The sequence below is a fragment of the Paramormyrops kingsleyae genome, chromosome 22, assembly GCF_048594095.1.
Source record: "Paramormyrops kingsleyae isolate MSU_618 chromosome 22, PKINGS_0.4, whole genome shotgun sequence".
NCBI classification, from domain to species: domain Eukaryota; kingdom Metazoa; phylum Chordata; class Actinopteri; order Osteoglossiformes; family Mormyridae; genus Paramormyrops; species Paramormyrops kingsleyae.
The window spans coordinates 15,698,651-15,759,598 of record NC_132818.1 but is presented as its reverse complement, the minus strand read 5'-3'; the positions used below and the strand labels follow the sequence as shown (position 1 = coordinate 15,759,598).

At 51.8% G+C, this 60,948-nt stretch overlaps 1 protein-coding gene across 1 annotated transcript; it reads right to left on the bottom strand.

Annotated features, from left to right (window-relative positions):
• Positions 1 to 319: 319 nt before the first annotated feature.
• notch3 (notch receptor 3) lies at positions 320 to 32,126 on the bottom strand. The gene is made up of 33 exons (XM_023821882.2): positions 31,759 to 32,126; positions 29,999 to 30,071; positions 18,843 to 18,985; positions 18,423 to 18,758; positions 17,584 to 17,706; positions 17,274 to 17,507; positions 16,607 to 16,762; positions 16,264 to 16,449; positions 14,672 to 14,785; positions 13,764 to 13,877; positions 12,156 to 12,389; positions 11,954 to 12,064; positions 11,237 to 11,429; positions 10,797 to 10,942; positions 10,234 to 10,467; positions 9,963 to 10,115; positions 9,633 to 9,861; positions 9,328 to 9,529; positions 9,071 to 9,227; positions 8,784 to 8,968; positions 8,542 to 8,674; positions 8,203 to 8,457; positions 7,992 to 8,104; positions 7,372 to 7,883; positions 6,958 to 7,284; positions 6,725 to 6,867; positions 6,276 to 6,504; positions 6,110 to 6,200; positions 5,842 to 6,010; positions 5,390 to 5,694; positions 5,152 to 5,299; positions 4,706 to 4,803; positions 320 to 4,264 (listed from the first exon to the last, which is right to left on the bottom strand). The coding sequence occupies exons 1-33, from the start codon at positions 31,817 to 31,819 to the stop codon at positions 2,828 to 2,830; spliced, it is 7,344 nt and encodes a 2,447-aa protein (XP_023677650.1). The 5' UTR covers positions 31,820 to 32,126; the 3' UTR covers positions 320 to 2,827.
• Positions 32,127 to 60,948: the final 28,822 nt, after the last annotated feature.

The following is a 60,948-nucleotide window of genomic DNA, read 5'->3' as shown; positions in this document are numbered from 1 at the left end:
CCAAGAAATCAGAAGCTCTAAATACCTTACAGGTGTGCTAGGAACTGGGATGAACCAAAAAAGTGGATCAATGCAGTATACCCTGTGGACTGGTTTGGAAAACCTTGGTGCATCAGACCTGATATCACCAACATGCTATTCTGTCCACAAATATCTGTACCTCTAATGGACCAGAATCAAGAGATAGTGGGTGTGTGGAAACAAGAGGCAGAAGACTCTGGTCTGGTACAAGGGAACAAAAGTACTGGACAGCAGGGTGTTCAAGGGGAGCCAAAGGATCGTATCCCACAATCCCACAGCACATGAGGACACAAAGGACTGCAGTTACCTACATTTTATTAGAAGTAATTTATTTTACAACTTGTCTGTTGCAAACAAACAGTAAAGATGAGCTTCTGTACAATGATTTTAAACTACTTTTAAACAAGTATAAGAATTAATAATAACCGTAAAAAAAAATCTAAGTGTTTCTAGTAATACAGGAACAAACAAGTATTGGCCTTATTCTGTCTGAAAACAACGCTAACGTTTGTTCTTTTTGTCGTTTTGTGTTTTTTTTAGTACATACTCATTTTAGAAACATAAGACATTTGAAGCAGACAATTCCACTTCAAACAAACACTATTTACAAGCAGAAAGTCGAGTCGAGTTTCTGGACATGCACAGTGTAGCGATGGAATGACAAATGAAGAGTAAAGTTAAAAAAAAAAACAAACAAATAAACAGCATTTGCATGTCTGTACACCGCTGGCGCACATAGCAGTCCTTTGCTTATCTCTGGTTTTCCCGGTGGGGGGAAAAAAACACAAAATGCACTTTAAACACACCCAGTCCTGGTGTGGCAGGACCGAGACACTGAGCTGGCCATGCACTCAAAGGGCGTGTCCTGTCGAAATGGTTACAACCCCGTGGCGGGGTTTCAAACCGGTGGTGGGCTATCAAATGGGCTCCGGCAGTGGAGAGGAATGGGAAATTAGCAGCGGGATCACTTATTGTTACAGCAGGCGGGCTGGTGGATGGGGAAGAACAACAACAAGAACAAAGGTGTGGGAGGCCCCACCCATTCTCTGAAGGACCGTGGGATTGGCTGCCGGAGAGAGAGACAGCAAATGACAATGATGTATGACACTACATAGTAGTGTTAGCTCCGCCCCCAGCTTCTGACATAACCCCCCCCCAAGCAGAAATGCCTCCATCCCTCCTGCCAGGTGTCACATGGGCAGAGCCTCTACATGCCTCAGCAGGAAGTGAGGCGACGAGACGGGGGGTGGGGCTTCTTTAGAGGGAGCGGTGATTTCGGCAGCAACTGTGAGGAAGTGAGCTCCGATTTAGATGAGCCCACTAATAGACGGCCGGGAGTGAGTCCCCAGTAACTGGGGGTGTGTGGTTTACTGTCCCAATGCCGCCACCATAGCCCGGCTACATTTGACTAAAGCGCAACACAAGGAGTCTGTGGGACCTACAGACCGGAATGTCTGTGTGACAGAAAGCAGCAGCTGGTAAACATAGCTTTGATCGCCATGGCGACGCCGTCCATGGCTTCAAACAAAACGAAACAAAACAACGAAAAATGAAACACGTCCAAATAAAACAAAACAGAATGCAAAACAGGCAGTGAAATGCAAACCACAAAGGTAGACTGACAGCTGGCAAACTGGTATTTAGATGTCCCTTATTTAGTAATGGAGTAAATGCCCTTAGCCAGTAGACTAACTTACCATGGCTGGGATACTGTGGCAGAAGAGGTTCGTTCCACCTGGGGGCGGGGGAGGGGTGGGGGATCTAGAGCAGCCAGTGAGACACCCCTAATTGTGTGGTTCATCCTCATACCAAACAGCGGACAGCTGTTTCGCTAATACTCATGCTAATATTGAAATGGCCTGTTGACCGTTTGCTATCAGAGCCATCAGCCCCCCCCACCCCACCCCGCACACCCAGCAAGTGCTTCAGAAATGCCCCCTACATCCGTACAAAGAAATAATACCCATCAGGAATGTTCATTTTAATAGATCCTCCTCTGATCAGTACAAAATCCTAGTGCTGGCCATTTTTAAGTCTATGTGTTACACCAAGTTACGTTTGTTGTTTGTTTGGCCTAAATAAATACTTAAAGAAATTAATCAGTCAAAACTGGCAAATGATCTCCCTCATCCTGACACATTCTTAGCTCGAATTTTCAGGGGAGGACGAGCCTTTGTAATAGTGTCCACTCTAAATGTTGATCTTATACCGGTTTATTCGACCAGTTCTGGATAGGGATGGAGTGCAGACCAATTGGCGTTGAGCGTATCGCGCTTTGACGAGTGGTGTTGAGCTGTATGGGGGGGTTCGGCCCGCATTTAAAGGAGAGATTTCTCTGAAAGAGGGAGCAGGCATCTGAAATGTACTCAGGAGAAACAATAAAAGAAGAATAAATAAAAATGAAACGGGAGGAATTTCCCACAATAGTTGGCTCTTCTCTTCATCTACTTTTTAAAAGTTTGTTAGTTTCAGGAAAACCTCCCCTGCCTTTGAAATTAAAGACTTCAGATTTCTTCATATACTTTTTTTTTCCATTACAAAAAGTCCATTTTGACAGAATAAGTCTTACTTCATTAAATTGTCTTCTTTTTAAGACAACAGACATTTCCCTTTACTAATTTTACCTCCTGTTCGCTTGCAAAGCCAAGCTAACAGTTCATTGGATAATACAGTCAATCCGAATCCAAACAAAATCTTGGAAAGGGGGTGACAGATTTATATTCATTAAAAAAATGACAACTCCTACAGTGAGCTGAGATTTTTTTTTTTTCTTCCCCACACAAGTCCTCATGGTCCAGTGGCGACTTCACGCAAACACCTGCATCTTGCCGTTGGACTCCTGGACGTGAGGGATCTGTGTCTGGGCGGGACCAGCCACGGCCGGGCTGGGGGTGGAGTCTGACCAGTCGGACACGCAGTGCGGGGAGGGGCTGGACCAGGGCTCGGGGGACTCCGGCGACGGCGTCAGGTACGGGTGCTCGTTGGGCAGGTGAAGGTAATGCTTGGGCGTGGCATCCAGGGCGGAGCTGTAGCTGTGCTGAGAGGGTGGGGTCGGGTAGTCCTCCAGGCCCGTCCCGCTGCTGGCATTGGCACTCGGAGCCTGCGGGGGCGGAGCTTGTGGGGTTGGGGCTTGAGGCTGCTCGGGCTGTGGGGGCGGAGCCTGGGCGGGCTGCTGTTTGAAGAAGGGCGGGGGCGGAGCCTGCTGAGGAGTGGGTGGGGTCGGCGTGCCCATGCGGGTCATGCTCTGCTGGCTGGCCAGGCTGTGCTGCTCGGCGATGGAGGGCAGCTTGACGGGGCTCAGCGACTGCGGCGTGGAGACAGGTGTGGGCTGCAGCAGGGCCTGCTGGGAGCCGTGGAACAGCCGCTGCTGGTGCAGGAGGGCGGCCTGCTGCTGCTGCAGGGCTGTGCCCTGGGGGGCCACGCCAGCCTGGGTGCTGGTGGGAGGGTGCACCAGGCCCACGATCTGCTGGCCGCACTGGGAGGTGGTGGGCAGACGGGCGTGCCAGTCAAAGGGCACGCTGACCGGGCTCACCATGCCCAGGTTGAGCCCCAGCTGGCTGGCGTTCAGCACGTAGCCTGGGGGGCCGGGGGCCACCGAGGGCATGGGGATGCGTCCCATGGAGAGCGCGCTGTCGGCAAGATCACCCAGCTGCGCCATGGAGACAGCAAAGGGGCCGCCCGCTGCGTCCAGCAGCCCATGCACCATTGGGGTGCTGGGCATGGACACGGAGGGGTGGAAGAGGCCCGGGGAGGGCATGGCAGCCGGGGAGGCGGGGTTGGTGATGTAGCCGGCATTGCTGGCGCCGCCGCGTGGCGAGTCCAGTGAGTCGACAGGGGACAGTGTGACAGAGCTCTCCAGCAGCGAGCTCTGCATTTCCAGCGTCAGCTTCCGGTTCCGTGCCTTACCCGCGTCCTTCAGCCCGCTCTGCGGCCCCGCCAGCCCCGCCCCCTTGGCCCCTGGCGGCCGCCGGCCCTTCTTGCCCTGCGGCGTGGGCTTCAGGCCGGACGCAAAGGCGCCGGGCGGGCACATGAGTGGCGAGAGTGCGTGCGCCCCCTGTGGGCTGCGGACGGTGTTGTACTCGTCCAGCAGCTGCACGATGTCGTGGTGCATGCGCTCCTGCGCGATGTCGCGCGGCAGCCGGTCCATGTGATCCGTGATCTCGCGGTTGGCGAAGTGCGCCAGCAGGATGCGAACGGCCTCACAGCTGCCCTCCCGTGCCGCCAGGAACAGTGGCGTCTCTTCCTGTGGGGAGGGGGGCACAAACTGTTACATACACATCCTGAGGGCACTCTGTGAACTGAAGATGTGGCCCGTGTTCATCGAGCAAAGAAAACATCTTTTCCCCACACAAGTAACTTAGCACCAAATACTAATTAATCAGTGTGTGGCTCAGCGGGTCAGGATTCTGTGTCTATCACCAGAACGTCGCTGGTTCTAATCCTGTGTGGTTGGCAGAGTGACTTCACCTTTGGGCCCTTGAGCAAGGCCGTAACCCCCAATTGATTTGACCCTGCTCTGTACATTGCTTTCAATAAAAATAAATTGTTTGTAAATAAAAAAGAGCAAAAGAACAGGATGAGCTCTCATCATCTGAAGTCCTTGTTGTGCATCATCATCATCTGCTAAAAGCTGGGCTTTATGTGCTCTCGCCCCGGGTGTGGGGATGAGGTGCACTCTCAGTACCTTGAGGTCCTGCATGTCCTTGTTGGCACCGTTCTTCAGCAGGGCCACCGTCGCCTCCACGTTGTTGACGGCAGCTGCCCAGTGTAAGGCCGATTTACCTGCAGCATGGGCCGGCGGACGTGATTGGTTAGATTGATGGAAATTCCGCTACACAGCCATTGGCTAGGAATTAATGTCTGCCTTTGAGGATGACGAGACTACTAACTTCTGATGAAAAGCTAGCGGTCCACTCTGGCTTTATAGCAGTCACCTCTTCTCCTGATGAGAGCGCCATATTTCTACACTCCAGCTTATACCAGTTGCAGGTTATTTGCCTCTGGCCACTAAGTTCCCATACTCCCTACCAATTAAACATCTGGCTTTTGATGCTACACCCAGTCACTCCCCCCCCCTCCCCCAGATGTCACATGACCCTCAGGAAGCGGCCTATGGGATGCCCCACCCACCGAGCTCGTCCACAGCGTTGACGTCAGCGTGGCAGGTGATGAGCTCCTCCACCATGCCCTCGACGGCCAGCCGGGCAGCCAGGACCAGCGCCGACGAGCCGTCGTACATGCGGGCGTCCAGGTCGGTGGCCCGATTGCGGATCAGAATCTGAAAGCACATCAGATCCACTTAATAAATGGATATGTCAGATATGTGTCAGTGGCGTGTTTCGGGTACTGTGTGTGTGTCCCCGCCCACCTGGAAGACCCCCTGTGCGTCCGCGGCCACGGCAGCATGCAGCGGCGTGCGGCCCGTGTTGTCCTGCGCATTCGCGTCGGCCCCGGCGTCCAGCAGCCTCTTAGCGGCGTCGGCGCGAGCGTAGCGGGCGGCCAGGTGGAGCGCCGTCTCGCCGGTGCGGTCCGTCTGCGCGGCCAGCGAAGCGCCTTGGTAGATCAGGTCCGAGATAATGTTGGCCGACGACTCCTCAGTGTCCTCCTCCTCTGCCACGTCCGTCTCCAGGCCGCCGCCACAGAAGGATGCCAACATCAGAGGCGTGAAGCCATCTGCATGGGATATCAGGCACCGGCCAATTAAAAGCTTTGTTTTGTAACATGTGATCCACTGTAACATGAGACTGAAGACCGGCCAATCAAAAACGAGTTCATGATCTACGTCAGTCAAATGAAACACGAGTGCCCTCCCCCACGCACCTGGGCCCCTGACATTGACGTCCATGCAGTCGCTGTCAAACTCTCCCTGGGGAGGCGTGAGCGCCATGGAAGGAGGCATGCGGATGTCGGCGGCCGCCAGGTGATGCTGGGTCCAGCGGCGGCAGTCGACGGCGTCCTCGCTGTCCGACATAACACTGGGCTCCTCCACCTATGTGAAGATGCAGTGAGCGGTTTGCACAGGTGCACCAGGCGTGCATGAGGGCATCGTGACCATGAGCGTCGCCGACGGGAGCGAGGAATGCCCCACCTTCAGCCGCTTGGCCTCGGGGCAGTCCGTATCCAGCCACTGGTCGTTGTGGTCTCCTAGCAGGGACTCCTCTACGGTCTTGGGAATGTGTCTGTGGGAACACGCGCTCTTAGTGCCCCGCGCCGATGCGGCGTGCGTGTGTGTGTGTGAGGGCACCTCCACTCACTTCATGCCCAGGGCATCCTGACCCACTGGCTCCCTACGGCTCTTGTTGCTGGCCGCCTCCTTTTTGAGCAGGAAGCCCTCGGGGAACCACAGCGTGCTGTGCTCCCGCTTGCGCCGGGCGATCAACATGCCCAGCACCAGGATGACCAGCAGGAAGAGCGCCGCCACGCCCACCAGCAACAACTTGCCCCACTCTGGCACTCCCACTGGAATAGGGAGCAGTTTCTCACCTGTTGCGGGGGCGAGGTAAATGAGAAAGGGACCACAGGACACCTAGCCTGCATGCCACTACTTACTCCACACTTGCAGCTTTACTGACTTTTAGGTAGGTTTTGAATGTTTTTTTTTATGTTCAGTCACGTATGTGCTGCCCCCTTGTGGCCCCTGCACTACACTACATCCAAATTCCGCTAACATGCCTGTGAAGCAATAACGATCAGCGATACTCACCGCGGACTTCTTTGATGGGGTACGGCAGCCGCAGCATGTCCACCGCGGACAGTGCCCCCAGGTACTCTGCGGCGCTGTCGGCCGTGGGGAAGCAGCTGTCCGGTGTACATAGCCTGTTGTCGATCTCCAGGTACACGATGGACCTGTAGGGGGCAGCGTGGAGCACAAAGGGTGTCAGCGGTGTAGAGTTTATCGCTGAAGAGAGGCACCCCTGTCTGGGCATGCCCACTTACCCGATGACCTCCTCGTGGGAAGAGAGTTCACGTTTCAGACGCGGGCCGCGGCGTGTATACGGCCGGATCATGGCCTCGCCGTTGCGGTCGAGGCGGAAGCGCAGCGTTGTGCGCAGGATGGAGCTGAGGCGTTGCAGGAAGGCTGTGCTGGTCCGGAGCAGCTCCTCTGGTGGAAGCAGGACCACAATAACCAGGACGCCGTCGGCCAAATGTTCTGAATCCTTCTCGGCGCAGTCCAGGCCGTCCCAGCCACACTCCTCTGTGTTGCAGCCTTGATCACAGCGGCCATCGCCGTAGTGGTCGATACAGTAAGCCTCGTAGATGGGGCTGAGGGGGGAGGGGACAGAGGGGCGTAAGCACTACACCTCTGAGCCAAAAGATAGATGGAGAGGAAGGTAAGGAACGGACACTCACTTGCATGTCCTGGCCTTGTTGTTGCAGTCGAAGTTGTCAAAGAGACACTCAGGCCGATTGCAGGCCTCGTCGCATTGGCTGTTGTTGAAGACGTGCCAGCACTGGGGGTCGTCGCATTTGGCCCAGGGGTTGATGGCCAGGGAGCAGTCGCCATCGTCCCACTTGCAGGGGTAGGTGTTGCACTCCTTGTCGCAGACACCGTCTTTGGCTTTGCCGTGGCAGTCGGCCAGCGGACACACGGGTTTCGGCTCCACCGGCAGCTCGCAGCGTTTGCCTGCCCAGCCGTTGGGGCACTGGCAACGGAAGTAGGGGAAGCTGGAGTCCTCAGCGCAGACGCCGCCGTTGCGGCACGGCTGGGAGGAGCAGCTGCGAAGCTGGCAGTCGGGCCCAGTGAAGCCCGGGGGGCAGGTGCAGAGTGGGCCATGAGGAGACAGCCCGCAGCTGCCCCCATTGTAGCAGGACAGCTCCCGGCATGACAGTGGGCTGCGCTCGCAGTTAAGCCCTGTGTAGCCCTGGGGGTGGACATGACGGGGACATCCTCAGAGATAGAGTAGAGGTGGACCAATCGAACGTGCTGAAGCGGGTCAGCTGATCATGTCGGAGGGGCAAAGTGTACTCACAGGCTGACAGGTGCAGGTGTACCCCAGGGCACTGCTTGGGGACAGGGAACAGTAGCCCTCATTCTGGCAAGGTTGAGACTCACAGACGCTGAATCTGCTCTGACACCTTCGACCTGCGGAGGATACCGGAGGCGAGTGAGATGGTGAGGACGCCCCCTGGTGGCCACAGACAGTGGCACATACACGCGTAGCCATACACCGACACACGCACCTGTGAAACCTGGCTTGCAGATACACTGGTAGTCGTTGGGAAGTTGGATACAGTCTAGGCTACTGGAAGGGCTGCACGGGTTTGAGCGGCACTCGTTAATATCTCCCTCGCAGCGCTCGCCGGTGAACCCGGGCGGGCAGTTACACCGGTACCCCCCGACTTGGTCCACGCAGGTCCCATTGTTGAGGCACTTGGGTGTCCCACGGAGCCTCGGGGAGGGACTGCAGTCATCCTCATTTATCTCGCACAAGACACCTGAAAAGATGGGGGAATATGTTAAATGTGGAAGGGGGGGGGATTAAATTGAAATGAATGATGAAAATCTTTCTGAGTTCTTACCCAGGGTCCCAGGGGGGCAGGAGCATATGTAGCGGCCGACCAGGTCGATGCATGAGCCCCCATTTTGGCAAGGGTGAGACTGACATTCATTGATCTCCACCTCGCAGTTCATTCCCTGGTATCCTGGCATACACTGAGAGAGAGGGACACCATCTGTCTGCGGTCTTTTCCAGTATTATACAGCAAGACCATCATGGTAGCCGGTTCCAGTCACGATCACGATCAAACCCCTGGGTGCTCACCTCGCAATTGTATCCTCCCACATAAGCCCTGCAGGTGGCGCCGTTGCGGCAGGGCTTATCCTCGCAGTGGTCCACCTGGCTCTCACAGTAGCTGCCCGTGTAGTCCGTGGGACACTTGCAGTAGTGAGCCGTGCCCGTGTTTACGCAATGGCCACCGTGGTGGCACAGCTGGTCGATCCTGATACCTGCATGTGTGATGGGGGAGGACATAATTCAGCACAGGCACAGTGATAAGCGTGTACTCACAAGGGGGGGGGGGGGGGGTACAAGATCGATAGCGAACGCACCTCTCTGCACTGCGGCCACCTCGCAGGAAACGCCCGGGATGTCGCAGTAGCGGCCAGACCACCTGCCCACACAGTCACAGGTGAAAGAGCCATCCTGCGGGCGACAGCGCCCCCCATTCTTGCAGGGAGAGGACAGCCGGCACCAGTCTACTGCCATCTAGTGGGAGAGGGCAGTAATTACACACAATCCCAGCGCTTCACTTTCTGCATGCACACGTTTGTTGGGTAGGTGAGGAATGGATGGTGATGTGTCGGACCTGGCACCGGTTGCCGGTGTAGCCCTTGGGGCAGACACAGTGGAAGGCCTCCAGGCCGTCCTGGCACACGCCGCCATTCAGGCAGGGTTTGGCGTCACACTCGTTGACCTCGTGCTGGCAATTGGACCCAGTGAAGCCGGAGCGGCAGGTACAGGAATAGCCGTTGATCTTGTCAACGCAGGTGCCCCCATTGAAACAGGAGCTGTAGCCAATGAGGGAGGCAGGGGGGGGGGTGGGGGGAGATGGGTAAGCTTTGTGTTTAAAACAAGATGGTTGCCCACAGAGATGGGGAAGGTATTGCTGACCTCTCGGTGCAGTCAGGGATGTTGGTCTCGCAGTGGATGCCGGTGAAGCCGGGCTTGCAGGTGCAGGTGTAGCTGTTGACGTAGTCTGTGCAGGCGGCTCCGTTCAGACAGGGGGCGCTCTGACATTCATTCACCTCCACGGAGCAACGCGGCCCAGTGAAGCCCGGCAGGCAGCTGCAGCGGAACGAGTTGATGCCATCGGTGCAGGATCCGCCGCTCAGGCACGGATCTGGATCAGGAGGGAATGGAAAACCGCCGGTGAGAAAATGACTGTGGCAAGACTGGGTGAGCAGGCCAGTGTCTAGATGGGAGGGGGCGGGGGCTGCTCACTGGGAAGGCAGTCATTGATGTCAGTCTCGCAGTTGGGGCCGGTGAATCCTGGCCGGCAGATGCACATGTAGCTGCCCAGGGTGTTGGTGCAGGTGCCCCGGTTCTTGCAGGGGTTCAGCGTACACTCGTTGATGTCGATGTTGCACTGGTGACCTGTAGGGGGAGACAAAGTGCAACAAGTGTCACACACAGATTTTATCCGCTATTGTGTTTAATAGTATTTTATAGTTTTAATGCATGAGTACATGAGCAGACGTTTGCGGAGGCTCACCTTGCCACCCAGGCTGGCAGGTGCATTGGTATCCCAGATAGTCGGGGGTGTGGCTGCAGATGCCCTGGTTTTCGCAGGGGTTGGGGGAGCAGGGGGTCAGGACATCAGTGCAGGTGGGCCCGCTATACGGCAGCTCGCAAAGGCAGGTGAAGCTGGCCGCCCCGTCCACGCACGTGCCCTTGTTCAGGCATGGATTGGACACGCACTCATTAATGTTGATCTGGCACAGGGGGCCTGAAAAAAAAGGGGAAAGAAAAAAAGCACAGGTCATATATGTGCATAACATTTACCAGTGACAGTGGGCAGCCACTAGAGGGCAGCATGTGATCCCAAATACAGGCAGGGACCTTGTACAGCCAAAACTCAGTGGAAGTTTGTTATAAATGGGAATGTCACATACAGATTGACAGGCAATATGGCTGAACAGCTTGGTGGTTTATTTGGTTAATGACAGAAGATTCTAGGCCTGACGCTGCGCGGATCTCCAGCGACGTTTGTGAGGCCGTGCCCGCCGGGGAGTCACCGAATGCCCCGCCGAATGCCCCGCCGAATGCCCCGCTCACCTCGGAAGCCCAGCTGGCACTTGCACATGAAGCCATTCAGCTGGTCGACGCAGGTGCCGCCGTGCTGGCAGGGGCTGGACTGGCAGTCGTTGCGGTCTACGTCGCAGTTGGCGCCCACCCAGCCGGGCTCACAGTCGCACCTGTACCTGTGAGGTGGGTAGAGAGACAGTGCAGCACTCTTTACACTCGGATCAGGTGTATCCAAATAGACCCTGACTGGTTTTTATGCCAGTTTTTGTTACAGTCACATTAAAATCTTGGGTTTTCCTTCTTTTATAGTGCATATTTATAACGGAAATCCTTTTATTCGTAATGAAATGAAACAGCTCAAAGCTTTGTTTCATTTATCAATGATGTTTGTGCTAAACGAACCTCATGTGGATCTGGGTGCACTGAGAGCCATGGGCTCGGGGGGGCGGGGCTTGGGGGCGGAGCCTTACCCATTGAGGTCATCCCGGCAGGTGCCATGAACGCAGGGGCTGCTGCTGCACTCATCCACCTCGGAATAGCACAGCGGGTCATGGAAGCCCTCGGGACACTGGCAGTGGAAGCCATTCTCCTCATCCACACACGTGCCCCCGTTACGGCACGGGTTCGACGCACACTCGTCTATCTCCACCTTACAGAGGGGGCCTGCAGGAGGGAGGGAGCAGGAAGGGGTGGGTGGTGAGTAGATAACATTTCTGCAGTTGATCTTGGTGGCTTAGAACACTGTCCCTGTGATCAGAAGGTTGTTGGTTCAAATCTCGGCAGAGTGATTTCACCGTTGGGCCCACAAGCTAGGCCCTTAACCTCCAATTGCTCCAGGGACAGGCTGACCCAAACTCCCCAATTGTATGTCGCTATTTATAAAAGTGTCTGCTAAACAAATATAAAATGTAGAAGGATCTGCCCTCCAGTAATTTATGCATTAAATTAGAGTGACATTGCTTATCATGCTAAACAGATGAGGATGTTTATGTATAGGATGCAAACTGCATGAGCTGTTTAATCATGCTACGGCTCACAGAAAGCGCCTTTTAGATTCAGTCGATAGTTTTTTTGCGTTCTCTAAATGAAATCATTTTTATATTTAAAACCCCTTGAGTTCTGGACCTGGCATTCCTTTGATGCAGGTTTTTTTTTTGTAACCTGTCGCTGACGAGCACGCGACTCACCCGTGAAGCCCGGCTTGCACACGCAGTCGTAGCGGTTGATGCCGTCTTTGCAGACGCCGTAGTCGCAGGGGTTGCTGGCGCAGTCGTCGAAATTGATCTCGCAGTTGGTGCCTGTGGGAATAAGGAGGACGTCAAGCAACGGCGGCGCTGAGGGTCGGGGGGGGGGGTCACACGCAGGGCAGAGCGGGCCGGGGGCTCTCACCGGACGTCCCGTGCCGGCACTGGCAGATGTACTTATTGACTAGGTCCACGCACTTGCCGCCGTTCTGGCAGGGGTTGCTGTGGCACTCGTTGAGCTGGTTCTCACACCGGTAGCCGGTGTAGCCAGGTTCACAGTTACACATGTAGCTGGCGATTCCGTCGATGCAGGTGCCGTGGTGGCAGGGGTCTGGCTGGCAGTTATCGATGTTACTCTCGCACAGGGCGCCCTCGAACCCTGGGAACGGAGGCAGAGTGAGTTGCGCTTCCACCGAGTCCCTCTGCGCACTGAAAGCCCATGGATGGGGGACATGGGACATTAGTCTTGAACTTGAGAGGGGACGCTCCACGTCCGGTGTGCGGTGCTGCTCCCATGAAGGACCCGGGCATTTCCAACCCTTCACACCGAGCCTCAAGGCTGGAGGCCGCCAGACCATAATAATGTCAGTCACATATCACCTCATTCCTCATTCCATCTTCATTTCCCACTGAAGCCACACATTTGTTTGGGAACGGGGTTGGGGGGGGGGGGGTGTCAAAAAAAGAGAGCTTCGCTCAGGAATTGAGTCCTCCGTCCACCCCCCCCAACCCCTTTGTCTTCTCTGTTCATACAGAGAAAGAGTCCAAGGCTCAGAGTCCCGGATCGCTTAGTTTCCATGGCTACACTATGACTACCAGTGATCCATAGAGCTGGGCGGGACCTCTGGCCCCTGGGGGCGGGGCCTGTCGTGGAGGCGGAACTTGCTGATGGCCTCCACTTTAATGGAGTCTCACAGGCTTGCCTTTGTCAGCTCTGCTGCGCGGGCACAATGCGCCGCAGCCGGGCCCCTCCAACGGCCAGCCGCGGCGGAGGGGGCCCGGGGTGGGCGGAATACTAAACAGTCTGGGGGCCCCCCCCCATAAGAGTGGGCCAGTGCCGAAACGCAAATCTCACACAGCACCCCCTCCTCTCTCTGGCCTGTGTGCCGCAAGGCACTGCAAATGCACCTTCGTGCCACGGTCCTTGCGTTCACACTTGTACACGCAGTACAAGTCATACAAATTGAGAGACACACACACACACACACACACATAGCCCTGAATGTCTGCAGCTGAGATGCCTAACTAATATCACTTTGACCAGAATTGTGAGTCAAACTTCTTTTAATAAGTATGTGCTTTCTTTTTTCCAGAGGTTGATTTTGGTCCATTTGATAATAGCCAGTTATGCCATTGATACACATGAATTGCGGCTACACTGATGTTTAGTGTTGAGGGACAGATGAACAGATGTCCTATCGAAAGCCTATAGAGCCCTCCAGAGCAGCTGCGGGTGCCATGGCAACCCGGTGATATATCAGGGTCCTTGGGTGACCCCCCCCCCCCCCAGTGGGTGGTTAGTCACACTTCTCTTGAACCTTCGCGTAAATCAGTGTTTCCCAATCCGGTCCTCAGTCCACGTTTTTTCTCCCTTCAGGTTCCAGGTAGGGAGCAAAAATGTGGACTGTGTGCCAGGGAGCAAAAACATGGACCGTCTCTGAAGACCAGGTTGGGAGCTACTGCTGTAAATGACAGACATAGAGAATGGGGGCACCATCATCAGAGTTTGAGGGAAGCATGGATCAATTTTTACCTTCAGCACAACGGCATTCGTAACCGTTGGGCCGGTCGTAACACTTGGCTCCGTTCTTGCAGGGCGTGCTGGCGCACTCATCGATGTCAATCTGACACATGGCCCCGGTGAATCCTGCAAGATGCACGCACATATCTCAGCTGTCGAAAGAAGGTCACACTTCTCACATCATCTTAGTGCTACCGTGTTCATGGAATACAGATGTCTTTGCCCTGTTCTTCACCGTTTGTCTGGGCTGTGCCCTGGAATGTGCACGCCGAAATATTCTGGGCGCTTTGTAGAGAACTATGTTGTGGAATGCCTACAATGACCAGGGCCCTGGAATCTCTGTACTGTGCTGTGTTATGGAATGTCTACACCGCGCTGTAATCTGGAATACAGGCTAGATAAATTCTAGAGTATCTTGCTTAGATTAAGTACTGAGTTAAATTGAGGCCTTTGTTGATATTTAACAGAGAGGGGGGTGCAAAGGGTTGAAGGGAGGACAGGGTGATTGTTTATTCTCTCTCTTGGGGCAACCCCAGCCCTGCACTAGCTCCGCAGGATCAATAGCTAGATGGGGGGCAAGAAGAAGGAGGGGACAGGTCCTGTCTGCCCCAGATGTAAATTGCAGAGCTGGAAAAGAATCTCATTAGCCGGACTGCTGTTCCTCTGCACTTTGGGGAGGGAGGTGGAAGAGGGGGTGGATAGCGGACTATCGTTTTTTCCTCCTGAGCTGTGGCTGACAAGGAGATATGGGAGGTGGGGGGGATGCAGGCAAGTAGAACACAATAGTGTCTTTGTTCAGGCATGTAGATAGACGGCCTCCTGGGCCTGTCTGCTAAGCAATGGTTGCTCTGGCACACCAGAGGCAGCAAAAGTGGTCCACTCGCTGTCTTACGGTACTCCTCCAGTAGTGACCGGCCTACCTGGCTGGCAGGTGCATGTGAAGCCATTGACCATGTCCCTGCAGATGCCATCGTTGACACAGGGGTTGCTTTCACACTCGTCCACGTCCACCTCGCAGTAAGTACCCATGTACCCTGGCAAAAGGAAAAATGTAGGGTTTAGAAAGTGCAAACGTGGGATTTGGTCTCTCGGGCAACTCTCAGCTAATTGCTGTATCATTTAGAGCTAACCAAGCGCACTGTGTGTCCCCTTAGTTGGGAGCTCGTCGCAGAAGACCAGTGCGCAGAACCGATCAGGAACCTGAACTTGTGACCAGAACCCCGCAGATCACTTTCGGGGGGGGGGGGGGAAGCAAAGTCGCCGGGGTTCCGTTTGGGACGCCAGAGCCACGCAGAGCGAGTAAACCGTGAACCTGTAAACATACGGCGACACGAATGTCGCTGCAATACTGCAAACTCCCGGCTCAGAGACGCAGATGCAGGAACGAGGCTTTCCGAAGAGGAAGGGAAGGAATCGAGGGGCTGACAGACCCGCCGTGCGTTCCGGAGGGAGGGAGGGGTGCACACAGAGGGCCCCCTTTGTCCCACCATCTATTCCCACATTCATTAACATTCACCACATCGCCCCGCCCCCCCTTCCCCAAAAAAAAAACGCTTCTATCCGTCTAGCTGCCGACTCTCCCCCGCCCCCATCTTCCAAGAGACCCCACGCCACGACTAGGCCACGACTGGAACACGCATAAGCCACAGAGAGGCCACATGAAGCTAATGCCTCAGCTTCTGCTTGGAACTGGGAATGGCTCTTGACCTTGTCAGGCCCGCTTTGGTGCTCAGAGTTCAGCTTTTCTCGCTCAGCAGGGAATATGTGTAGTGGATTTCTCTCTCTTTTTTTTTTGCTGAATCTGAAGTCTCCTCAGTGTTTCATTACTTCCTTTTATTTCTGCTTCAAATGTCAAACTTAAGACTTGAGATCCCCGAACCTCTTTTCTTCTTTCGCTGCCGAGGCCGTGACTCAAATCCTTGCGGGCCGCCTACAGGCCATGTGAGGTTACTGCGCTCTCTCTACACAAAGGGCTGGTACAAGAGCTTAACGCAGAACTTGAGAGTTTGAACATGCTCAGTCCTAACGCTGTGGGACCAATAAAGGTTTTTATCCGAGATGGAGAGAGACTTGGGGAAAATCACAAAGTTCTCAAATGTTAAGCGTCAAATTATGGCAAATAATTTCAGTTTCGAAAGTTACATTTTCTCACCCATATTTAGTGAGCTATTTTTTTACCTCGAGCAGTTTAGGGTAGGAACCTGATAACACGACAGCTTTCCCCGGGTTCAAAAGTCCATGACTTTAGTCTCCTCACTGCCTACAGCCTAGAGCAGGGGTCTCCAACTCCGGTCCTGGAGAGCTACCGTCCAGTAGGTTTTCTATCCTCCCTGGCTTCTGATGAGCCACACTAGTTCTCAGGTAAATACCAGGAGCAGGTGTGGCTCATCAGAAGCCAAGTGGGACAGAAACCCTACTGGATAGCAGCTCTCCAGGACCGGAGCTGGAGACCCCTGGCCTAGAGACTGTGATGGACTCTCAGCTCCTGAATCAGCCGGGAGAGGACGTTTACCTGGCATGCAGATGCAGGTGAACTCTCCAATGCGGTCCAGGCAGGTGGCGTCGTTCTGGCAGGGCATGGACAGGCACTCGTTGATGTCGATCTCGCAGCGCGGGCCAGTGTAGCCCCTCCCACACTGGCACAGGAACGAGCCCTCTGTATTGACGCACTTGCCGAAGTGCTCACAGGGGTTAGCGCCTGCCAAGGGCGGGGGGGGGGGGGGGGGGGGGGGGGGGGATGGGCGGCGGAAAGGAAGAGGAAGGGGGGATTAATAAAAAAGAATCCAAACTTGCCCCCCCCCAACATGACTCCGTCTGATGGACACGCGGACGAGGCCGGCGGGAACCCCGCTTACCGATGGAGCACTCGTCCATGTCCTGGTTGCAGGCCCCGCCCACAAAGCCCGCGGGACACGTGCAGATGGCGCGCCCGTTCAGGGGATTGGTGTCGCACACGGCGCCCTCGTTGCAGGGGTTGCTGACACAGGCGTCATCCAAGTGGCATAACAGGCCTGGGAAGACGGCAAGCGGGCGCTCAGGTACCCATATGCACCTCTGGAAGATGCCCCTCCTCCCAGAATTACCCCCAGATGACGGCTCTGTGAGTCAGCGGGCAAGTGGGCCCCAGGGGAGACTGTGTCTACACGTAACCGTGATGTCACAGCGGGTATCGGGTATCCAGGCGTGGCTGTCTATTGGTGGCTTAGCTAGTATGACTCAGGGGTGATTCAGGGATTATTTTTATGGTGGAGGGCACAAGATGAGCCATAATTCATACAGAGGGCCATCGAAGTGGCATTAATACAGAGAGGCCAACTTCATCAATAGCCAATGATGTTGTTGTGAGCGACAGGAGAAAGGGCCAATCAGCTTTGTGGGCCCGCCCCTGTTGTGATTTTACCTGCATATAACTGTAGGACGTCCACGTGTGACCGGCCGCATGTTTTCAGTTCATTTATGACTGCGTGTTAATGTTGCGGCTGCTCCCACGTACGATCGCGTGCCCGGGGGTCGGACGGTCACCTGTCTTGCCGACGGGACACTCGCAGAAGAAGGAGGCGACGCGGTCGTGGCAGGTGGCGCCGTTGAAGCAGACGGCGGTGGCGCAGTCGTCGATGTTCTCGCTGCAGTCGTCGCCCGTCCAGCCGTTGACGCACACGCACGTGTGGCCGCCGACCGTGTTGAAGCAGGTGCCGCCGTTGTGGCACGCGTTGGGCTGCATGAGGCACTCGTTGACGTCCTCGGCGCAGTACTGACCTGCGGAGATGGGCGCCTGTGAGTTTGCCGGTACCGGAGCCGCGCCGTGACACTGGCTGTGGGACGGCGGCCGTACCTGTCCACTCGGGCCGACACTGGCAGTTGTAGGTGTTCACGCCGTCCACGCAGTGACCCCCGTTCATGCACTTGTGTCCCGGGCAGTCATCCACATTCACCTCGCAGTTTTGTCCTTCGAACCCTGGACACCGGATGGGGGGGGCGGGGCGGGTAAACAAGGTTATTGAAATTAGAGAGGCCACAGAAATCACAGCGCAGGGTCATTTGCACTCAGCATGCCTTTCATCCGCAAGAACTGTGGTAACTATTCATGTGTGTCGGGGGATGGGGGGGGGATGACTGAAAGTTAGGGGCTGAGACGAGCACTTATGCACTAAGCAGAGAGTCTCCCCCCGACCCCCAGCTGGGTCTGTGCGTGTTTATACTAGTGCGCGTCCTGGATGGAAAGCAGAGCGGCGTGTCAGCTGTTTAGCCCTTCCCACACTGAGCGTGTCGGCCCCGACGGAAGAGAGGGGCCTCCCTAAGCGAAAGGGACCGGGTGGGGGGGGGGGGGCTCCCGGCGACGTGCGCGTGTTTAAAAACCTCCTTCGCAGTTTCGATGACTTCCTCTTCCAGCGAGATACATTTCCTGTCCTCTCTCCGGAGAGAGGTCAGGAGGGCCTTAAAGTAAACTCCTGCTGTTTATTTAGCCCCCCCGCCCCCCCACCACCATCGTCAGCAAGCAACCCCTCACCCCGCCCCCGTCGGACTAATAATAGCAGACAGGAAGTGATGGTGGAATGGGACAGATTCTCTCGCCAGGGCCACTGAGATGGCTGTGTTGGGTTGTATGATGGGTTGTATGATGCGCACGTTCCCGCACACGCGTGTGTGTGTGTGTGTGTGTGTGCAACGTACCAGGCAGGCAGGTGCACTCGTAGCTCAGCTTGCCCGTGGGTCGGCAGGTGCCCCCGTTGAGGCACTGGGAGGGGGCACAGGGCATTGAGGACACCTCGCAGGCCCGGCCGCTGAAACCAGCCTGGCACTGGCAGCGGTACGAGCCGTACTCGTTGACGCACGTGCCCCCGTGGAAGCACGTTCCCGGTCGCTGGCACTCGTCGATGTCGCTGCGGCAGTTCTTGCCCTGGTAGCCGGGCGGGCACGAGCAGTTGTATCGGTTGTTCCAGTTGGTGCACCGCCCGCCGTTGGCACAGGGGCTGGTTACACACTGGTCAATCAGGGAGCAGTCCTGGCCTGTAGGGGGCGCAGTTCACACATTCAGCTCATTGTGGTAACCCGCCTAAAAGATGATGTCACCTCGGGGGGCAGTGGTGGTACCTCGGAATCCCCGCTGGCACACGCAGGTGTGCTGGGCCATGCCGTTGACCACCTGGCTCTTGCAGACGGCTCGGTTGAGGCAGGGTGAGCGGTGGCAGGGGTCCTGGTACTGGCACAGAGGTCCGATGAAGCCGGGTTGACACCTGAGCACAGGGGCACGGTAGAGATGTTGGTCATGGGGTTGTTGAGAAGGATCATAAGCTCGCATGGATTCCAGTGCCAGTTTAGCTAGAAGCAGACCATCAGAAACCAGCACTGTATCTCCACCCTGACCCCCCCCCCCCCCCCCCCTCCGCCACAGCTGAGACAGACCCCCCCCCCAGCTGGAGCGTGTCAGCCTCACTTGACGCCAGCTTGCATTCCTCTCCCATTACTTCTCCCTCCACTCTTGGCCCTTAGCATGTGTGGTCAACATTGACCCCCCCCAGCCGGAAACCACCACAGGGCCTCCCTCCTCCGCCATGGCTCAGAGAACCGTCCGGAACGCCAAGCCCGTGACATCACTAACCCACGCCGGAAACGCGGCACCAGTGACAACAGATTATTAGCGGTAAACGTTCCAGGTTAACTAATGGCAGGAAGGCGCAGCGGATGATGGCTGGGGGGGGGGGGGGGGGAACGGGGGAAGCTGTGACGATGGCAGGAGGAAGTACTTTCCACAGCGCCTCTCATGCGCTGCTTACACCTCAGCGGGAATGCGCTCTCCACATGACTGAGTGCCGTTTAGAAAAAAAAAGGCATGGGTGTGCAAATGGGGCTTCCCTGACCAAACCCCAGGGGCCAGTGGATTCGGTCTATGGATGAGGGCGTGCTGGAGGGGATACCTTTACTGCGGCACAAAAGCAACCGGCCAGACCAAGAGGCTCAAACTTCAAAAAGGCTTTGGGAGGCCCCTTGATGACAGCGATGCGGGGGAGGGACCGGACCACGTCTAACCGTGTCCTCTTCTGTGACTCCTCTCCGAGAGGACTGAGACCTGGCGTGCGATAAGCCAAGTCTTTTCTGGACTTGGGCCAAGCCGCCTGCTCTCTGGATCTGCCAGTCAGCTTCAGCACAATGACATTCGTGTGACAGCACCTGACGCTCTACCGTTTATATAACGTAGCTGCACATCGTTTCTGGGATTAAAAGAAGAAAAAAACAGACCAGGACATGACCTGGAAGAAGAGCCACCACACTTCAGCTATCATGGCGACTGCTGAAGTACACCTGTGTAAATCCGGCTCTTCCCGGAATCCCCTCACATGCTGAGAGGTCAGGTGTCAAAGGGCACCAGCTCAATTGAAATGATAATGACAGTCAGACTGAGCATCTGGGGGGGGGGGGGGGCTGTTATCTGGAGAATGTCATATTTCCTGTAATCCCTAGTTCCCAGCTCTGAAAACACTCAGATCCCCATCGCCATGGCAACTTCACAGGCGAATGAGCAAGCCTGACATCCCACCAATCATACAGAAGAAAAAGCTCCCCCCCCCCCCCCCCCCCCCGCTTCCCCCCCTCCTTGTGCTTTTGGCTATTTGTCATGGCTTGGCTGGGTTTATTTAGAAGCAAATTAACTATGTCTGGAATCTTGGGGATCACTCAGTAGTGCGGTGCAAAGATTGGGAGCGGGGTATTGGGGGGGGGGGGAGCTGGGGGGAGTCTGAGTACAAAACAGACACACAACCCTTACTTATTATGCCGTCCCTCTTTGAGTCTGTACGTTAAGCTACAGCCCCCGGCGAGTGAGTCACTGCCTGAGAGTCTGACCGGCATCAGTGTGAGATCGGTACGGCAGACAGTGTCTGCAGGCTTGCTTACATGTGTATCCGTGTGCCATATGAATGTCCCATTCATGTTTTCTTCATCCAATAGCAACGAATCAAGAGCCAGTCTCATTCAGTCCTGTAACAGTTATTTTTTAGCACTTACTGGGGAGACACAAATTCTACCGAAGGTAGCGCTAATGCTAATGGCAATGAGACCCTAGAAATAGCCCGTCCCAGTCCAGAGAACCCAGGCATCATGGTGCGTGACAGTAGATTGCCACAGAGAGTTTGTGAAGGTTCACGGTGTTTCTAGGCCCACCTGCACTCGCGGATTCTTTTTAAATTTAATTTTATCGCACCTTCTAAAGGGGGACACGGTTCCCCTTTAAGAAACACCAACCTGCTCCACTCACACACTGGAAAGGCCTTTTGTGCCACTTCAAATACACAGAGCACTGTAGCCAAAACACATTCTTTTGTCAGTTTCTTGGCTATGGCGAGCGTACCGTTCCCATCGCACACAGTCCGAGCCGCTTTAATGGAACAGGAGCAGCCTGTTCTGTTTGGAGGGGGCCCAGAGTCGGGCTTAATGTCCGTCGCCTCTGCTTTGGCTCCGCCTTGGCCTGCTAGGCATGGGACAGGGGTTCGGATTGGACGGGGTGGTGGGCCGTGGACGACGCGCGTTGCGGCCAGGATGGCGTTCTTCACACAGAGAAAAAAAAGTTACGCCCGATCATAGGCCATGATGGTTTTACAAAGGCGGGGGCAGCAGTGGTGGGAGGTTGACACTAAACCCAAAGTGTCATAACAGAATAGACAACCCCCAACAGCTGCAGAGAAACATCTGTCCACATCTGTCAGCAGGGCTGATGCTGTCTGGCTGCCACAACCGGGGAATGGGGGTAAACGGGAGGGGGCAGACAATAGTTCTATTCTTTTTGGGAGGCGGGGGGGGACACTGGATTTGTGCGGCTTCATCTTCAGCCCATTGCCGCTGGGGTGCCATAAGGCATTCACAAATGCTGCCAGGGAACGAATCCTAACGACGGTACCTTTGGTACCGATTTCGTATCGCTGCATTTGTATTGCGAAATTTTGCCCTTGGAAGACCGACGCCAGATGCGACCGCATCTGCACATGTTTGTGTTGCCAGGAGACATGTTTCGGTCCCATGCACACAGTTTTCTGGACAATCGCTCTCATTGCGGTGTTACCAAAATTACGCCAGCCAAGCTTTCCAGTACTGATTTATGTAGGCACGGCCCCACACCCAGTCCACGCCTTTGTAATCCGAACCACAATTTCCTCCTCCGGGGTCATGTAGCAGGTAACGCTACCCTGTCCTTATAGACGGAGAGTCGCACAAGTACCTGGGGGGGGGGGGGGGATGGGTCACGTGTCACGGCCCTTGAAAACTGTAGGTCAAGACATACTGCCGGTCTCAAATGGGGAGTAGGAAACGCAAGCTGCGTTATGGCCGACGCAGTCTGGCGCGTCCTGGTGCGTGGGATTGACTTTAAATAAGCAGCACCGATAATCCTGATGGGAAGCTATCAAGAACCTCATGAAATATAAATAATGTACCTTTCATTTGCCCACATGACCTTGGCCAACGCCTTAGTGGGCTATAAATTTGAGATTTAAAATTCCACAGCTGACATACATTACAGAACTTGTTGTCACCAGGAAAAAAGGCCTGTATCCTTAATGTAGTTAGTCAGGGTGGGAAAAAGAAAAGCTGGTCGCCGGGCCCTGCACCCCCCCCCCCGCCGCCGGCCCACTGCCTTCGTGAGACTCTGCCCCCACCCCCCAAAAAGGAACCAGAGTGGGAGCTAGGGTGGTTTTGTGGCCTAAATAAAAGACTTAAAGTAATCAGAAGGCCATTGTGTGAGGAGGGGGTGCAGTGTACCAAACAGACTAGCTCTCAGGCCCTAGTCTCTCACCGACCGACAGGCTTCAGCTGTCGTCCTGGCAACGGTAACCCAGGGCTGGGGAGCGGAGGGGTGGGGGGTTTGTGGAGGACACTTTGAGCTCTTAAAAAAAAAGTCAGTTTTCTCGCTGCCGCACTTAATTGTAATCTTCAGCCCCGCCGAAGTGAAACTGAACGAAAGCAAGAAATTTCCAGAGGGCTGTACGACGGTGTGTCTTTTTTTTTTTTTGTTTTTTTGTTCATAACCCACAGCCTCCATTGACTAACAATGGCAGCTGACAGACAATAGAGGCATTGAAATCCCCACTGGGGGATATCTAGTGCTCACCCATGGCCTGAATGTTAACTACATAAGCACAAAGGCGAGAAACCCTTACTGTAAAACGTGTCTACCGCCGTAAAACAAAGCCAGAGACCATTTTTGATGCAAAGGCAAACTGAGAAATTCTTATGGGAATCGTGGCTCTCTGGCTGAGGGGGATTTTCAGTGGTCTGTCTGTCCGGCAGTCTAGTGCAGTGACCATGGTTGGCCCAACAGACTGGGAACTTTTTTCTCTATGCGGAAGAACTGCTGGTAGCAGGCGTCCTCCATACTCTGTCCTCTGAGCGGCAGATATGCGTTTCTAGAAAACCGCTATGAAAGAGGTCCAGACCAGGCCAAAGCGCATCTTGTAACTTTCTGGGTCGGAGTCTACTGGGCTCTCCTTGGGCAAACCCTACTGAGTGACCTGTGACTGACCTCCAGGAGGACAGAAATGACCGGCCAGCTCCCCTGATGATGATTGCAGCCAGTCTGATGGGCGGACCAGCAGAACACTCTCCAGACTCCCCAAGGCTGTTGATGGTATATGCCATAAGAGTAGTGTCTACAAATGCTGGGGGAGTGAGGCATCATTTCTTAACCCCTCCTGCTGGTTTCTCTTTCTTTACTCTCACTTTCATCCCACCTTTTCACTCACCCCTTTTTTCCTTCTCTGGTCAGCTGTACTCTTGGGTCTTCGGAGTTATTTGGCATCCGCACAGCTTGGCCAGAGGTCTTTGAACGTTCCTGTCACTAATCTGATGGGTCTGTGGTCCTGGCTTAGAGCGAAGGGTCACTCTAGGCGTAACAGCGGAGCAAAGCTCTTCGCATGGACACCGTAATGGTTCCCATCTAGGTGTGGTGTTTGCGCTCTCTTCCATGACACATCGCATCAAAAAAAAACAAGAGTCAAGAAACGGCTAAGAGTTTCTGGCGTTTTGGGTTTCCCCTAAAACCACCCAGCCAGAACATAGACTCCCTAAAAAACAAAGCAAGAAAACCAAAAAATAAATTAAAAGAATATGGCGATGGAGAGAGTCCAATTGCCAAATAAACAGATCTAACATCGTCTCTGGGTAGTCCAGGGCAGCTCCAAGGCTGTGGAGGATAATTACAGTCAAATGTTTCTTCAGATGCTAGTTTTATGCAGATTCACCAACAGCTATACATGTGGCCTGAGTATAAGTAGTATGTGGGCTAGGGAGACATGGCCATTCTTCCTCGAAGCGCGACTTCAGGAAGGGGTAAAATAGCACGAGTATCCCTTTTAAGTAATGGCTTAGCAACAGTGATTAAGCACTCCTGCATGTGGATGAAAGCTTGTAAGGTCGCGGAATGTTCTGGTAGCAGTGCCTCTGTCTGTTTGTAGTATGTTTATACTTGTGTTATGTGAGAGAGCGGGAAAGGCCACTGGATCCATGAGAATGTGAATTAAGACAGAGAGGGGGGTCAGAGTCACTTCCTGCAATAGAGCCTGGGAACCAAATTTCCTCCGACCTACAGGAGCTTGAGAATGTATCCCCGATAACATGCGTCCCTGAGAGACAATCGTATAATATATTGTATTGTGTGATATATTCTTTATTGTCATGTGTGAAGGCACCGTAAGGACTGCTACTCAATTTCGTTGTACTCTGACAATAAAGGAATCTTAATCTTAATGTCCATTGTGACACATTTTAATGCCTAGGATTTGAATGACTGCACTGAATCTTCTTAGGAAAAGCTGGATCAAGTAAAGCCCATGTTGGGTCTGTGTAATCCCACCTCTTATCGGACAGCCGAGATGATCTGTTGGCCCCATCCTACTCATTGAAATCATACCCTGTCACTACAAGTGTCCCATTCCATCGAACCCTGTTGTTAGAACATTCTTGAGATGACTGCGAACAAGCTATGTAAGGATAAAGTTGGCAGTAGGACTGAGGGGATCTTGCCTGGGTAACTTGAAATTTTGACCATACATGTGCAGGTTCTAGAGTCGAAAACTGATATGTGCGTAAAACTTCTCCAGGGAATATCTCTTCCTCTGTCGACAAGTCGATCTCGAAGTACCCACAACCGTTACCCTTAATCTAAGGACAAAGATTGACCTTGCTCATTCTGAAGAGTGTGGTATGCTAGCTTATTCGTACTGCAGTGGTGGGACTTGAGAGAGTCCAGAGTTGAGTACTGGGAAAGAGCATGTTTTTTTGTACTCGGGTAAGGCAAAGGTATTGGTCCTTGCCCCCCTTTATCTCTGTGGGTGTGAGGATATGCAGACAAAGGCAGGTCCACGTTCCACAGCACCATGCATGCCCTAGTGAGCCCCGGGCACCCAGTAGCAGTCCGCTGCTCCCCACACGAGGCGGTCAGCCACTCAATGCCAGCACCTGGCCCTCCAGCTCCTCCTTTGTTGAAGGCTGACTCTGCAAGATTACCATCACAACATCCACCAGCTGTCTGTCCACCCCACCCCCACCACTCGCTTTGAATGACACCCTCTCAATCTGCCTAATTATCCATCCCCTAAACCTGCTCTTCTCTCCTGGCAGGGCAACCCTCCCCCAGGAGTTCCTGGGGAACTTCCCCAGACCCACTCAGAATGCTAGGCAGACTTTCTTCCGTGTTTCTTCACACAACTGGGAAAACCAACCATTCTGGGGGGTTTTATTTTCAGCTAAAAGCCCGTTGTTTGGTATGGTCCTTAAATAAGGAAACACAAAAGCAACGTGATAATAATAGCATGCTTACAGTTAACTGAGCTACCATGCCTCAAGTCAGGAGAACACACAGTCAGTCTTGGAGGCACAATGAAAACCAGGAGCACATCCCAACTATTTTACAACCCATTCATTTCCACCTGGTTTCATATTCCATGTGGTGATACATTTCAAGCTGGTTTTCTTCCCCCACTTTGTTGTATTAGCAGAGCCAGTTTGTTCTGGCAGAAACCCAGAAATGGCATTCAGGAACTTCCAGGAACTAAAATACCAGTCGATAAGATATTAAGTGTTTTTATTTTAGGGACAATACATAATTAGCGGAATGCTTCCAGATGTGCTAAATTCATACTGAACTGGTTTTAAAAATCGGCTACAGTGCGCATGTGCCCTACAGCTTCAAAACACACCTGTACCTGTCAGCCAACGATCTCACCTGTTCTTACCTCACTCACAGACACCTGTACCTGTCAGCCAACGATCTCACCTGTTCTTACCTCACTCACAGACACCTGTACCTGTCAGCTACCGATCTCACCTGTTCTTACCTCACTCACAGACACCTGTACCTGTCAGCTACCGATCTCACCTGTTCTTACCTCACTCACAGACACCTGTACCTGTCAGCTACCGATCTCACCTGTTCTTACCTCACTCACAGACACCTGTACCTGTCAGCTACCGATCTCACATGTTCTTACCTCACTCACAGACACCTGTACCTGGCAGCCACCGATCTCACCTGTTCTTACCTCACTCACAGACACCTGTACCTGTCAGCTACCGATCTCACATGTTCTTACCTCACTCACAGACACCTGTACCTGGCAGCCACCGATCTCACATGTTCTTACCTCACTCACAGACACCTGTATCTGGCAGCCACCGATCTCACCTGTTCTTACCTCACTCACAGACACCTGTACCTGGCAGCCACCGATCTCACCTGTTCTTACCTCACTCACAGACACCTGTACCTGTCAGCTGTAAATCCTGCCTGCACCTGTATCCATCATCCTCGCACAGTAGCTCCCTAAAAGGACAGACTTCCCCAGGCCAGAAGGGCACTCTGATCATTCCCTCGCGAAGAACAGCCCCATTGTGAGCGTGCACTCAAAACAACACGGCATTCTGGGATAACTCCCATAATCGAGCATCGGCAACACGACCCCCGAGTTTCTTGCTCGTTCACCTGTGGCTCGCTGAGTCACATTAGTAAGTGTGTGTGTGTTTGGAGGGGGGCACAGAGAGGCTATTCATATTGTTATAGAGAGGTTCCTCTGTGAAGGCCACTCCTGCGCATTGAAACGAGACAGGGACTTTGACAGGATGAAACGGACACCTTTTTTTAAAGGTGACAGGGTATCTCCAATTGTTGTGGAATGTCCTTCTGCTTGTATTGGGGGGGGGGGTTGGTAGTGAAGGGGGACACATCATAGCAGGCAAGTCTAACCAGAGAAGAGAGCGGCATTCCAGGATGAGGAGGCAGACTAGGCCTCGGTGGGGTGACCGTCTCAACATCATGACCCCCCCCCCCCCCTCCTCCAACACCCCCATGGTAAGCAGGGCCCCCTGGATAAATGGGACAGGGACTGCGACAATGAAACCTTACACAGATACACCAGGAGTGGGCCAACGCTGAGAGGTGCACAAATACGGGCAGGAGTTACACAAGCAGAGACAAGCACAAAGTCTCCGGTGTGTAGGGAAAAAAAAGGCACCAATCGGCGAAGCACTCCACATCCCAGTTCTCCTGGGAGAGAGGAGGCAGCCAGGGCCTCTACTGCTCTGGCATGGCATTCAACTGGCACCCGGACTATACTATTGCATACCCCCCACCTCGTCCACCACGGGCCCCAGCTTTGAAAGTCAAATCCCCCTGTCCCATTTCTCCCGGCTCCCACAGCTCACTCCTCACACTTCTGCCCCTCTTTGTCCGCCTCTCCCATACGCCCTTTCTGCACCTCCTCTCCCTGGCCTCCCCTTTGTGGCCACCGGTGCCTCGTTTCACGGCAGGTTTCTGGGGAAGCGGAGCTGGTTTTCTGTTTGAGGGCAGCTCCGGTTACGGACGGGTCTGACCGCTTTGCCGCCGCCGTGGCCCGCGGCAGGGGCTGCGGTCTCGACGGCGCACTGCGAGGAATGAAACTCGGCTTGGCCGTTTTCAAAATGGTCTCCTCTCCCCCCACCGCACAGTCGCCGCCTGTCCCTTGACAGACGACGTCTACAAAGCTGATCGTAGCGTTCAAGTCTGAGCGGCACCACACAGAGATACCGCCATACGGACAGGTAGGGAACGCTAACAAGGTGCGGCACAGGTTTCAAAAAGCTCATGGAAAAAAAAAAATACTTACACAACAACCTAAACAGCATCCCACTGAAACCAGCACTGATTGGCTGTGGGTAATAATTGACAGACGCCGCAGGCATTTCATGACCGTGCACTGCTTTGACGGCATGTCTCCGGGGATCCATGCGGCGGGCAGGTTAATGTTTCATTCGCTGGGTGTTTGATTCGAGTTTCCTTGTGCAGATAAGGACTCTTTCTCAAAAGCCTCCTTATCGCCACGGACACCTGGGAAGGATCTCTGTCAGTGACAAAGGAACTATTAGGACGGCTTGTGAGCTTGTGCATGAGCATGTACACGCGCACACATGCACACGCACACGCCAATACACTATCCTCCTGGGCTGGGTGGACCATTCAATCAGTTATGGGTTATACTATACCAGTGGCGTTATACTATACCAGTGGCATCGCTGACTAAATCTACTGAGCGGGGATTGATGTGACACACTTCAAAAACCCCCCTTCGGCAACGTCCCGTCTTAAGATGGCGGGTGGGCGGGTCGGAAAAAGACCCCGGGGTCTGTTCTGAGATGGGTGGGGGTAGCAGCAGCTGGCCAGAGAGGCGAAGTCCCCTACCCACACATCCCCAAGTAATTCCCCTGGCATCCGGCAGCATAAGCCAGGGAAAAAGAGAAAACAGACTGGTTTTATCTCCAGAACAGGAATGCACCACCCAGAGATTTAACCCTCCATCCGCCCGTACAATCGGCAAAGTCTGAACCTCCTGGCACACAGGTGAAGGATCTCAGTCGGCTCTGTCCTTTCTCCTGACCATAACCCACCTCCCTGCAAAAGGACTTTGGCCCGGACTATGTTGCTGCCCAGAAGCTGCAGTTTGTGTCCGCAATGAACCCTGTCACTGTCCAGATATACACTGTACAACATGAAGACAACACTAATTATTATTATTTAACAGCACCTGTAATTAATAATTCCAGCTGATAATCCCAATTGCACTGTGCAGTCATTGTTATAAATGTTATTATATGTAAAATGCATTATTCTCATTTTGCCATAAGAAAAATACTAAGAGTATACATCCCAAGTTCCACATCATTATATTCTGACGGTGCACTTTACGATCCAAATCACTAATCTGAAATGGCTTTTTTTTTTTTTTTTACATCTGTAGGTAACTTGTTTTTTTTTTTTTTTTAAATCAATTGCTGTTTGCGTATTTTAAAAAAGGCTAATCTAAAAGATGGCTGGTGAACGGTCTGTTGCTTTTTTTTTTTTTACAACTCTGACCTCTGTGCCTGGATGAAGGAGTGGTCACGACCCATAAAGTAATAAAAGTTACTGCAGCGATTCCTTTGGACTAGTAATGTCCCGTCAGACAAAGGGTAGGACCACTGCGAGGGACCGCCTTTGTTCGCCGAGGCTCTAAACCAGCGGCCCCCGGGGGCATGTGTGCCTCCCATTTCAAACGCTTCACTGTTTAGTCATTGGTTTGCACAACAGTAAACAAACCGACGGCTCTGGTATGTTCTTATATTTAACTGCAGAGGTTGTTCCCACGTCCCTCTGTGTTGATTTAAAAAAAAAATGGCCCGAATTGACGGGTGGCTAAGGCATTCCCAAATCAGGCGGGAAAGTAGAAACAACAGCCCAGGGCTCTACGATAACAATAAGATGGCACTGGAGTGTATGCTAATCACCACCGCTGCCCTTAATGGCAACTGGCGCGAAACGAATCGCGGTGCAACGTGCCGGCACCGTACAAAAAAAAACGTGCAATCACCGCCACTCCGGGGAATATTTAGAGTCGACGATTACTGTTTCACAAGTCCATTGAATAGGTGCCACCCCATTACTGTGCAAACTGAAGCGAAATCCACAAGCTGTAGAGGTTGCACAAGAGGCAAGAATCATTGCTTTATAACAACTTCCAGCACCGTGAAACTGTATTAATCGCGATGTGCGGAAATAACAACAAAACCAGCACGATGCTAGTTCACACCGCTTCTCCCAGTTCCATGTATTAGATCAGCCGCAATTGGATTTTGAAAGCACAATCTGGATTGGTATAGAAGATTGCACATTTCAGGCTGAAATGGTAGTTCAGCTTTTTTTTTGCATGACAATGGGATAGGGGTGGATACGCATCCAAGGCGAAAGGGACACTTACACGCATCGTGAGGTGGACTCTTTACACATTCCTCCATTTTCACAGGGCTGGTGTGTATCCACGCAGCGGAGGCCTGTGGAGAAACGGCAGGGAGGGTGTGAGGTTGGAAAAATTTAAGACTGAAAGAACATGATCAGAAGAGCAGAAGGAAAAGTGCGCATCTCTTCTACGACTGCTTGCTCATCCAATTCATTGTCTAAATGTCTTGCACAAATCTGATTCGCATTTGGCGCATCACCGGTCCCCCATCCATAACCAAAGGGTTAGAGCAACCTGGAGAGCGCTGAAACAACTTGTTCTTGCAATAAAACCTGATCGTTGGTCGCAATTGTCATTTTACAGCAAATATACATATAGGAGCACATATAGCGTACGGCTGTAAATATATCGGACTTAACGCTTGTCTGATCATGTTATCTATAATGTCACTTTTAGTGGTTATGACTTCCAACCTCAAATGTAATGTTTTGATACTTAAGACCTTATTGGGAATATGGTTATTTCTTCCTAAGTGGATCACTTGCTTTCAAATAATGGCAATTTGCCGTCCCTGTTTAAACAATTAATGTTTCAAAAAGACAAGTACATTTCAGTTGGATATAAGAAAATTATTATTTCACGCCACATAACGGTATCTGCTGTCCACAAAAGAATATGAATTATTTTTAAATTTTTGAAAAATATTCTCGCACTCATTACTCTTCATTCCCATCCCCCACTAAAAAAAACAAAGTTCAATTGTTAAAGGTCTTTGTTCGTAAAAGGAGGGGGGTATATGGATCACTACCCCACCCCCCCTTCAGTCACACACAAACTCCTATCCCAACCCCCATCCCCGCCACCAAGCATGAAGCATCCCGACCACCACCCCCCCTCCCCAAAGCAAGTTCTATACCAAAAATATAACGCCCCGCATAAAACATGATGGGTGCATTGCTTGCTAAGTGGATTTCTTTCCCAATCCCAACAACTTGTTGAATGCGTTAGTTGACGGCAGCATTCCATCCGCACAGTCTGACCTGCACGAAACCGGCTGGTATGCTCAACATCCCATTGCGTTTAATTATTTTCTCACGGGGGTGTTCTGCCTTTCAGAATTGCAATTCGTCGAACAACCACCCCGCTGTGACAGACGGGGCTCCTCGGCGGTACCTGAAGAGACTAAATCAAATTCTGCGCAAAGCTGGTGTGACTGGCGATTGCAGCGGATGCATGTACTAAAATGTACAAGTACAAAACTAAAAAAAAAACATTTAAAGGAATGTGCTGAAAAATCTTCAGCTCTAACATTCCCTGAAAATCACAATAAATTGGATGCACTCAGTCAATTCAGTCTCAAGGAACTGGACGTTTTTGTCGCACAACCAAACCACGCCGCTATGAATCTTGAGAGCGTCACGTTTTTGTGTGATATGAAAAGGGAGACAATTAAGGCCCATCTATTAAAACTTTGTACGTTATTGTCTTATTTGTTTACCGCCTTGCAACTGAAGCAAAGAGGTCCCATTTCCAGTTCTGGGTTATCCTCGCTATCGGGATTTTAACTCGGAGGCAAGACGAGGTACCGGCGAAACACGCGAATCGAAGCATGAGGATGACTTGTTACGGCATGGAAAAGCTGCATGAAAATCATCCCTAAACCATGAAGCGACACATACTACAGGTGTTCAGAAACACATTTTAACTTTTGCAGGCACATCATCATTATTGCAAACCTTTACTCTCTCCCCCAATATCGCAGTATGGATGTAAATCTTTACCTTCACAATAGTGGGTCAGGGATAAAATCCACATTAATATCCAAATACTGTAATTCCCCATCCTTATGGAAATTTGTTCCGACTCTTCTCTTCAAATTGTTAGCAATAATTCATCCATTAAAAATTCACACAATGGTCAAAGTTCCAAGAAATCACGGTGAAATGGGATAGCGACATAAAGTTGGATAAAACACATACACACACGTGCTGGTTAAAATATGGGCAAAGACGAATAACTGAATATAGTCCAATTCTGTAATATCTATATATTTTTTCTTCGCAGCACTGACCCGGCTGCAGTGCGTCTTGAAAACACCGCCGACAACTTCGAAAACTTTTCTCTACTTTACCGCAGGTCAGAACTCAAAAAGAAATGTAGTATTACTCCGCCCTCTTCTCCTCCTCCTTCCCTCTATCCAGAGAAAGGACGGCTCCTTCCGCCTTAAGACCCACAGAACCCAACCAATCTCCTATGATAGTATTTTTAATATTACTGTACAATAAACTAAGATTGTTTAAATAGAACAGTTTGACCGCAAATCTAGTTTATGATCTTTCCATTAAACTACGGACGGAAGATTGGGAAAAAAAAAGTTTTAGGAACTATTTCTCATGTACTGATAATGTCTTTGTTCCCAGCAACTAATTCTTAACGAGTGTCCTGCCAATGGGACAATTAACGGTATCTCATGGGACGGCAGTGGAATGTCTGAGCCCAAAGCAAAACACGGGACAAGCTCTCGTGCGACCAGGGGAAACTGCAATATCTACATCTCTTGCATGAAGGAACCTTAATGTTAGTTCAGGAACGATAACTTAAGTGCATTTTTTATTTTATAAGACATATGATTAGGCTACTTATTTGAACAACGATGCACACTTCAGGCTATTTTCGAGAGGTTAGACAATTTGACGACTTTATAAAATGGCATCACGTGTCATAAGCCAGAGTATGACTACTAGAGAAAACACAAATCAAAACGGGTGATGGTAAGACACTGGCAGAGCAGGCCATGAAGACTTGCTGTTTTGTCTGTGATGATAAAGCTGAGAAAACGTGCTTAACCTTGGAGTATGCTGTTCGACAAAAAACAACACTAAGTCTTTGTTTCACTGCAAAAACGACACGAGGTCACTAATGCTGGGTGATCTATGGAAGCTGCTTAGACCATGATGCAACTCGAATAATCAGAAATGTAACATATCTTGAGAAGCGAGATCCCAAAAATATATTAAAAAGCTCAACAAACAAATTTATTAACACAGTGCAACGAAGTGTTAAGTGTGAGAAATTGAAATACAACACCTGTAGACGTTCTGGTCGAAAGAGCTAAATTAAGGCCTTAACATAATTATTTTACAGCAAACCGTAATAAAGTTAAGCCTGGGAGATAGCGGCCCTGAGTGATTACATATTGGGCAGTTCATGCAAGAACTCATTTAAGAGAATTAAGTGAAAAGGACAGGAAAGCCGTCCCGTTAAAGGAAAGTCGATTACTGCAGCACTGAACCGCGTAGGCTAAGGTTTAATCCAGACTCTACCACAGTGAGCAATCCGAGACGACAGGGTATTTTTCACGAGGGTTTTTTTGTCTTCTGCTGTTTCTATGCATTTGCGTTTAAACGCTCCAGTGCAATTCTAAGGAAGGGTGTTAACTCGGAGAGCGGCGCTTCTCCTCTTATGTCATCCCGCGTCCTGCTGAAGGCAACGCCTTCTCCCAACTAGCGTAACGTTACCAGAACCTTGGCCGTGCAATTAAACCGGGTCACCCAGACCATAGAAACGAAATCAAAAAATCTCATAAGTGTCTTCAGGAAATGTCAAAACAGCGGGGCCGCTGCTTGAACAGGCAGTTTCCCAGTTATATGTCCGCGCTTTCAAACTGGCATGTTTCCTGCAGCTCTGCGCACAAGATAAGGATTCGATTGCACTGGATTTGATTGTTGATCAGTGGATCGTAGATTAGGTGTTCAGCATAAACTGAATAACAATCTTCCATCTTGCTGTCACGTTACACTGCCAAAAAAGTAATAATATGCCTTCTCCATCAACAGTTCACGTATTATTGGATCAAAATTTAAATTTGATTCACTTCATGTTTCCTTCCCTTCGTAGTATCGCAGCCAAACATTTAATGTGCGTTGCTGACGGAATGCACCGTGTTGTCCAACTGTAACCGAGAGAGGCTGTTAAAAAATAGTATTATTCTGCAGGGAAATGACGAATGGAAAGCAACAGGTGAGAAAAGCCCTGCTGACGCCAATAGTAGGGCGAAATATGTAACAAAAACACTTTTAAAGAGTGTGTGTAAGTGACTTTAGCGGAAACCCGAGATTAATACGGGATATTCTGCTTCGGCACAATGCTACCATTTTCGTGGAGACAATCGGGCGTTTCGCAGAGCGTCCGCTGCGGGAGACCCGAGAGCGCCGGGGCGCTTTGGAGCACAATCATTATTTAACACTGCTTCAAGTTTTAATTGTTATATCCCCATTTACATTTCCACTGATATTGGAAGTAACACTTCCATTCGGGTCTATGTAAGATAACCAAAAAACGTTTATTTACCCAAACAGTTTAACTTTCTGCACCGCATATCATAATCAATTAAATCATTACTCGATTATCTCAGTTTTTATGTAAAGGTGTTTACAGTGATATGGATGGCGTCCGTGTACAAAATCAGCAACCTGGCCAATTAGTGATTTCAACTGTGTCGTGCTTTTGCGAGATTGCTGAATGTTTTGGAGTAGCCGTTTACACTTATCACGTCGTATCAATTAAATAGGTACCATATTTATTTTCTGAAATGCGTGTCGCCGTGTCAGTGTCCCTAAATACGCGCACCTGTACATGCAGTCAGTGACTGCGTTTAAAATGGCCAATACGTATATTAAAAAGCGCATTTTAAACGAGACCAGTTTGTTGTCCCTACAGGGCTGTCGGCGTCCATTTGGGCGTGTGAATGGTTGATTACTAATTAAGTCTAATTAATGCTCCTTCGGTGACGTGCGATTTAGTTTACGGGATGCTGTTTGTGTCTGTGGTTTAGTGGCGCTTTTTCTCTGGTGCGCTTTCTTTATGACAGCTGAAGCTTGGCGTGTAGCATACTTGAGTCGGATTGATGACTTTAATGCGGGTCTGTTTCCATGCTCTCCGGCCCGTACAGACCCTAAACGGCCAGGCTTGGCCGACTTAAGCTCCCCCTAACCTGATATCGTGGGTCACGCCTGGTCTTCAGTGTTCTGAAGCGGGTGAGTTTTTATTGTATATGGTGTTTGGTTTTACGCCTGAACACACACACACTTGGATTTTCCATTTTTTAATGACCTCCTCTGCTCAAACTCCACTGTGATTCTTTTGTGCATTTTCTCTCTCCTTTGTTTATTTTTAAATAACTTGCTCAGTGCAAGCATGGCAATATTCTGGCTTGGAGGTGCTGATGCAAGTTAACCCTGCTTTGTATGTGAGCTGGTGTGGTTTGATTAATTTTGCATGGTTACATGGTTCATATTACAATGAAATCTGGCAATGTTAATTGGTAGTCTTTCGTAATTCCGTTTCGTTGCAGGAAAATCGGGCTTAAGTAGAAGCCTTCAAAACAAACACACACACACACACACACACACACACGTGCATGCATGCATGCATTCACTGCTGCAGAGTCCCATGTACAACGCAGTCTATCCAGAAACACAGAGTAACTTTCTCACACACATTGTATAGACATTGGGTCATTTCTGTTATTTCTGGCCCTTAGCACACAGTCGCCAGAATATATGTGTGGGTCTCTACGCCTCGTCTGCCTGGATACGGTAAAAAAAACATCACTGGGACCCTGAGAGCGTTTCATTGGACGGCTCTCCCACTTCCCGTGTTGCCGTGGCGCTCCTTGCCGCAGGTTTCTTGGAACCTTCCAATAGCTTATTTAATGGAGCAGACTGCAGCGTGCGGGAGGGGGGAGGGGGGTGCTGGCTCACTGTCTACCTGCCCTGATGACTGCCCCCACCTGCCTACCTCCAGCTTGCGACTGTTGGAGGGGCTCCAGGAGGTCCGCAGTGCCAGGCCTGGTCCAGGCCACCGTGGACTGCCGGCTCCCCCCTCCCCCCCACGTTTTGCTGTCGGGTCCCCCAGTGACAGAGGCCGCTTGTCTGGGAGCCCCCCCCGGCACGATTGTGCATCTCCAGCACGTCGGCACCTGCCTCCACTTCCTGCCCCGGGGGTCTTGCTGCAGGACTCTCCCCCTCAAGGGTGGGCAGATTGGCACGGGGGCCACGTTTAAATGAAATGCCCCCCCCACCACAGCGAGGTACAGAGCATGGAGGTGATGGTGCGGGCTGGGGGGTTTCTGTTGGCTGTATCGTGTTTTTTTTTTTTTATCGTTTTTTTTTCTGCCGCCGATCCAGCTGGGCGCTTCCACTGAAGGAATGCGAGTGCAGCCCAATGGTGTCCTGAGTTTTCCGCCGACACGGCCGGTGTCCAGCGGCCCGGCGGCTTGGCGTGCGTCCACGGAGACGGCCGCACTGCGGCGGGGAGCGGCTGGCAGGCACAGCGCAGGGCCCTCACTGACTCATCCGCCACAAAAGTCTTTTGTTTCGCTGCCTCTTTTCTCAATGAGTTCCAGCCCACTACCAGCGATGACACCAAAAAAAAAATCCTGGCTCACGATTACTCCCGCATTTCGACACGGCTGTTGCTGATGCCAGAGAGTTGCAGCAACGATCGTGGGCTGTTAATTTCTAAACTTCTCCCCAGGTAGTCAGTATGCCTAGACCATCAGTGTAGTACATACACACACAGTATCCATCGTGATACTTTGAACAGTATTTTTTTTTTTTGGGGGGGGGGGGGCTTAGAATGGTTTGGAAATTGGAAATTGGAATATGCAAAGTTACAGCTCATGATGTAGTCGGCTTGAATAAACGGTCGACGCCGACTGCTTGAACACCCCCCCCCCCCCTCCCGTGCCTCCCTAAAGAAATGTGACCTCGCTCTGATTGTTTGGTGAAGAAAAGAGAAGGCCAGAGGCCCCTCCCCTAGTCCGTCGTGGTCATATTGTGGGTGTCCTACCCCTGGCCAGGCCTTGGTAGGGGAGTGAAGGCCCTTCTGTGGTCCATTGCACCGCTTGCATTTTGGGATGGATGTACCGTGTGCATTGCTCTGTATTTATGCGTCTGTTTTTATTAACTGTAGAAGTGTGTGAGTGTGTGTGTGTCCTTTGTAGGGATGTCACTGCAACATAGAATATCTCCCAGTATAGAGCTCTTTCAAGAGATTCAAGAAAATGTCATGGACACAATAAACAGCCACAGTTACGCACAGTAACAATCTTGCCCTATATCGTGTTCCCACCCCCCCAGCAAATAGAAATTACTAAATAAAATAAAAGTGGGCAGTGATGGGTTAATGGTTAGGGAAGCGCACTTGTAATTGAAAGGTTGCAGGTTCGAATCCCTGACCAGCAAGACACCACTGAGGTACCCTGAGCAAGGTACCGCCCCCAAGCACTGCTCCCCAGGCATTGAATTAGCTGCCCCCTGCTATGTCACAACGTCACATATGGGTTAAATGCAGAGGATGCAGAGGATGACCACTGATCACTTAATTCTAAATTCTAGTAATTAAAGACAGATCATATGTAAAAATAAGGTGCTTACAGTAATACCAGTACAGTTTAATAAATATGTGAACACAGTGCAGTATGAGCAATGGCGTATGGGAGAGTTTGATATTGGGAGGGAAACTTGATAATTTAAATACGGCCCCTACTCAGCTTACGATGGGGTCACGTTCCGATGAACCCATTGTAAATTGAAAATATCTTAAGTCAAGAATATGATATGATAAACAGGACAAAAACACAGTGCGATACGTTGTTAAACCCTGTATGAGATTTTTATGCTTCTGATGGCTACAGAGACTGGAAGCGTGACTGCGTGGATTCTGCCTTCACCCAGCACCAGTAGAAAGTATCGTACGACATAGTGCTAGACCGTAATCGGATCACTATCGCACCATAGTAAAGTCGAAATACTGTCGACCCATTATGATGAAAGGAGCATCTGTATAAAGGTCTATATATTGGGGGGGGGGGATTAATTAAGTCCGATTAAATATTGGGGGGTACGTGTCCCCTCTGCCAGTTTCTATGCCCTTGATTATAAAAATATTAACGTAGTACAATGAGAAGTAGATAAATGGCCTGTTTTATCTGCCAGGTTTTAGTGCAGCAGTCAGAAGTGTGTGTGATTCCACCAACTTGCGTGATCTGCATCTTTTAATGCAGCACACTGGATTAGCATTAGCGCTTTCCCTTCCACTCACACAGACTGAAGGGGGGGGGGGGGCAGATCGTGTTAGTGATGGTCTGCCTGGGGAGGGGCTCTCATGGGTGGGGCCGCCTTGCTTCCCCCTAAGGCCTGCTCACGTTGCACGACCTTCCCTGGTTGGTCCAACAACAACCTTCCCCCAGTCTGTCTTCCTTTTGCCCCTACCTCTCCTCTCTTCCATCTCTGTGTCGCAATGTATTGATTTTATCTTCCCCAGCACACATGAAGACACGAACACGCACACGCTCACACACAAAACATGCCCACCATTAAGCGGTGAGTTTATTGTGCAACCTCCACAGTCTATACATATTTACTGCATGATATCGCCTAATGGTTCAGTCATTGTATTTTATTATTATAAATGTTTTTTTCCTATCTTCTGTATTCCCTTTCCAAAGGTTTGACATCACTCTACTGTATGTGTGATAAAAAAAAATGCGTGTAAGTCACCAGATTGTTGTGCAAAAAGAACACAAACCTGTGTGTATGTGAGACTGCAGGCGTGAGACCTGACAGCGGTAATGCCCCCCCCCCCCCCCCCCCCCCCATTGGTTAGCGATTCCGTTCCCGTGTGAGCCCCTGGGGCAACAAAAACAGCCTCACTGGGAGCGTTCTCCCAAACAAGATTTACAACGGAGGCAGGTTCAGTCATAAACAGGACAGGAAAAACATGATGTGTATTTATTTCATTCATTTGCTGCGGCGATTTGGGATAAGTACCCTCACCAGAGGCACAACAGTGGGACACAGCCTAGAATTTGAACCAGAAGCATAATAGTCGTTAACTATTATGCCCCCCGGTGGTCATTTTCTTTGCTAAATTAATGCAGTATTTTTTATCTTGAAAACAGAGTAGCACTAGTATAAGATGTCTAATTAGAGTATTAGTGGAAGAATTCATCCACAGTTTCCTTGCTCCTGTGCCACCCCCAGAGAAGACAGACCGTGAACGAAAGTCAAATGGGGAAAAAATGGCAGTAACTTGAGGAAGGCCGGTGCTAACAGGATGTTTGGAAGTGATGACTTTACCACTTGGAAAAGGCTGATTTACGTGGGAAAAATCCTAAGGTTCCAGGGTGGAGTCTATAGGGAACTGGGCCCACCGCTCACCAGCACCGGAACAAGTGTCAACGGCCAATCAGTCACCTGAACTCCCGACGGACAGATGTCCCATCCAATCAGTAAACTTGGTTAAAATGTTTCTGTTTTTTTCATACCTACTGGTATTCTGATTTTAGTGTTGAAGTTTACATTGGGGATTTCTTCTGTCTGAAGAGTTTAGGGGTTTAAGGAAGGACTATAATTTCCTACTATAACCCAGATTCCATAGCTGTAACGGTCTTGCACGGTCTTGGGCTGTGACGTCATGACTTATGCTTCGCTATACAATCTCTCCTGCTGTGATACACAAACAGAGTGAAGTGTCACACACTGTTATTCACTGTCACTCAGGCTGTAACCAGCAGGCAAAATAAAGTCACACACTGTGCCTCAGGCTGTGATAGACAGGCACAGTAAAAATCTACCACATGGCCCTCCCCCGGTGGAATCAAAGTTTCTCAAGGTTAGGAGGTAGTAAAAGTCAGTTAAAAAGCTTGAGAAATAGGTATTTTACCCTCATCTGTCAGTATTTATGACTGGGGGAGTTCCTGTAATTTGGCTGAGGGTTGTATTGCAGGTAGACCACCTCTGGGATCTATGATAAAATGTTTCGCATTTTCACTGATTTACTGATTCCTAAATTTTTTCATTTCATTCAATATTTGTAGTGCTGCTCAAGTAACATTAGTATGTTCTTGGATTTTTCTCTTGGAAGTTTCGGTAGTCTCTTTAGCAGAGGACTTGTGTGCAGAGGTTTAACGGTGCATGAAACACAGGCCATTAAATGCAGTATAAAAATTTAAATCACTCCCTCTGTGATCATGTGACACCCCGCTGTGATCATGTGACACCCCTCTGTGATCATGTGACCATGTCCAATCATTGTGAAGACATACGAGTGTGTGTGTGAGTGTATGAGTGCTCAGTGGTCCGTTTAGTGTAGATGCTGCGTGAATGAGTCAGTGCGTGTCTGACTCCTCAGAGTCCTTCGGACTTGCCTAAGCCGTTCGCTGCTATAACCACTGCCCACCATGCCAGCTGCATGCCTCTGAGCTATTTGAGGTTTGTTCTGTTCGATGTGGGAGTCTCTTTCGTAACAGAAGCAGACGTCCCAAGTTTGGTGGGAGATGGAAAAATGGGGGGACGAGGCATTGGGCAGAGAGGAAGGATGAGAGAGGGGGACATATAGAAACGGTGGCTAGCAGAAGCATCTTAGAGTGAACGTGCAGCTGAAGAGAAGACCATCTTTAATTCTGAAAAACGGTAGCAAGCACATAGTAAAAATTAATACTGTTTTAGTTGATCATGCAGGATAGCATGAAGGATTCTGGGAATTAGCAGTTTGAGGGAGGTGGTTACCGGGAATGGGCCTGCTGGTGACGTTGCTCTAGGGGTCACGTTGGGGAGCATTTTGCTGAATATTTCCACAGTGTCTCTGTATGAGTAAGAGAGTCAAACAGACAAGCTGCCACTTCCTGTGGTTTAAGTCATCGTTATCTCGGGAAGGGCTTTAGCTTTATCGCTCTGCCCTGTGTGATCTGCGTTCCTCTGAGTAAGAGCCACAGACGTGAAGTAGTTTGGCCTGTCAGGTTTGTTTTCTCATGTAGCTAAATGTGAGTAATGGCCTCGTCGGGGGAAAGGTCTTTGCTTTTCACACAGCTCTTCCAAACGTTTATTAAATCTGGGCCGGGGTTAGGGGGTGAAGGATGAGTCGGGAGGGGATGTTGGGTGAAATGAGGGTGAGCGGCGGAGCAGGGATTGCTGGGTGGGGGGGGGGGGGGGTGTTGAACAGAGGGCAGTTCATGGGTCTGTGAAGTTGTTTTGACTGGATCCCAGTGCAGCCACTGCTCACTGTGTAATTTTCACTTTCACCAGTTCCTGCCATGATGCAATGCATGTGTAGAGATTTCCAAATAATAATTGTAGGGCTCAACCGCCGGGGAGTCACGCTGAGGGACTAAGCCTACGGTGCCTCGGACTGACGAAGGTGTCAGTTCCCAGCACCAAAAAGTCTGTGTTCTTTTGCACTTTGTGAGCTAATGACCCATTTCTGCTGTGAAGGTCCAGGAGGCTCACTGGAGAAATGCCTTGCTCTGGAGTGATCTGTCGGGAAGGGAATCTGTTTACAAGGTGATGTAGAAAGTGTAGAACAATGATTCCCAACCCATGGGTCAAATTTGGGTCGAGGAAAATTCTGAAGGCACGGTTAGAAATGTAAGCATTTTAAAACCAAGCTCCTATGCCAGAGGTCTCCAACTCCGGTCCTGGAGAGCTACTATCCAGTAGGTTTTCTGTGTTCTCTTTGGGAGGGTTAGGAGTGAGGCAGGGGAAGGTTCTCTTTCGGAGGGCTTATTCTGCAGGCTAGAAAGCCGTCATTGATGGGGAGCCGGGGATTGAACCCATGGTTCTGCTCAAGTGGGGTACAGAGCTCAACCAGATGGACCCAGTGACATGGATGTGTTTCCGTGTGAAATAGCGTTCTAAAACCCGGGGGAACAGCTGCCAGGCAGCGCCCCCCCGGCCCCCCACCCCCCGCCCCCGCTAGGCTGTAAATCTCAGCAGGAACGTGTGGCTCCCCGGACCTGCTGAAAGGCCTCTTGAGGGATTTCTCCAGGACGACGCTCGGGGTCAGGATCTGTGTGCGGCGCTGGAGCCCCAGGGCGTCGCCGCGCACCGATAAGCCGCCGGGGCCGCGGCCGGCCGGAGGGGCTGGGGGGGGCTGAGGCAGGCCTGAGAAAATGCCCATGGAAAAGATGAGGCTTTTTTTCGGGGGGTCTCTGCCCGTTGAGATCCGGCTGCTCTTCGTATTCCCAGGGCCGCGTAGGAATTGCCTTCAAAATAAACCAGCATCATGGAAAATACCCCCACACCCCCCCCCAACCCCCCCCCCCCTGCGCAGCCGGCCCCCAGCCCGAGCGAAACTTTTCATTCCCCCGTCCCACACAGCCAGTGATGTCAAGCACCTGCGGAAGAGGAGGATCCTGGGATATCTTTTCAAGACCTTTAAATCAGATCACAGTTTGTCTATCAAATACTCAGTGGTAGATGGCGGCAGTGAAATGAAATCAAACTATTTGGGGATTAATAAAGTGTCTGTCTGTCCGTCTGGCAGCCGAGTGCGTAGCAGGGACTCCAACCGACTCTTAGGATAGTTACTTTAAACAGAAATATCCCTAGTATGTAAAGGGCAGGTACACTGTTGCATGAGCAGAACCAGTAGGTTACTGCTTCAAGTCCAAATGGAGCTCAGAAGGAAATCTGTCAGCAAGGTACTTAAATGCTCTGCTGTCAAAACAAGTTGTTCCATTAAACCTCTGATATCATCAGTTCCAATGGTTTAAAACATCACTTAGCACCTGTAGGGAAAGGTCCTTGAGCGGGGGTGTGTAGCTGCACGCGGCTGCGGTTGTGGTAAATGGGGGTGTCTTCCTCCGATGCCTGCGAGCTTGGCGCCAAACACCTGCGATTGCGTGTCCACAGCGACGCATTAAATGTTTTTCTCGCGAGTTGAGGAGGCCTTCAGAGGGGACCTGACTTGTGCCTTAGTCTCAGGGAAAAAAATGATGGAATTATTACGGCGAATGACAGGAGAAAATTATTGTGGGGGGGGGGGGGGGGGAGGTTTACTCCTTGTTCCCCTCCGTCCCTCTGAGGCAATTGTTTCGGATCGTTTGGGGTGTTACTGCCGCCCCATCAATCTCTGCCCTTTCAGGGGTGTAGACAGCCTCTGGGACACGCCCCCCATGGGGGGGGGGGGGCAAATTCCCATGCCCTCCCCGCCTCCTGGAGCCCCCGGGGCCCATACAGCCGGCACTCGGACATCTGGTTGGGCCATTAGAGATTCGCCAGAACCTGCGGACCCCAGCGCCGTGGCAACAGCTGCCAGCCCGAAGCCCCATTGGCCGTGTGTGTGTGTGTGTGTGTGTGTGTGTGTGTGTGTGAACTCTTACCTTTCATCTATCACCCCCACACTCGCACCCCCTTCCACACACAACATCAGCAGCGTTAGGCGCAGGACGACATGGCTGCACGCTTTGGCCTGATATGTCCACCTCCGCAGATGCTCTTTCTAACGATCCATGTCGTTTCGGGTTTTCTGCTGGAATTGGCTCTACAGCTATAGCTGCCTGTTTAAGCCTGAGGTAATTATTTAAATCTAGACCGATTACAATAGCACCCTCTACAGGTGGCTCCTTGTGCAGCGGCCATACATGTGAACGAGCCAGGTAACCGGCGAAATGTGTACCATGGCCTTCATCCCTGCCAGCCACGAATTCGGCCATATGTCAGACTGGCAAAGCTCCAAGGTGGCTTCAATTGTGCCGGAACACACCCTAATACTTGCTGGTGCAGTAACTGTGCAAGGTGAGTAATCTGCTTACACGTGCATGTGTACACGAGGGGAGTTTCCCAACTGGCGTTCAAAGACCACATGCTTTTTTGCAAGTGCAGGGCCCAGATCTAAATGAGATGTTTTTTTTGTGATATTCATATAGCAGAAATAGCATTTGGCGTGACTCAGTGGGTTCAGTCACTGCCTGTTATCGGAAGGTCATTTGTTCAAATCCCAGGGTCAGCAGAGTGATTTCTCTGTTGGGCCCCTGAGTTTGGCCCTTAACCCCCCAGTTGCTCCAGGGACCCCGCCTTCTCAGTTATGTTGCTTTGGATAAAAGTGTCTGTGAAATAAATAACTGTTTTAAAGGCACTAATGTCGAGCAGGACCCAGCCTGCGATGGTTTTTGTTTGCATGACCGTCTGGGTTGGCCGTGATTTCAGCATGCATGGTGCACCGCGGGCACGTTGGGTCACGACCCACTGACAGGTGGAGTTACCTGTCTGATGGGTTGCTGGCGCCTGCGTGCTCCAGGGGGCGGGTTTGAGGACCGTGGGGGGGGGGGGGGGGTCCGGCTCCCAGGGCTCTGGTAGTTTATTTCAATGGCTCGGTTGCGAATGGCCGGCGAGTTGGTGCGTGCAGTGGTTCGTGTGTGAATGTGTCGCTGGGTTGGGGGTGGGGGGGGGGAGTAGCTGGGACAGATTACACCATACCCCCCCCAGGGCGTGGGACTCGTGTGCTGCTGCCGGGACGCTGCTTCCCACAGCTTCACGCCCAGGTGAGTGTACCTGAATGCTCAGATACACCTGTCGCTGCCTGTCCCGGCAGGACCCATGATCCAGTGACCCCCCCACCCCAACTCCCACCCCACTGAGAGGAACACCAACTTGGAGGAGTTTCAGTCACAGTATTAGAAAGGAAAGTCATGAACGTGAATGCGATTGCCAGACGGGTATAATTATGACAAACAGGATCATAACACCCATAATTACCGGAGGGACTGTGACTGCAGAAGCCCCCCCCCCCCCCCCCCCCCCCCCGCCCGGACGAGTATGTGTGATTTGGGTGTTATGCTGATCTTTGCTCGTTTAAACCCGTGGCCCCCATTTTTTGCAGGATGTGTGTCCCAGACAGCGGGGGTGATGGTGACCCCCCCCATGCACGTCACCACATCGTCCATCATGGTGCCACCGCCTCTTAATCCACACCTGCTGATTCCGGATCAGATTACATCACCGTCGGTTCCAGGTATCATCCTCCTCTTCCTCTTCGCATGCATGGGGCTTGGGAGGTGGTGGAGAACACACACACACACACACACCCACACACACACACCCACACACACACACACACACACACACACCCACACACACACACGCACACACACACACGCGCACACACACACGCACGCGCGCGCACACACGCACACACACACACACACGCGCACACACACACGCACACACACACACGCTCACGCACACACGCTCACGCACACACACACACACGCACACACAGACACACACACACACACACAGACAGTGTAACAGTCATACCACAGCATCATGTGGAAACCAGTGAGGTGTGACCTGGGAGGGGGGGGGGAAAGCTCAGGTCTGGGGTGGGTGGTCTGACCTCGTTGGCTCCAGAAGATCTAATGTGAGGTGGTTTTTGTGTGAGTGGGAGAGGTGTGTCACCTGGGGGGGGTCATATGGACAGTGCATTAAGGTCGGAGGGGTAGTGTGCCAGCCGTAGGGGGGGATGAGGTGGGGGGGGGGCACAGGAGAAGGGCGGAGTGCACTAATCCGGACTCTTCTGGTCACAGTGGGAGGGGGCATTCCCGGCTCCCGTGCTGTGGAGGGACTGGGGGTGTTGGAAATGTGTATGTGTGTGTGTGGGGGGGGGCAAGTGGGTGGGTTATCTCAGGCATGTGAGAAAGCCAGAGATCTGTGGTGTGGGGGGAGGGGGGGTCACCTCCATCCTCTTTCCATGCTATTTTTATCGGACGCCCATCCAGAGCCCACCTGCCCCCGCAGTCCCTTTTGGAAAAATGTGGGGTGAAGAGCTGGGAGCCATAGGGTGTGGGGGGGAGTGGGGCCTCGGGACCCTTCGGCCCCTCCCTCTGCCGTGCGCCCGGGTGGGAATCCGCTGCTACGATTGTGAAACTCTCAGATGCTCGTCCTTTGCCTCACATCCGGGCTGCTCACAGATGCACGCCCCCCAAGTGTGTAGTCAGAGGCAGTGGAGGTTACAGTAATACCTCTTTTATTAAAACGAGGGGGGTGGGGGGGCCTGACTCTCCTCGGTCTCTGGGGGGCTGTCTGTCTTGCTTGGCCATGAACCCCCTCCCCTTCCTCCTCACCTCCCCCTCGGCCAGTTGAGGCCTTTTCAGAATGGCTCTGTTGTCCAGAACCACATCTCTCACCTTCCTTGCCAGATAAGAGACACACACATGTGCGCGTAAGAGAACCGCTTCAACGTCAAAGACGCTGACAGTACGGTTGCGTCGTGATTAATACGATTAAAAACTCCACTAGTTCATGAATGTTCTGTCAGTGTTGGAGTGTTTTCCTATGAAGCGGCTTTGGCCTTTAGCAGGCGTGAAAAGCAATGAGTCACACAGGGAAGAATGACTTCATTCTTTTTTAGTCAGACGTTCCGTTTGTCTCGGCCTGGGAGCCTCAGCGGTGGTCGCTATTGGCCACTTTTATTCCGTTGGCTTTAATTTTCTCCCCCCTACCTGTTTGCGCGGTGTCATGGTGACCGATCGGCCAACCCGGCCCCACTGTTCCTCTGTACCTCGGTTCCTCGGCCCGTAAGCTGTCGAGTGTGGATCTCCATCTCGTGGTCCCAGCTGCATGGCTGTACGCGCTTCTCGGCACTGAGAGTCAGTCCGCGTTCTTCCTGACTGTGCAGCTCGACGCATTTTTCCTACACCGAACACCAGTCAGCATTATGTAGAGGATTAGTCTTCCCAGTTTGGCGGCTACTATGTTTTCATTTAATTTGAGCTTCAAAAAGAAAAAAAAAATTAAGAAATGAATTAATTCTCTGTGTTATACTCTTTGAAGCTGAAATATAAGCCACATAATGATTTTTTTCTTATGAAGCTAATTAGGTATTCGTTTAAGTTATAATTATGTTGTCTTTGTAATCAATATAATGTAATTATATTAAGCTTTATTGTTATGCTCCATAATCCTTTTTTGAGAAGGTGTATTGACTGGTCCGTCTGGTTGTATTTAACCCTTCTGTTCTCAGCAGAGTTTTCCATTGATGCTTTTCCTGTGGGCCTCGGTTGTTAAGTGTGTCATAGTTAAAAGTAAGTGTTTGCTAGTTAAGTGTTTAGGACAGATTGTGTTGGACTGATCTTGCCCCTGAGTTTGAAACATCTGGTCCTGCTTTGGAGGATCGCCGCTTCAGTGTTCCGGGATTTTCTGTCCGCTCGCGGATCTGAGCCGTGTTCTCAATCGGCCATTTGACTGTTTTTTTTTTTGTTTTTGATGTGAATCACTGTCGCCTGAATGGAGCGATATGTTGAATCTTGCGTTTGTGCTTGGCTCAGATTACCCAACATTTTCTGAAAACTGGTTTGGTAATATGTTTGTTTTCCTTTTCAGGGCGTGTGTGTATCTTTTACTGTAACATAATTCTCCATTATGTGCTTTGTGGAAACTTACTCCTTTAAATTGTGTCGGTATAGATTAATTTTTTAGGCTTAATTTATCTATTATCGGGCGTTGCTTTTTTCTGGTGAGCCTGCAGTCCCTTCGCAAGGGGTTTTCTGAGCGTAAGGTTATAGAAGGATGCAGACCAGTTAGGGATCCCGCGGGATTTTGCTGGTGGGACTGGTATTGGATTCATGTGGCTGAAGGAGTGCACTGGGAGCAGCCCTGGAATTCCAGTCTTGTTGTCCCAGCCTCTAATTTGGGAGCAGTCGTCTGGTGGGTGTCTGGAAGTGCTCAACCTTCAAAAGGAGGCACTCTGGGAGAAGGAGGAGGAGGTGAGGAGGGGTGAGCGGTTTCGCGACCTGTGGTAACTGTGTCCGCACATGTCCCCCCCCCCCCCCCCACCCTTTTTTTTTTGGACGGACGTGCCCCAGTACACGACACCTGTGGCAGGTTCTGAAGGCTGGAGATTATAGGTCAGCCAGCAGGCCCATAAACACAAATGACTCCTGGAATCTTCTGGAATTTGTTCCTCCTCCAAGGTTGACCCACCTACCTGGATCATCCTGAGCCAGGCCAAGGACTCATTCCCTTTAAAATATCTGGGAATACCCAACGGATGGAAGAACGTTTTCCTCATCCATAATAATGTGTGATCAGAAGGTCACCGAGTCAAATCATGTGTCCTACAGGGGGTGTTGGACGAATATCTGACTCTGACCCCAAGCTTCCCTTTCAAATATGTGTGTCTTGCAAAAGGAGAGCAAGATGGGACATGTGAGAACTGACCTGTCCTCAGACAAATAAAGCTTCGCTTTATTTCCTTTCTTCTAAGGAAAGAGCCATGTATGAGATGATCCCCACCTGGATGATGCAACAGCAGCCATTCTGCACCAGTGCGCTCACCACACAGTAGTTAAGGTGATGATGGGGCAGGAGAGGATTCACCAGTTAGATACAGGGGGTGATTAGGAGGCCAGATCTGATAGGGCAACAGTGGGCAATTTTAGCCAGAACATCAGGGCACCACCCCTACTCTTACAAAGGATGCCCAGAGATCTTTTTTGACCTGAGAGAGTCAGGACCTCTGCCTTTTACGTGTCATCCGAAGGACATCGCAGTGTCAGAGGTTTTTTTTAATTGAAAACAAATGTTAGATTCCTATGCCACATTCTCTTATTATGATGTTTTAACCTTTTTATTTGGTCAGTCTGTTTTGCTGTCCATTTATGTCCATATATAGCCCTGGTTGCTGGCATAGAGATAAAAAAGGCAACATAGCCAACTAACTGTAGCTCAACCAGTAGAGCGTTCTGCTAACAATGAGAGGTCACGGGTTCGAATGAATAGCAAAAAAATCGTAACCCTTTCCTGTACTGTAAGTTGCTTAGGATAAAAGCATCAGTTAAATGTAAATGATGAAAATAATAAAAAAATTCTGGGGGAAAATTTGGTAAAACCGTTACTGGCCTGGGGTTGGAAAGTAATGGGGGCTGAATGTACTTGCTAGGTGATACTGGGCTGGGTTGATGTTAGTAGGTGTCTGGTGGATCTTCTTGAGATCCACAGTCACATTTGTACTTGTTACCCAAGACGTTTTATTTAAGCCCTACTTACTGCATGTTTGACGGGAGCAGATGGGATTAAGGGAGAAACCGAGCCCCTCCTGGGAGCCTGAGCCATCCCCTTGGGGGGGTTACAAGCCCACCTCCCAGGGGGACCTGCCCCACCGTCGACAGGCCGCGTTAGCCGCGTACCTGCAGGGCCCGCCACGTGCGTGATCCGATCACGTTTCTGCGCTGCTCGTCGTGACACCACAGCGTGTTACTTGGGTTCGTAGTGTGTTTTTTGAATTAGGTACTTCATCCAAGAGAATGGGGGGGGGGGGGGGGGAAGGTTCGGAATCATTTGGGTGTCCCAGTGATTCACTCAGGATTCTAGAATTTAGACGTTTATTGCACAACATGCTGAGCCCCCCATTGGATCCCTGCGTTTACACAACACTGTTACGGGCTCTCATTAGTGGAAAACACTGTCTGCTCCAGGCACAGGAGTGGTTGATTTACACACCCCCCCCCCCCCCCAAACCCCCCTTTGTCTCCCACGGAGGCTGTTCCACGCGGGTGGCGTGATTCCAGAATCTCGGTGCAAGGTTCTCCGTTGGCTGGCCCACAAAGTTCACTCTCTCTTACTCAATTTCATTTGAGCTCCCCAGAGCCGGCGTCATGCCTCACATACATGTCTAACGGGGTCTGGCTCGGCCCGACGCTCAAGGCCGGTGTCGGTTTATTCCCCTCGTGCTCCCTCACGTTCCCAGCACGTTCCCGGCTCTCTGGTGTCTCCCCCCCGTGGAAAGCTGAGCAGAAGTTGGAGCGGCCTGGTTTCACACAACAAACGGCTGGCAGCAGCGCTAGGAAGTACGCCAGGCGAATGGGACGGGGGGGGGGCGCACATCAAAAGTACAGCGTTGGTTTTTTTTGGGGTTTTAGGTGCAGTGGGGGTCTCACGGCTTGGCACTCGGCCTTATGGCGGACAGACCTCGCAGGTTCAGATCGAAACCGGAGCCCAGGACCCTGGAATTCCACTCCTCACTGTTAGCTCTTCTGTCCGAGGCTTAAAGACACACCCCCCCCCCCCCATCAAGAGCCTTTTGTTTTTCCTCAGCAATACTGGCCCAGGCTGCCCAGCGATGCTTTCATTTCAAACACAGCTGCTGGTATCCAGCCCCACCCTGGGGGGGGGGGGGGGGTCACTCTTTGATACTCGCTGGATGTTGGAAACGTGTTTCACGTTCCTCTGGTGTCTCGTTGCGGTTCAAATATTGCCGATATTGATTTATAATTGTGCAGAAAAATGGGTCCGGGGGTGGGAATGCCGTGATGGTGTCTGCGTGCCTGTGGAATGTGTCGGTGATGTGAGAGCGGGCAAGGAATGGCTCTAAGGGCGGGTTTCCAGCGTCTGCATCTGGAATGCATGGCGGGGCCTGTTATTTGGGGAGCGAGTGGACGAGGAGGAGGAGAGAGGCAGGGAATGGAAGGCTGGGGGCAGTTGAGGATGCGGCTGGGGATGCATGGTAGGGAAGATGTTAGCAAGTAATGTGTCTTAGCCTTAAGCACGCTAGCTCCTAGTTTATGTTGAATTGGACCCCAGCTCTGCGCTGAATAGGGATCCTAGCCTGCCGTCGATGACGTTAACTCTTAGCTTAGCTAAATGCTAACTTTTATCTTGAACATTTCTGAACTGTTGTGAACAGCACCGCAAACCTTGCTTTTACAGCCTTATAATTCTGCAAGGACTAGGAAGGGGAATTGCCCCTTGCAGGCCATGGAGCTGGGACTGAGAGCAGATGTTTGGGGGGGGGGGGGGTAGCTGAGGCTGGAGCAGAGGCCTGGTGGGAAAGCGGGGCAGTGAGGCCACGTCGCTCGGTGGGAATCGATGTGGGGGAGATAAGAGTGTGGAAGCGGCCTTGGGGCGCCGTGGGGCCCTGTTGTGCTGTGAGAATATCCTGTCCTTGTTGTGATTTCAGCGCAGCATGTAGAGCAGGGGTTACGGAGAGGAGGAGACTGCCCCCCCCCCCCATCCCATGGCAGCAGGAAGCGCACAGGTTCCCCAACCACTGGGGTGTCACCTGCAAACATTTTCCCATCAGAACACGTCCCGACACCCCCGTCGTTCGGTGTGGGAATCCGCAGGGAGGGCCGGCGCTGTCAGTGAGATGGGGGCGAGGATGGGAGATGTCAGGATAACGGGGACCTGCCTGTACCTGAGCGGCGCTAATGCGCACACACCCTGCGACTGCTCCCGTGTGACGTGGGAGGTGGCAGGAGTCCCTGTGCACTGCCTCCGGCGGTATATCCTCTCACCGCTCTCAGATTGCACCCAGGTTTACTGCAGCACTGGGGCAAAAAATCTCAAATTCACAGCAAAATAATTAAAAAAAAAACAATCTCAATTACTTGAGATTATAACCCACTTGGCTAATAGGACGAGAGTGAATCTGACCTGAGCTGTAAATTATACCCAATTGTTTTATGTCACCTGAATTTCCCCCTGAGATCAGTACAATTTATCTGAATCTTTATATGATGTAACTATTTTTATTTTGTTTTACTATTGTTTTTTGTTTGTTTGGGTTTTGCTTGTTTCTTCTTTGCTTTTTAAAATGTTTTCTTTCTATTGCGTATTTGTTTTGAAGTACAATCCTGGATGCAGGTGGAAAAAGCGTTTGGCTACACAGATGTACAGTCTGTATATGTGAGACACAACTTGAAAGTGTTGCCCCTAATTGGTCTGTGTGTTGTGTCACGTGGAGAAATGACAGGCAGACGGACAGAGAGATTGTAATTCAAATGAAGTCTGATTGGATAAATTATAACATTTTCATTATCATACAAACATTCAGATAGCCAATCACGGACAAGGATACAGACGGAGGTCAGATGCGTGTGTGAAGCTGGGGCAACTTCACAACAAACCACAACAAAAGTCTGCTGAGAGTGACCACGAAATGGGCTCATCCCTTTTCGGGGACTACAGAGACATTCCGAAGAAACAGGGTGGGATGACGGATGCTTCGGATGCGGTGATGCTCAATTGTAAATTGTCAGAATTTCTGAGGAAAGGAAGGGGGCCACGGTAATGAAAAGGGGGGGGGAACGGCTTGTGGCCACGAGCCTCTGTGAAGCGGGGAGCCCCTCCCAGCTTCAGAGGACGGTTTCAGCATGAGTTATTACAGACGCTCCATCTCTGATTCTCTCTCTCTCTCTGTAATGCTCGCCAGACAGACACACGTCCATTTAAAGCGAGAGAGAACGTAGTTAAGGCAGACTAATCTCCCACTGATTATTCCTTTAATTGATATTTATTTAGTAGATGCAAAGCGATATACATTTGAGAAAGCAGGACAGTCCCTGGAGCCGTTGGGGATTAAGGGACACGCTCATAGGCCCAATGGTGGCATCACTCTATCAGCCATGGGATTTGAACCAGTGACCATCTGATCACATGCACAGACCTGGCAGGGCCACCCACCATACATTATCACTTCAAGATGAACAAGGAAGTCGCTGCCACTCTCTGTCTCTCTCCCGTTGTAAAATGAAAAATCACCTTCCAAAGCCACACTGGGGTAATACAAGTCCGGCAGCCTGGGGCGGGTGGGGGGGGTTGTGAGTGTGCGATGTGCAAATGACTATCGAAGCAGCCGTCCCTGTAACACGAACACGAAACGGGTTCCTCGGGTGGAATTCACAGTCCTCTCCTGAGAGATCACGGTTCTCCTTGTGTGAGGCCGAGGGCTCCATACTCCCCATAAAGAGAAAGGCCGTCCTCATCCACAGTCTCACCTTTTGCCTAAACATCTGCTGGTGTCCTCAACCTGAGGCATGGGGGGGTGTATAATTCCAGCAGCCTCTCTGCCTTCTGCTCTTTAATTAGATGCGAAATATGAGCATTTTTCTGTGGGCTGTTCCTCATTCCTAATACAGTATGGGTCTGTTTTGTTTTCATAATCAGCAAAGCAAAGTTTTCGGTGTCTTTCCTGGTCTGTGGGTAACGGCACATAGTTTTACACAATTCGCAGCGAGCATTTCAGCCATCTTTCTGCATGCCTGTTTTCCTGGTTTGTTCCCCAGAGGAATCATGGGAAATTTCAAAATAAAAAAATGGTTGTGGGGACCTCTTTTTAAAATGTGAACACAAAAAAGCTGGGGGTGGTGTGTGGCTCAGACGGTGAGCTGAAGGTCGCTGGTTCATATCTCACAGTTGGCAGAGTGATCTCACCGCTGGGCCCTTGAGCGAGGCTCTGAACCCCCAGTAGCTCCAGGGACTGGCTGATCCCACTCTCACAAAAATGTAAACGGCTTTGGATAAAAGCGTCTACTAAATGAATAAAATATTATATGCTGAGAATGTGCACAAGAGGGTCACCCTAATAGGAATGTTATTTCATTGGCTTCAGATCACCCTTTAACACCATCTTGCTAGAGTAGCTCGGGGGCAAATTCAGCGCTCTGGGCTTCAGTGTCGGCTCGTGGGCGTTTTACTTGCACAAAAGTGTTCTGAGGGCAGAATGATTGGTTCAGAGAGATAACCAATCAGATTGTGCAGGAGGTGGGTCCAACCAATCAGATGCCTCCTCTAGTTTTGTGTAAGTAAAACTCCCATGAACTCAGCATCTCCGTTTGCAGTTGGGTCCCGGTGTTGAAGACGGGGAATAAAACCTCATCTTCTTTGATTCTCAACACGGGGGCTCCTCCAGACTGCTGCCTACACTAAACGCTGAACTCCCTCTTCGCTGGTAATACCGCGGTAACCTCAGGTGTGAGGACTCTTCAGCCAATCAGCCCTCTAATTAGTAATCTAATTAGGGAGTTGCAGCGAAAGCCCACATATATAGCGGCCCTTTGCGGATAAGCCCCCCCTGACCTAAACCATGGGAGTATGGTGTATGGAGGCTTATCAGCATCAGAGGTCATTTTCAGCCGAATTTAGCTGATGAATGTCACTCTTGGTCCCGATTCGCCTCTAAATGGTCTATTATTTTATTTATATTTTACTACCCAGTTCAATTCCTGCTTACTGGTGATGGACGATAGACCCAGACCAAACACTCTGTCGGAGAGCCCCGAGCGATTGCTAATTAAGGAATAAACGACCTGCCCCCCTCCGTTTGCCCTTAACGAGTCACAGGCCGGGAGACGAGCGAACCTGAGAAAAAGCCGGCAGAAGGGCGGGATTTTTCCAAATTTAAAGTGATTTAAAAAAAGCAGGAGAGAAGAATCTTTATTTTTCGTACTTCGGTCTCAGAGGCCAGTGAGCTTGTGAAAGCTAGTTTTTCTTTTTTATTCCTCAAGGACTTGCAATTAATGATAAAACCATTTCAAAGAGATATAACTACTACTTGTGGGTCGCTCAGTTTACTCATCAGAGTTTGACTGAGTCTTATTCCCTCTCGTGGGAGCGCCGAGGATTAAACGATACGAGGTACTTATTACTGGAAAGGAGTGCAGTGACACAAACAAACGATTTTGATTCAGTGAGGACGATTGTGCCAGAAGCAGCGAGTGTGATTCGGGATTGCGGGCAGAGGGCCTCCCCACCCGGTCGTGTTGGGGCCAACACCCCAGCTCCCAGCCCTATCGGGTTGCCGCTTCGCTGTTTCCACTAGACTGTGACTTTAAACGCGACGTTATGATTAATCTGGGAAAATTTGTTCGGGTGAGATTATGAACATTTCCATTTATGGTCAGCGGGGACGCAAAGTCCCGCCCCCCGTCAGGTCCATTTGGAGCGGAGTCCCCATGGAGTCTGCGAACCCGTGACCCGGTGTCCGTCAGCGCGGGCTGAACGAGGGGGGTCAAAGTCAGAGCGCAGTGACTCTCGATTGAAGCCCAGCCCATGACCCACCCCCGGCTCCCCCTACCCCACCAGCACCAGGGACATGCCCAGGCTGGATTTCCCATAATCCTCCTGCTGTCTGTCTTCAACACGACACCCGGACGAGTCATTAGAAAAGGCCGGTCCTGCTCTCAGCCCAGAGTGAAACACTCCAGAGTGACCCCCCCAGCCCCCCACGCCGAAAGAGAGCTTCCAAGAAAAAAAAGAGAGAAAGGGAGATTGTTAAATGCTCTCTGTCTTAATTAGCGTGGCCCCCCTCCCTCCTTGTGATTTGAAGTTTCTGAAATGTTCATCCATAACTGGGCATCGTAAACTTAGAGCAGCCAGAGGCTTTTCGAGGGTTGCAGGGGTGGGGGGGGGGGGGGGGGGGGGGTTTGGAGTGTGGGATAAGGGAAGAGAAGTTAGCAGGGGATCAGCTGGCATTTTGAAAATTTGGGAAAAGGAAAAAAGTGAGTTGTTCCCATCCCCCCCCCCAATTCCCCCCCCAATTTCACCCCCCTTCCCCACAATTTCCCCTTTTTCCTGCATGCTCCATGTGTCCCATCTGTCCCATTCTCTGCATTTTCAGGACGGGCGGGCCGGTGAGCCTGGCGGAGGTTCTGGTCCAGCGCCCAGCCGGCCCGGGACGCGCTCTCTCTCGGGCACCTGGTGCAGTTCCCAGCCTGTACTAGCCTCCACCAGCCTGCTTTTCCCAGAAATGTGGTGGGTTTGTGGGTCCTGGGGGGGGGGGTGTTAGTGGGATTTACAGCATTATGGGAAAAATGCGAGAGACGACACAGGTTAAAGGCTGGCTTGAGGCATGGTGATGTTTTTTTGGGGGATGTGAATGGAAAAATGTGACCTCCCCCCTGCCCCCCCCCCGCAAAAGCCCCTTGAGAGAGGGATATAAAAGGCACTTGATTGGACTCGAGGGTCGACGGCTCGAGGGGCCACAGATAGCTGTTTATAGAAAGACAGGGTGAGCGTGGCGGAGGAAAACGGGAGCAGGATGTTCCCATACCCCCCCCCCCCCCCCGACTGGACACCAGGAGACCGGCTCTGGACAGAACTGCAAGAATTGGGCACGAGGAACTGGGATTTGATTTGCTAACTGTGGCGAAGGCAGGTTTAACGAAATGGTTCGTAGACATGAAAACAAAGGGCGGCCATTTTGTATCATAAAAGGGAATCATGGGAGAAGGAGACGGGCCGACCGGAGAGGTGGCGACGGCGTAAAGGTCAAAGGTCAAGAGTCTCTTCTGGTGTGGGGGGGCCCGTGCGGCTCAGTGAGCTGGGGGCCGCTGTATCTGTCATCGGCAGGTCGCCGGTTTCAATCCCACATTGGTAAAGATGTCACATCATCGTTGAGGCCCTGGGTGAGACCCTTTACCCCCCAGTCGCTCCAGGGACCGGCTGACCCTGCTTTGGGTAAAAAGCATCTGCTAAATAAATAAAATGTAATTGCTGGGGGCCTGGAGAAGTTATACTATATATCAGGGCTATTCAACTCGCGCTTCTCAAGGTCCGAGTCCTGCTGCTTTTCCAGCCTCCGTGGCCAATCAGAATCAGTAATTATCACCTGATTATCTGGGAGAACTGAAAACCAGGCTTGGATTTGGAATCGAGGGCCAGATTTGAAGAGCTCTGTTACATATGATCTTATGAACCCCTGGGAGGGAGCAAAAACACGGACCGTATGGGGGACCGGACCGGGAAACACTGCTGTATAGGACTTGATGAGTAATAAGACATGGAGAAAGTCAGTGAATCATCCCCACTTCAAGTGCCCCCCCCCCAATCTCAAACCATCCCTCCTAGAAGGATTTAAGTCCAGGAAACGACCTTCTGTAAAACGAAGAAAAGCCATTTAATTAGGGAGCCGCCATTTTACCTGAACTTTAGTCAGACGCGTCTGCGGCAGGATTGGCTTATGTCTGTGGTACAAACCCATGGCCGCCTGCCTCTAAATACCGTATCCATGGTACAAACCCAGTGCTGCCTGCCTCTAAATACCGTATCCGTGGTACAAACCCAGTGCCTCCTGCCTCTAAATACCGTATCCGTGGTACAAACTGCATTTTGATCGCAGTGTTTGGCCCCTGCCTTACCGCCGACGTCCAAGCATGTGAATAATAATCAAATGAATCAAATTCCTTCTTTTTCTAGTGGAATGCGGTTCAAGGCCGATAGCGGATAGCCAGTGGGGGTGTCCGTTACAGATAACGCGATCACGGATTCAGAGACTATTAGCTCAGTGGGGGGGGGGGGCGGCATGAACTCCCTGCCCTCCGGGGCTGAGGAGCCCCGAAACGTGGCCCCCCAGCAGGTGCGCCTGCTCTCCTGTTGCCAGGGGGGGAGGACAATAGCGGTGGGCCCTGCCAGCTCATCTGAGGGGCCCCTAAGCTCGGGGGAAGCTTGTCGAGTTGAATTCCCCCACGCTTCTGATTGGTCACGGCCCCCCGGGGTACCGCTGGCTGCTACTGGCTAGCGCCTGGCTGTGATGCGCTACATGACTAAACCCCTGGCTGCCCCCACCCCCACCTCAGCACCCCCCCACCCAGCTGCTCTGCCACGGTAGCTGAGTTCCGCTCTCGCTGCAGCTGCCTGGGACGTCATTCTGACAGTCACTTTTGTTTCAATCCCTCTTTAAAGTGCCGTTCTGGGGTGGGGGGGGGGGGCATCAAGTCCATGCACAGAGGGGGAACAAGAAAGACAACCCCCCCCCCACCCCAAACGGATCCTGCGATTTCACAGCTTCCTCGCACAGTGTGACATCTGGCCAGACTCTGGACCTCCTGTTCTCCGATAGAGGGAACATGAAGAGATTTTGAGAGATGGATAGGGGACACGGAATCACACACACACACACACACACACACACACACACACACACACACACACTCAGAGATACACACACACACACACACACACACACTCAGAGATACACACACAGACACACACACACACTCAGAGATACACACATACACACTCACACATACACACACACACACACACACTCAGAGATACATGAGCAGATACATGCACACACACACACACACATACACACTGACACAGATACACACACCCCCTATCTAATCAGGTTAAGTAGCAGCTGTGCCAATCCACTAGCTCACTGAGCCCCCAGAATCAGCTTCCAGCTGGATGGAACTCTGGGAACCACGGAGGGACACAGACACACAGACGCACAGACGCACAGACACACACAGACACACACAGACACACAGACACACACAGACGCACAGACACACAGACACACACAGACGCACAGACACACAGACACACAGACGCACAGACACACACAGACACACACACAGACACACACACACAGACGCACAGACACACACAGACGCACAGACACACAGACACACACAGACGCACAGACACACAGACACACACACACAGACGCACAGACACACAGACGCACAGACACACAGACGCACAGACACACACACACACACAGACACACGCAGACACGCAGACACACAGACGCACAGACACACACACAGACACACAGACACACACAGACACACAGACACACACACAGACACACAGACACACACACACACACAGACGCACAGACACACAGACACACACAGACACACACACAGACACACAGACACACAGACACACACACACACAGACGCACAGACACACAGACACACACACACACACACAGACACACAGACGCACACTTGCCTGCACAAGTTTATCCAGCACACAGGCTCCCACACTCTCTCTTACCACACCCTCCCCCTTACACCAGGCACCCCCCCCCCCCCCCCCCACACACACGAGTCCTTGCCCGCCCTCCCCGGGTGACTCCAGTCCTCCATGGCACTGCATCCATGTTTCTGCCACGTTTGTTTGGGGATGGTTCACAGCACCATGCCGTTTCTGGCTAAACAAACATTCCCGACATTCGACCGATTGCTCCCCCCCCCCCCACACTCCCCCCACCCCACCAAAGTGAGAGAATTCCACACTAAGCCCAAACCCCCCCCCCAACCCCTTCATCCGCCTCCCTGGATGTTTCACTTCCCACATATATGAGGGGCTAAAATAAGCATCAGCAAATTGCAACCATAAGTTGCAATGCCCCCCCCCCCCATTTCACAATGGGAACCGCCGTGGCCCCTGTTTCCCTGGCTTCCTGGGGTGAAGCCCCCATCATTGGCCGTCTGCAGCACTACATGTCAGCCACGGTAATTAAATAAACCCTGGCTGCCATTTCCTCTCCCGGACCTTTCTCATCACTAGGGGGCGCAGCGGTGTAAGTGACACTGAGGATGAGCCTCGTCTGAAATCCTCTGCCCCCCCCCCCGACTCAAGACGCCATCTCCCTTCTGTCCGCCATGCGCTGGAACCCGATCTCTGTGGGACACTTGTGGGGAGGCAATTTTGTTTTCGTTTCATTTTGAGGGACGCCATGAGCGGGGACTGTGGGGGTGGGGGGAGTGGGGGGGGTGAGGAGGAAGTCTCCTTATAATTGCTACTTGTTTAAAAAGTCATGGGAGGGTCAGGGAGCGTGGAGGTAGCCCCTGTGATGGGGTAGGTGGCTCACTGGCTCCCTTCCAGGCCTCTCGAGGGTCCGCGGCCAGAGGCACTTAGCAGATTACAGCTATCCGCTTCTACGCCAGACCCAGAGATGCGACCCCCCCCCCCCCCCCCCAAAGATGCTGACAGGCTTTATCTGGCTGCTGAGGACTTCAAAAAAGGGCTTGCAGATACCATTGTCCTTCTGGACTGGGACTCGGGCACTGTGACTCTCAAAGACCCAATCTGAGAGGTCCTGCAATCGTCAAGATTCTGTCTGGCGTTCAGGTTCGTCGGCGTCCAGAGTGTGTCCCGGTCTGTTATGCCCTGTCTGCGAGGGATCCGTCTTTGGGCCATGTCTGATCCCCCAGTCGGCCTGGATGGGCTCTCCAGACGAATCCAGCAACCGCCTGCGATAGTGAATGAATGAAACATGAGAGAGAGAGAGAGAGAGAGAGAGAGAACGAGAGACTGATCCTCCCGCTTCCATGGCGACGGCGATTTTCATTCACCTTTTCCAAGAATGCATTCCGGCGGGGCTCTCCATGGAAACGTGCTTTGCCGTGGCGTTGCCATGGAAACACATGCCGTCTCGGGGCTGCTGGGAACTGAGGGAGAGCAGCATGTGTGAAGGTGCCTCCCTCAAGCTGGGTCCCATATTTACGTCCTCCGGCTAATTAACGCAGAGGACAGCGTATGCAAATGAGGTGGGCAGGGCCACCGCTGGTGGCCGTGGTTTGTCACCGGGGAGGCAGACATCCCGGCTGCCCTGTCCCAGGCTTGCCGAGGCCATGGAACTTTCTAGGTCCCTTCTGATTGAGGCCTTTCGTTTGTTGGAAAAACATTAAATATAAATAAATGAAGTCACCCCAGTCTTCCATCTTGCGTGGGCGACTTCCAGACCCCCGTCTTTAAATAGCCGTTAGTAAGGCTGGAGGAATGGGAGCCGATTCTCCTTAGAAGGCCCTTGGCACTGGGCCTCTGAGTGGCCTGGGGTCCTGGGGCGTGCTTCCGTCCCCCTGCGGTTCGCTAGTGGTCTGGCACCCTCTCACCTCATGGAAGAAGGGCTGCGTGGCATGGGAAGGCCCCCATTTCCCCACCCCAGTAGGGGTACCTACCAGCACTCACACCAGACATTCTGTGTGCCCCCCCCCCCCCCCTGAGGCTTGGGGCCCTCCTGTTGGCCACAAACCCCAACCCCAAATCCCACTCTGCCTGACTTATCTGTGTTCCCCAGTGCCGAGAGATGGTCCTAGCGGTAAATAATGCGTTTTGCAAGGACCTGTGGGAGAATGGAGTATTTGCGGCCACATTTTCAGGGAAGGTATGTGGGGGGGGGAGGGGACACTGAGGACCACGGTGACATGTTGACACACGTCATCCGTCCGCGAGGGTCAGACGTGTGCACGCTCACACTAACGGTAGCTCTGTGAAGTGTCCATCACGCTCAGCAGTGGATTTTTCCCTGGTTCTCGACCAACAAAATGGGGAACATCCCCCCCCCCCCCCTAACATGACAGATTCCAGGATTTCCTGCCTCGGAGGGCCAGCATCTGTACCCTTCAGTCTTGTCTGCTTGTTTGTCGTCCGCAGTTTGCATCACGCGCATCTCGCTCTGCTGTCTGCTGCATAAACCCTCTGGCTGGTTACACTTTGTGGTTCTCTGGTGTTGGTTGGGCTGCAGCTTGAGATTTTGGGCCCCCAAACCAGACCGATCCAATTATGTTCCAAATTTTTTAGGGTTCCTGTCACTCAGGGGCCCTTGGAATCATCCTAACTTTCCCTCCTGCTTGTTGGCATGAAGTGTAGAGTGCTGATGTGTTAGGG

Excerpts from the sequence above, each read along its gene's own strand:
- notch3 (XM_023821882.2), bottom strand. The coding sequence starts at position 31,819 with ATGGGGAATTACAGTATTTGGATATTAATGTGGATTTTATCCCTGACC. Across the intron at positions 12,065-12,155 it reads GTGCCGGCACGGGACGTCCG|GCACCAACTGCGAGATCAAT; the intron begins GTGAGAGCCCCC and ends TTATTCCCACAG. Across the intron at positions 6,505-6,724 it reads CCCCATCAAAGAAGTCCGCG|GTGAGAAACTGCTCCCTATT; the intron begins GTGAGTATCGCT and ends CCCCCGCAACAG.